Raw genomic sequence first — 72,089 nt, 5'->3', positions numbered from 1 at the left:
TCTCAGAGGGAATATGTGCTCTTTATCATCATATATTTCCAGATCTGAGTCTCACTGGTTTTAAGATGGTAACTGTTGGTTTATAAATGCCCCCTTCCATCTTTCTTTTTATGTAACTTGCTATTGCAGAAAATATTTTAAAATAAATCCTTATTTCTATTCTTTGCCATTAGACCTGGGCCAGGTTCATATAATTTTTTTCTTGAAAGCAGCAACTTTCAAACTCATATAAATAAAATATTTATTTAATGCTGCATGTCTGCATTTGTGTAGGGTTTGCATATATGTGTATGTGTGTTCATATGTGTATATGTGCACTTATGTGTGCAACAGGTGCATATAACTATACCCCCATGTGTTTCAGGAGGCCAAAGGTGCTGCCTAGTGTCATCTTCATTGGCACTCCACTTTAAATACTGAGGCACTTTTTCTGATGACCCTAAATTTTGGCAGTTGAGCTACTGTGGTTCAGAGTGCTGGAATTGTAGGTAGGCTACCACATCTTCCCAGCATTTTATGTGGGTTCTGGAGACCCAAGCTCTGGTCTTCATACTTACCCATCCATAACTTTACATACTGATCCATCTCTCATCCAGTGCTTTAAAACATCCAAAATGTTCTTTGTTGCATCTTAACTGGTGTTCTAATTAAAGCACACATTCAAGAACACAATACACAGTCTGTTGCTGGGAATTGAGAAGTCCTTGTGGGCAAGTTAAAATACAGTCAGTTTCACTATAACACACTTTCTATTCATTCCTCAATCTGTCCAAAGACTGAATTCAAGGCTTGTTGGTTTTGCCTTTACTTCACAGGAACAACCAGATGATAATGTTGTCTTGTTTACATTGGTGCCCATAGAGACTCTCCAAGATTCCCTGCCACTTTTCAGTTTTTAACTCATGAAAACGGATGATGAAAACACCAAAGACTGTGAGACAGGGGTGGGATTGTAGAAGCCACCAGCCCTTCTGTGGCTTTAGAAACTGTTGTTTCAGTGCTGGCCTTATTCATGGCATGTCTGCCATTTGAAAGGGATAGCATGTCAGTCACTCACAAGCCTGCTTGGCACTAATAATGATGCAACAGCTGAGACAGTGGACTTATTACTGGAAACTGGAGTCACTGTGTCAAACCCGACCCCCTCTAGCTAAAGAAGCCTTTGAAGAAGCCTGGAAGACAGCACATTCCACATCTTTCCTGACAATATGCCCTTTGAGGTTTTTTTGTGTGTAGCTAAAATTTATGAATCACTGAAGAAAGAACTTGCATATATAACTGCAGTGGTCATACAAGGTTATTCTTTTTTAAAGAGAGAAACTGTCTATATATGAGCTTGTAAATACTAAGAACTCACATTTCAAAGTGCCAAGGTTTGCCATATTCACATACATTTGGGTCCTTTCATTCTTTAGTGGATGTGGTGGTATATTTTAGAGGAGACCCAGCTGAGAGTAGCATGTCTCTGTTGGCCATGCTATCCTAATAAATATAATTTCTGTAATTTCCTTCCTTTCAGGAACCTAACACTCAAATACTTGGGGACATTGTTCCCTAGAATATCAGAACTTTCAAAGGGAAATAAAGAAGGATCTGGACAAGCCATCTTGCTGAGAAATTTTTCAGATTTATCTAACCAGTCTCTAACAATTTACAATCAACTGTATTCTAGGCATTGGAATATGACTATATAAATTACAGCTAGTTTAACTAGCAAAGAAAGATGGCCATATAAGCACAAGTACCATATTCTTCTAAGTGTATGTACTTGTGTTCTCCATTACACTTGAGTGTTAAGGTATGAATGCATCAGTAACTCTAATGTCAAAATAAGGTGGCTCACAGTGCAGAAAACTTTGGATGCAGATAATCAAGGTAGCCAGAAACAGACACAACTCACTAATTACAGCCCTAATTGAGGATGCTGAAGAGGAAAAGTGAGTTTCTAATTGTGTAGAAACGCAATGGGACCTAAATTCTAAAGCTTCTCCTAATGGTAATATTCAGAGATTTGTACTGTTCAGCGACCAATGGGGGGGAAAAAAATGGAAGGAAGTATTTCATCAGACGCCTATTCAGAAGTTTCTGTCAAGGAGCAATATGGTGAGCATTTTTTTTAAGATGTATATAAATAAGATATGGGGAGAGAAGCAGACATATTTCACAGGTGCATGGCCAATTTAACATAAACATAATGCTGTGTTTACTTCCCAAAGGCGGCAGCACAGATACCAAGTCCCAAAGTGACCTGAGTCATGACCTAAACCTCCTTTCGAGGCAAGCCAAGGGAATGTGAAGAATTCTGTACTAATTAGTATGACAGATAATCTCCTAACAATTCCATTATTCTTGCTACAATGTGGGATTCTTATTCTATATTTGGGTAAGTACAAGGAGGTTAATTATTATTTTTACTTCATAGAGAAGAGAAATTGATGGCACCTCCCACCACTCAGAAATGACCAATGAGAGAAGAGAAGGAAAGACCAGTCAGTTCAGAGAACCTGTAGGTTATGACTCTGCCATGCAGATAATAATTCCAACCTGGAAAGACTGTTGTAAGAATTACACTAAATAGTTACCAAGTGCACAGGATAACAAGGAGTTTATAAGCAATTCTTTAATAAATACAACTATAACTATTTTAAATTAGTCTTTATTTAAATCATTCTGTTATCTATTTTCCATGTAATTATTTTATAGATGTAGATATGTAACTTTTTTAAAATAGCATTAATAAATTTATCTAATTGTAAAATAATGACAGTGACCCTAAATAATTATAATGAGTAAAAATTTTCATTTTTCTAATTTCTGGATTTAAAGAGATATTATAAAACATATTCAGGATCCTATCATATGTGAACTTTGTAATCATCAGAGAATCACTGGAAATACAGACTAAGGATGCCTGGAATTGTGGGGGGGGGTGGAAAGTCATATTTCATAGACTTTGACTGAACTTCCTAACAATTTGGAACACATGGTTTCTTAAAACACTTGGTAGTCAGAGATATGATGTTGGGAGAGCTGAAGCAGATAAGTTCAGACGCAGCTGTGGCTGTCAGAATGGTGCTACCAGAGATGATTAGCAGGCTAGGGGGTGAAAGCACCAACAGAGAACAGATAAATGTCAAGAAACTTAGAAATAGAGGGTGAAATCCAAAGTTATCTTATCAGCAGACTTGCTGAGAGACAGGCACAATGTTTCTGCAAGGAACTTTCAGGAACTGAAGGGCTCTGAGGCAAATGAGGAAATCTGGAAAATCCTACACACTAACAGACCTGAAGAGAGAAATCTACTTTAGAAATCTCCCAGGGCAGATGGACTAAAGAACTGCATACGCAAGTAGACCACATGCTTGTAACAGTAGCCAAACGAGTCATTCCCTAAGCTCCTGGGTTTGCATGAGAATGCTCATCTGGACTTTCATTCTGGCTTTTTCTCTCTTAACATTTTTGACATTTTCCACATTGTGTGGAAATATTCCAATAAAATTAGTTCAAAATCTTTAGAGAGAGAATGATATCCTCATGGCTCTAGAAAACGCATATTTAAAGTTTACAAGTTCAATCATTCCTTTATTTGACAAATGGGCTAGTCTCTATTGTGCTTGTTTCTGGGGATAGCAACCAGGCAACCAGTAAAAGTATCATGGTGCCAATCTATATGAAATGCTGCATTCTAGTAAAGCAAAAATCAAACACCTAGTCACACAGTAAGCCTTTAATAACCACTGTGAGTCCCCTATGAAAATATTTGTCATTGAGTACACTACTTTGCTATATTAGGAGCAATGGGAAACCATTGATTATGATCAGGGTCTGACATGATCATCCTTGCTGTCTGAAGGATGGTCGGGATGGTCTAGGTAGAAGTTTTCAGATTATTTACTATTTGAAATTCACTAAAGCCTGCCATTAACCATCTTCAGAATAATGCCATAGATCCCTAGATATTCCTACTGCTGCAATGAAACTGCCTTTACCTATTGCCTACCATATTTCCTCCACCCCATAAGTATGAGTCTATGGTACATTGAAGAAGAATGGCCTTTCCTGCTCCATGACCCATCATGATGTACATCTCACCATCATCTTTCTTTATAATCTCCAAAACTATCAAGAGGGCATGAAGACAGCATCTGACATCTCAAGCTTCCATTGTCTATTGTCATATCTGTATTCTGTAGTCCCCAAGAAAGCACACACAGCAACTGTAGATGTGAACATCTCATGTATGCACCTATTGGTTTGATTCTGTTCTTTGTAGAAGAAAGTCCCAGAAAAGAACTCAGAATCTTCCCTTTAAATAGAGCCAATATTTCTAAAACATATTTAACTAAAAGCATAGGGATTTATGAGATAATGGTGCATTAAACTGCACTGAGACTGCATAGTATCACTCCAAAAAGGGAACTAAACATGTTCCCTTCCAGACAGATGTCTCCCTAATGTAAATCTCATTCCAATCCCTCTACAATTTGTCTTTTCCCTCTATTCAATAGTGATGATAGTATCTATTGTCTTCTTAAACATCAATTGAATTCCAGTCAGTTTAACCATTCTAACTGGCACCATTACTAATGCAGTCTCAGAAATTACTTACCCCAATTACCTCAAGTGTCTTCTCTCATCTATTACTTCACTGATATAGTTCATTCCCTTAGAGAAGTCCTAGTTCTTTCCTACAACTAACTAACTATGACCAACCCAAAGCCCACACACACACACTCTGATCATGATGTCACCTGCCAGGATGTAATAGGTAGGCACCCTCATCCTTGCCAGTGAATGCTACCAAATGCCAGTAGTAAATATCTCTGTTTTATAAAACACACTACCTACATTACTTTATTACATCAAAGGAAAGTGGACAGTACATCCATCTTAACAGGAATGTGTTCCTCATCTTTCATCTCTATTATATTAGAAATCAAATGGCATGCAGATACATAGACACCACTGTTCCTATGTAAGAGACTTTCACACATAGAAAGCAGGTTGGTTGTCAGAGAGTGTAAGCAAATTAGTTTATAATCGACTTCAATAACACCAAATGTGTATGTCTGACTTCATATTATTGGTGCTCAGGGTTCTGTGGTTTTTCCAAGCCTGCCTTTTCCCTTTCTTCTTTTGCAGTGATATTTGCTGTATGATTCACAGGCAATCAGACCATTGTCTTGTCCATAGTAATGGCTGAATATCTTTTAGAATACTTCTATTCACTACTTTGAAGAAAGGCAAGGTTGCTCTGATGCATCATGTCAATTAGAAAGATCTGTGCAGATGTATGTAGAGGATACTCCAAGTATTAGATAGATATAACAGAAAATCATGATCCAAATCATAGACAGCCACAATGGCTAGGGCCAACAGCAATAAAAAAATACCCATGGAATGGGGCATGAGGGTTGATAACTGGCTTTTGTCAAAATTTTGGAATGTGAGTTTACTCAATTTACTACATCAGTTCTGTCAACCAGATAGTTATATATACATGTGCAGGGCCAGTGGCTCAAACACAGAGGGTAAATGGCAACACATGTTCAAACCAATGTTTCCCAGAAAGCCCATGAAGGGAAGATGAAACCCCATGTTGCAAGAACTCAAATGCTACATAAAGTTTTCAGTTTTACACCACTGGATTACTAAAAACCCAGTGGCATTTTAAATATTGAAGAATAATGGTTTAGAATCACCTGGCTGTTGCTACTAAGCTTGATTGAAAAAGAGTGAAATAAAAGTCTTTATGTCAATTTATATATAAAAAAAAATGACAAATAGCATCCAGTCATGACCTTGAACTATTACAAAATCAGGGTGAACATCTAAAGTAACACGAACATCATCATGTGTGGTGTAACCGGATACTGAAAGCCAGAATTACAGAATTATCATTGCATCAGCAAAAGAAACATGGAAGCTTGATGCTAGAGACATGACTCAGAAGTTAAGAGCACTTGTATCTATTCCAAAAGACTTGAGGAGATAGGGTTCTCGTAATCTATATTTGACCACTTATAGCTGCTGTAACTCCAGCTCTACAACCTCTGTGGTCTCCACACATGTGATATATGAACACACATACACATAAAAAGAACTATAAAGATGATTCAAAAAGAAATATTAAGATTAGGTATCAGACTGCCAAAATGGTGGAAAAATTTACCCTAGTAACTGAAGTGATGTGTCCTTGTCCAACAAGTACAGTGTGTTAAATTTTTAAATCCTTAAACAACAACAACAACAAAATATTAAATAATAAGAAACTTCCAGAATTTATGTTAGCTTGTAATCTTCTTTGGGATGGGGAAAGATAATTTTGTAAAATATTTCGTTTCCATTTATTCACATATTCAAATGCCTATAGGTAACTATAGAGTGTAGAACCATGAAATGATAGCTTAAAGTTTGCAGTCCTAAGAATATTTTTAGGCCTTAAAGTGAAAATCCTTTTAGATGTACACCAATATACCTGGCTACTCCCAAGAATCTGTGGGACATTCATCTCTCTATGTACTTTCTTGGTCATTGTAGTAGCAAGAACCTTGTAAACCTTATAAACTTATTCAGCTCATTGGGTTTAAGTTTGTTTGTGTTGAGGCTGGAAGGACAGTTTGGTAGTTAAGAGCACTGGCTTGTCTGAAGACGATCTGGGTTCAAATCCGAGAAACCACATGGTGGTTGAGAATTCCAGGCACAGGAGCTCAGACACCTCTTTGCCTCTGGGGGCAGTAAGGCCTGTGATGCACAGATTTATATACAGGCAAAATACACATACATGCTAAATAGAACAAAATACTTTTTTTTGAAAGATTGCATGTTTTACTATCATTGTGACTAATTTATAAAAATAGTTTCATATTGTATGAGTTGGTTGCACTTTTTGCACACTTTTGTAAATTTTAGGCATCATTTCCACCAATCACCTTGTGAGATGAGTTTTCAAAATTCCTTTAGTTTTGAGAACTGGAACAAAGTCCATCCTTACTCGAGCCTGCTATCATGATGGTGCCCTTGCTTTTGAGAGCTGGCAGATATTATTGTCAGGATGTAGGTCATTTGTGATCTGAAAACAAAACCTCTACCCTTTGGTCCCCCATTGCTTTATGAATTTGCTGTTTTGTGGCAAATGAATCCATTCCTAATTAAAATAAATACATAAATTTACTCTTTTAAACTTGTTTCTAGTGTTGAAACTAGAAATTGATCATTATAACATTCAAGGTCCAGCCATTCAGAATTATGGTTTATGGTATAAAACTAACTTTCTAACTAATATGCAAGCATATATTAATCAAAGAAACATAAACTTCTCTAAATATACTTGTCAAATATTGAGGTGGGAGATAAATAAAGGGAAACTACAGAACCCAAATGAAACTGGCCTCCTAAAGCTGAGAACAGGTTTTGATTAAAAGATCTGCCATTTCTTCTGAAAATTATGCTAGATTGGCAAAAAAACAACCTGAGTTGATATTTATGTATGCACATTAATATGCATATGCACTATTATGAAAAAATGCCAACTTTAGATGCTAATTGTGTTTGTCATACAAAGCAAGGGTATCATTGGGAACATAATTAATGGAAATTTAGAGAAACCAGAAATTTCCAAGGGTATGATTATTCACTAGAAAAAAGTCTTAGTTTAAACAAAAATAGAACAAGTATTTGTGAAATATAAAACTACCTGGAAAAACTAAAAATTGTCATACTGAATCTAATTTTTAGATAATAAGGAGAAAACTTTCTAAATTGTCCAAAAAATTAAGAGAATAAAATAGTCTAAAAAAATGTAAAGCTGTTTGGTACATATTAGACTCATTTTCTTAAACATTATATTCTTGTAAATCACTTCAGCACTTTTCAAAACCTTAGACATTCCAATGCAGAGACTATAGGGGCTATAAGAGATGAGCCTAATATCTGCTTCTACATTTTTCTAAGATAATTCTATAAATGTTGATGGCAAAAACTGGATCATAAGCATAGGAAAAAGATTTAGATCTATTTGTATTTGAAGATCAGAGCATGACAAGTACACAAAGACTGCCAACTAAAAGGCCTACATCTTCTCTTTGTTCCTTTATCAGTTTTAGTTCCTTTATTGATAAGACTCTTAGAGTTCTAAAAGACATGGCCTCTCATGGGGCTATCAGAGGTGTTGCAATGCAGGGAGAAAGGGCATTTTCATCCATCTCGATTCCATTTAAATGCTGTGACATGCAAGCTCCTATCTGCCTTATCCCAATCCCCTACAGCTCTGGGTTGCACAGGTTCTGGGAATTAAGAGTATCTGTTTGTCACAGTTGCCTGAAAAAGCAGTGCTGTTACAGAGATATTTTGTAATCATAGACACAGGCAGGTCACTCTTTACACAGCTGACAAAGCACTGTGCCAATTAGGTAACAAGATGGTAAAGCCATGTCTCCATACGTAGGAAGGAAGGAACAAAAGAGTTGATGAAGTTTGTCGTCACCCACCTCTGCTCATCTGGTGAAGAGTGGCTTTGGTGAGTTCAGCAGCTGGGTTGCAGTTCCCATCATTCCTGCCATTATGGGGTGTCAAAGTAAGTTAAATTGGTTCCAAAGCGAGAAATAATATGAAATAATGTCTCCTTGAGTCTGGGTTCTAGAAAAATCTATATTACAGGACAGTACAGGCAGATGGTAGAGCCAGACACACCCCTCTAAACAGAGACACATGCACTCAATCTCATTGCCTGTTAGAAAGGACTCAGGAAAGACAATGATGAGGAACAAGTCACTGCTTGAGATCTTGTATCAACAAGTAGGAGTTCTGAATAGGTAAGATTCGGAGCAAGCATTGGAATCTGGCAAAAACCCTTCCCTTCCTAAGGACTTTGATTTTCCATGTACCAGACCGTGTAGCAATTTGTGCCACAGGAATTTATGAAAATTATGAGAGTAGTTAAATGCAACTTGTAGAGGCTCACTGTTGCATGTTGACCAGAAGATGAGCAGAAGAAGTCGGGGGAAATGTGGCAGACAGAGTCCAGCCAAAATCCTCAGTCACTGGGGGACTGCAGGACTCATTCACAAACAGACACTCTCTGAAACACAGATGGAGAGAAGTTCTAAGCTACAAGGGCCAGGGTGGACAAAGGTCAATTCCATCCACTCCCTAAACAGTAAAGTTGGCTAGCCACCCCCAGATTCATGCTTAAAGATAAAAACCACCCCCAACCTCTGGTTGGTCAGTAGCTTTTCACATCACAGCACTAACCCAAGGAAACACCCAGAAACCCAGTTCAAAATCAAAGGACAACATTTCAAGAGGACATCACAATCTTCATGAAACAAAGGAAACTTCAGTAAATTTGTCCTGCTCAATCATTTAAAACACAAAACAAGCAAAAATACAAAATTGACAGAGAGTTCCAGAGGAAGTATCATCCAACGTTACTACAACATATTCCCTAAAATGTCCAGTTTTTTTAAAAAGTAATTATGAGTTAAGAAGAAACAGGAATGAATAAGGCAATGGATGTTTATTTGAGTTTCAACACAGAAGAGTCAGTCAAGAACTTTCAGCAATACTATGAAAACTTAGAGGAACTAAAAGAAATGACATTTAGGGAAGTAAAGGAAACTGAAAGTAAATATCTTGATAAATGGGTAAATACCAATAGACTTTATTGGTATTCTATTGAATAGAGAAAAAAAATTAAGTCATGGATCTGAGAAGATGACTCAAAAGGTAACCAAGCTCCTGAGCAAGCATGAGAACGTGAGTACAAATTTCCTGAACATGCCTAAGAAGTCCAAGTGTACAAGTTTGTAACCTCAGAACTTAGGGTTACAACAGCAGTCCTGATGGTGCCGGCTGTTCATAAAGCAAGCTCTAGGTTCATCAGGAGACCATGGTTCAAAGAAATAAGGCAAAGGGTGGTAGATAGATATATCTATAGAGAGGGCGATAGATATATCTAAAGTACCTCCCTAGCCTCTGCAAGTGCATACACATACACACACACACGCACACACACACACACACACACACAAAATGCTGTATATATCACACACATGCACACTACAAACACTTAAACATATAAAACTTTAAAGATTCATAAAATGAAATCTAGTATTTCCTTAAAAGCTTCCATACTTCTAAAAGTTCTAAAGCACCAGTCATAACTCTAAGAGTTAAATATTGTAAAAGTCTTCAAAGAAAACATAGGGAAATGTTGATGCCATAGAATTCATTAGTCACTTAGTAGATGCAATACTAAAGACTGATGATACCAAAACTTAGGCAAATAACTCTTCCTAACAATGTACAACTTTTGTGCATTGAAGGGCACTGTCATCAAAGTGGAGATACAACTGAAAGAGAGAAAGTATTACAAATGAGATCCAATAAGGGATCCATATTAACAGCAGTGACTCTAATATATTTGGGTACATATAGTGAGTACCAGGAGGGCTTCATACTCAAAGGTAAACACTACAGAAACCATGAATGTTAACACCCAGGCTTGTCTCTTCCATGAATGGGATGTGTATACATTTTCACCCAAAAGGTTAGGTGGTGCTAAGAGCTTGATGATTTGTACTATCCACAGGGTCAAGAATCCCTCAGACTATTAATTTATCCCAACTCTTCCTCCCTGGAAATTAATCTTGAGCATTGTTTCTCAGTCAATAGAATTCATCCTTGGGAAATACCACATGTACTTTATAGCCTGCTAACCTTTGCCTTATCAGTATGACCAAGACTACCAGAGCCTATCCCTTTAAGCAATAGAATCCATCTTTATAGAAGAGATCACATGTACTTTGAGCTGTGTTTTAGTGTAGCTACTCAATAAGATTTATTGTATACATAGGACTGGGATTATTGTTATCAGGAAACACTTTCCAAAATTGTATTGTATTGTATTTAAATATGTCTAAAATACACTGTCTGAGGCCAGACTTTAGAAGTTTGAACCAACACTAGCAAGTTTAAAGCAGCTTTAGATTGCATTATTTTGTTTTATTTGGTTTTGTTGGTTACTATTCTTAAATTTTAATCACATTTCTACCTTTGCATAAACATACAGCTTAACTTTTTAATGCAGAAGTTAAAACCACAAGTTTAATGATTTTAAGTCTATAAACTTTTTAAAAAAATGCATTGACCTTTGTAATACATATGTATGTGATGTTTTTATTTTTCATCAGCTCAAAACTTTTTTGACTCTTTCAATTGTTTATTGAATTTAAAATTAGTTATTATAAAGTATGTATCCTAAGTATTTTGACATTTCCATTTCTTTGTACCTTTGTGTTTTTTATTAGTGGCTTGCTGGTGGGCTGGAAGAGAAAAATATTCAAATACTCATTATTGGCATGTTATAAAAATAAAAGCATGTCAACAAGACAAAACAGCAGCCTACAGAATAGGAAAAGATCTTCACTAACCCAGTATCTAACAGAGGGCTGATTTCCAAAATATACAAAGAACTCAAGAAGCTAGTCACGAAAACATCAAATAATTCAATCAAATTCTCAATAGAGAAATATAAAATGGCTGAAAGACACTTAAAATGTTCAACATCCTTAGCCATCAGGGAAATGCCAATCAATACAACTCTTACACTCATCAGAATGGCAAAATTAACATCAACAATGACAATTTATGCTGGAGAAGATGTGGAGAAAGGGGAATGCTCCTCCATTGCTGGTGGGAGTGCAAACCCTTACTTTGGAAATTAGTATGGTGTTTTCTCCGGAAAATGGAACCAGTCTGCCTCATAATCCAGTAATTCCACTCTTAGGCATATACCCAAAGGATGCACATTCATACAACAAGGACATCTGTTCAACTATGGTCATAGCAGCATTATTTGTAATAGACAAAACCTGGAAGCAACCTAATTGTCCCTCAATTGAAGAATGGGTACAGAAAATATGCTATATTTACACAATAAAGTACTACTCAGCAGAAAAAAAAACAAACAATGGAATCTTGAAAATTCACAGGCAAATGGATGGAACTAGAAAAAAACCATCGTGAATGAGGTAATCCAATCACAGAAAAACAAACATGGTATGTACTCACTCATATAAGGATATTAGACAGAGCAAAGGTTTACCAAACTACAATCCACACCTCCAGAAAAGCTAGGAAACAAGGAGGAACCTAAGAGAGGTATGCACAGTCCCCTGGTGAAGGGGAAAGGGACAAGAGCCCCAGTACAAATTGGGAGCATGGGGAGAGGGGGAAAGCAGGTAGGAGAAAGAGGAGGGGAGAAAAAAGGGAGGTGGACATGAGGGAACAGGAAGATTGAATGGGGAGATGAATAGAGAGAGCCATTATAGGTTTAAACAGAAATCAGCACTAGGAAATTTACAGAGACCTACAAGGATAACCCCAACCAAGAATCTAAGCAATAATGGAGAGACTACCTTAAATGTTCTTGCCCTACCTTAAATGCCATCATAGAGCCTTCATCCAGTAGCGAATAGAAGCAGAAGTAGAGGTCCACAGCTAAGCACTTCCCCAAAAGCCTGGAATCCAGTTTCAGAGAGGGATGAATGATGAACAAAAAGGTAAAGATAAGGCTGGGAAACCCCACAGAAACAGTTGATCTGAGCAGGTGGGAGCTCATGTACCCTAGTGTGACAGCTGGGGAACCAACATAGTTCCAAATCAGGTCCACTGAATGTGGGTGTCAGCTAGGAGGACTGGACAGTCTATTGCTCCTTTAGCAGTGGAACCAGGATGTATCCTTAGTGCAAACGGACTTTTGGAGCCCATTTCTCATGGAGGGATTCTCCCTCAGCCTAAATAAACAGATTTTTGATGATCCCTCATAGAAGTCCTCACACTACCTGGGGAGTGGATGGGGGGGTCAGTGGGGAGCATGGGAGGATGGTAGAGGGAGGGAACTGGGATTGGTATGTAAAATAAGACTGTTTCTAATTTAAATAAAATTTATAAAAGATAAATTAAAGATGTTAGAAAAATAAATAAAAGTATATCACATGGTGATATAATTTATGTTGTTCATTATGTCAAGAACAGTCATAACACCATGTATCATGTCAAATCTCGTGAAAAAGATGTTCTTGTTTGTTTTTAGGCTCACTGATATTCCACTATTTATATAACTTATTTAAACTGAACTTTTTTACTTATTCACATGTAATATAGATTTCAATAATTTTTCTTTTTTTAATTTTCTTTTTTATTTTTATTTTACATATCGATCCCTCTCTCTTCCACCCTTCTTCCTTTTCCCTCCCTCGCTCCCTCCCTCTTTCCCTCTCTCCACCCCTCACATGCACCCCAACCACCCTCCCCTCCCATTCCCCCCACTCCACATGTACGGTGATGCCATCCAGGAGTGGTCATCTAAATCTGTCAAGTCATTTGAAGTAAGGACTAGGACTTCTCTCCTTTCTCTAGGTTAAGGCAGTATCCCTCCATGGGGGATGTGCCCACAAGGTCCTTTTGTGCACCAGGAATACATCCTGGTTCCACTATCTGAGGTCCCTTAGACTGCTCAGTCCTTCTGGCTGAGACCCATATTCGGGCGGCCTGAGTCAGTCCCATACTGAATTCCTAGCTATCAGTCTGGAGCCCGTTAGCTCCTCCTCCTTGTTCAGGTCTGCTGTTTCTGCAGCTTGGTCTTGTCCTCCCTCTCTGCATCTGGATTCTAATCTGTTTTTCAATTCTATTAGTACTTGTCTTCTGTATTTTGAAGACATTTCCTTAAGAACATGGATGTTTATAAGAACTAACCGATTTTCATTATATTAAGATTATTTAATTTTCTATATTTTTGAAAATAATCTCTACGCAAAAGTCTTTTTTTTTCTGGTAGCAATTCTTTCAAAAAGTTATAATTTACTTACCTTATTTTTTTTCTTATTGTCAATGAGTCAGCCCTAGCAGTGTAGTGTAAGAGCAGCCATCATTGCTATACAAGAAGCAAGCATGACTGGACTTGGCTCGAACTGTACTTCACTCACTCCTGGTTTAGATCACTGACATTTAATGTTATTATTGATACGGTTGGGTTAAAATCTCCTCTTCATTTCTCTTCATTTCATCTGTTCTTTGTTTCTTTGTCTTTTCAATTCACTTGTAAGAACTTACTAGTGTGATTTCTTCTTCCCTGTGGATGACTTTTGGTTTGTATGCATTTAGTTATAGTGACTAGTTATAGTTATCGTTAAACTAACAGTCTCTTTCTCTAACCGTGGTGATCTCAAACCACATGTCCCTGTTGTGTTCCTCTGATCCACTGCAACAATTTTGTATTGTATCTTACATTTTTAAAAACATAGTATATCTGTTCAAAAATATAGATTTTATACTATTAGATTTCTGTAGTAATGCATCTTTGATAGTTCAAACTAAGAAAACAACATAACCTCCAATATATTTTGCAATGTTTAGTAGTGAGTCAAAATTTCGCTCTTATAAAGATGATTGCTGAGCTGTAGAGACAGCACAGCTGGTAAGAGCACTTGTTATTAAGCGACAGAGTTTTTGTGTGTAGTTTTGGAACCTGTCCTGGAACTCTGTAGAACAGGCTGGCTTCCAAATCACAAAGATCTGCCTGCCTCTGCCTTTTAAGTGCTGGGATTAAAGGTGTGTGAGCCACCAATACCCGACTAAGAGCACTTGAATTAAGAGGAACCAGTTCCTAACATCTATGTGGTACCTCATAACCATCCCTAACTTCCAATTTCAGTGACTCTTACACCCTCCTCTAAACCAGCTGGCACCAGGCAAACGTGTAATGGACATGCATACAACACCCATACACAGAAAATAAGCCAAATACACCTAAAATACAAATGATTGCTATAACCAGGTATGACTAAATATAATGTCTATTAAAAGTATGTTCTTTTAAAGAATATAATTTAAGTGTCTGGTGCTTTGCTTTGGTGGTTTTCTAAACAAGTGTAAAGTACAACTTGATCACAAGACTGAGCAAGTGCTTTTGGTCACACCCATATTTTGCAAATGTGCATATTACTGGCTTTCCTCTGTTTTGCTAGGGTTTCAGTATGTTTAAGAGAAAGCCCCTTGCCTTCAAGTGCATTACACTTTGGTAGGTTTGGGCTTTACTAGTTCAACTTAACCCTTTTCCATGTCTTTGCATGATGCTGCACACCATGTTCAGTAGTACTTCTTGTTGTAGCTCACGATCCCTTGATTAACTTTTTATTAGCAGTAGCTAATCAACTATGAGTAAATCTTTCAAAGAACTGTGTTAGATAAGGATGATGATGATGATAAATAACAAAAACCATCTACCTTCTCTTATGTAGCTCAGGACTACAGCATACATTTTACTTTTCTACATGCCAAAACAGTAAAACTATGCTAATTTTTAGACAGCCATATTTACTTGCAGTTTAAGAAAATGTTTTGCATGCTTTTTCATGTCATTTAGCCACTTAGTTGTGGTCCCTTTCTATTTGAATATGCTATTGAGTTCAATTCATTTGTACATATTCATGTTTCTAAAAGGTACTAAATAGGAAGAATAATTTACTTTATGTGTCCATTTGCTGGTAATGATTTCTAAGAACTTTGTTTGCAAATCTGAAAAACTATGTTTCATAGTTTTTGTAAACTATGCCTGATTATTATAAAAGTCAGACTAAGAAAAGGTTAGGGACCTGCACACCAAATACTATAAAATAATGCTGAAAGAAATTGAAGACAAACATTTTGTATTTACAAAATATCCTCCATGTATGCATTAAAATTAATACCATTTAAAAGTCCACATTAACCAAAATTATTTGCAAACTTAAAATTAGGAACAAGACAAGGCTGTCCACTCTCTCCATATCACTTTAAGATTGCACTTGAAGTTCTAACTAAGCAATAACACAACAAAATGAGATCAAGGGGATACAAATTGGAAAGGAAGAAGTCAAACTCTCACTATTTGCAGATGATATGATAGTTTACATAAGTGACCAGAAAAACTCTACTGGGGAACTCCTACAGTTGATAAACACCTTCAGCAAATAAACAGGATACAAGATTAACTAAAAAACAAAATCAGTAGCCCTACTATATACAGATGACAAAGGGGCTGAGAAAAAAATCAGAGAAACATCACCCTTTACAACAGCGACAAACATATAAAATATCTTAGGGTAATACTAAACAAACAAGTGAAAAACTTATATAGCAAGAACTTTGTGTTTTTAAAGAAAGAAATTAAAGAAGACACCAGAAAGTGGAAAGATCTCCCATGTTCTTGGACAGGTAGGATAAACAGAGTAAAACAATGGGAATCTTGCCAAAAGCAATCTACAGATTCAATGCAATCTCCATCAGAATCCCAGCACAATTCTTCATTGACTTTGAAAGAATAATATTCATCTTTATATGAAAAAACAAAAGACCCAGGATAACCAAAACAACTCTGCACAATAAAGGAACTTCAGGAGGCATGACCATACCTGACTTAAAGCACTACTATAGAGCTATAATCCTGAAAACAGCTTGTTATTGGCACAAAAATAGACAGGTAAACCAATGAAATTGAATAAAAAAATCTTAATATTAATCCTCAAACCTACAAATACCTGATTTTTGACAAAATAGTTAAAATTATACAATGAAAGGAGAAAAGCATCTTCAACAAATGGTGGCGGTGCAACTGGAAGATGGTGTGTACAAGACTACAGATAGACCCATGTCTATCACCAGGCACAAATCTAAAGTCCAAATGGATCAAAGACCTCAATATAAATCCAGCCATATTGAACCTCTTAGAAGTGGGAGGTACCCTTGAATGAATTGGTACATGACACCAGTAGCACAGACACTGAGATCAGCAATTAATAAATGGGACTCCTAAAACTGAGAAGCTTCTGTAAGGCAAAGGACACAGTCGACAAGACCAAACAGCAGCCCACAGACTGGGAAAAGATCTTCACTAACCCTACATCTGACAAAGGGCTGATCTCCAAACTATACAAAGAACTCAAGAAACTAGACACTAAAACACCAAATAAATCTATTAAAAAGTGGGGTACAGAACTGAATAGAGAATTCTCAATGGAGGAATCCAAAATGGTTGAAAGGCACTTAAGAAAGTGCTCAACAACCTTAACCATCAGGGAAATGCAAATCAAAACAACTCTGAGATACCATCTTACTCCTGATAAAATGGCTAAAATCAGAAACACCAATGACAGCTTCTGTTGGAGAGGATGTAGAGAAAGGGGAACACTCCTCCACTGCTGGTGGGAGTGCAAACTTGTATAGCCATTTTGGAGATCAGTATGGCGGTTCCTCAGGAAAATGGGAATCAGTCTACCACAGGACCTGGCAATCCCCCTCTTAGGCATATACCCAAAGGATCCACATCCATGTAACAAAGACATGTGTTCAACTATGTTCATAGAAGCATTATTTGTAATAACAAGAACCTGGAAGCCACTTAGATACCCTTCTACTGAAAAATGGATAAAAAAGATGTGGCTCTTTTACACAATGGAATACTACTCTGTGGAAAAAGAAAAAACAATGGAATCTTGAAATTCGCCAGCAAATGGATGGAACTTGAAGAAACCATCCTGAATGAGGTAACCCAGTCACAACAAGAGGAACATGGTATTTGCTCACTCATGTATAGATTTTAGATACAGAGCAAAGGATCACCAGCCTATAATTCACACCGCCAGAGAAACTAGAATACAAGGAGGAACCTAAGAGATTCATACAAGGTCCCTTCCAGAAGGGGAAAGGGCCAAGATCTCCTGATATATTGGGAGTGGGTATGGGGGCGGTGAGTAGAGAATGAGTTAGGAGAAAGAGAAGGGGAGAAGCAGAGCACATGTGGGACCAGGGAGATTAAGTTGGGGGATAAATAGATGAGAGTAAAAAAAAAAGAGAGAGAGATTTACCATAATAGAGGGAGCCATTATAGGTTTGAAGAGAAAAATGACTCTAGAGAAATGTCCAGAGACCTACAAGGATGACTTCAGCAGCAATCTGAGCAACAGTGGAGAGGCTACCTTAAAAGCCCTTCCCTGATAATGATATTGATAACTGACTTATATGCCACCATAGACCCTCATCTGTAGCTGATGGAAACAGAAGCAGTTACCCACAGCTAAACACTGAGCCAAACTCCTGGTATCCAGTCGCAGAGAGGGAGGAGTGATAAGTAAAATGGTCAAGACCAGGCTACAGAAACCCACAGAGACAGCTGACCTGAACATGGAGGAGTTAATGGGCCCCCAGACTGATAGCTGGGAATCCAGCATTGGACCAACTCAGAACCCCTGGACATGGTCTCTGTTAGAAGACCTGGGCAGTCTAAGGGACCTCTGACAGTGAAACAGAATGTATCCTGGTGCATGAAAGGACTTTGGGAGCACATTCCCCATGGAGGGATACTCCCTTAGCCTAGAGACAGAAGGGAGGGCTTAGACCCTATTCCAAATAATGACTTGACAGATTTAGATGACCCCTCCTGTAAGCCATCACCCTCCCTGTGGAGTGAGTGGGGAGTGGGACTGGAGGGGGGTTTCGGAGGGGGCATGGGATGGAGGGAGGGAGAGGGAACTGGGGTCAATGTGCAAAATAAGAAAAAGTAATAAAGAAAGCAACCAAGAGAGAAGGAAGGAAAGGAAGAAGAGTGAAGGAAGGGAGGAAGGAAGGGAGGGAGGGAGAGAGGGAGGGAAGAAGGAAAGAAGGGAGGGAGGGAGGGGGGAAGGGAGGAAGGAAGGGAGGAAGGGAGGGAGGAAGGGAGGGAGGGAGAGAGGGAGGGAAGAAGGAAAGAAGGGAGGGAGGGAGGGGGGAAGGGAAGAAGGAAAGAAGGGAGGGAGGGAGGACGGAGCAAGAACAGCCTCAGGTCCTTGCTATAGCTGGGGTTTTGTCATCATTGCCAAGGGACTGACTGCAGAGAGCTGGATCAGAAGATGTGCCCTAAATTATTTCTAGGCCAAATAATTTTCTACAGTTTGCAGCAACTTTCTAAAGAAATTACTTTGGTGGTTATGTAAATAAACCCCAAGATGACATACAGGAAATTTTCACAATAGACTGCAAGAAGGCTATGTTTGGTGGGCAGGAAAGTACTTTCCAGGATGCTGAAGAATTCTGTCTATCTGCCTGCCTTTGGTGAGTTTGAATGAGCAATGAAGCTAGCTATAAGACAAGAGAGTTAAAATAAATCTATCAGGAACTTACAAGTTAAACGGGTAGCTAACACACTCTGGGAAACTGACAAGGGAGCCAAGGCTACTAGGAAACTGACTGTGAAGACATAGTTGAACAAGAAGTCAGTTGATTGCACATAGAGAATTCACTGTGAGTTGGACAGAGAAGAAACCATGAGATACACTGAGATGCACAGCTTTTGGGGAAAGTTACAGGATTTTCTCAAAGCAATTAACTGGAAATCACCATTGTGTGGCAGGATATGCTAAGCACCCTGAAGAAATCTTGCTTAGGAATGTAGAGATTTCTGGGGAAATGAGAGTGGCTGCTGAAGCTCCCGGAAGACTTAGTAGAGCTACATATCTACTCGAGAGACCACTTGTTTCCAGCGCTGTCCCTCTTGGGATCAGGCATGCTAACCTAGCTGACAAGAGGACAGGATAAAGTTCTTCACAGCCAGTTCAGAAGTTCTTCCTCTAACAACATCCCTCCAGTGCCCTCTACTGTCAAACTTTAAACCATTCCAGTGCCACAAACAGGAACAAGCTGGAGAAGTGACATTCAAGAGGTAAGTAAAACATTAGTAAACAAATTCCTTGGGCTTAATCCCAGGTATAGGATTAAACCAATCCCATTTTTCACTTCCAGGAGTCTGTCTATTGGGGCCACTTATTTTTTTTCTTATTTTACACATTGATCCCAGTACCCTTTCCCTCTCTTCCTCTCTCCCATGCCACCAAGACCACCCTCCCATCCCATTTCTCCGACTCCACAGGGAGGGTGTTGCCTTCCAGGAGGGATCAACAATATCTGTCAAGTCATTTTCAGTAGGGACTTGGCCCTCCCTCCTGCCTCTAGGTTAAGGAGTATCTCAATGGAGAATGTGCTCCCAAAGTCCTTTTGTGTTCCAGGGATACATCCTGGTTCCACTGTCAGAGGTCCCTTAGACTGCCCAGGCCTTCTAACTGAGACCCATGTTCAGGGGGTCTGAGTCGGTCCAATGCTGGTTTCCCAGCTATCAGTCTGAGGGCCCATCCAGATGCAGAGAAGGAGGACAAGACCAGGATACAGAAAACCACAGAGACAGCTGACCTGAACAAGGAGGAGCTAATGGTCCCCCAGACTGGTGCCAGTTTTTGAACCAATTCTATGTCAAATTAAGATCTATTCAGGAAGTGAGAGCCACACAATCATATAGACATGGGAGAATTGTGAACCAAGGGAAAAAATAGTATCAAAGAACAGAACAGTCACCACCGAGAAAGAATCTCCCAGTGAGGCATTGGCTTTGAAGGGGATAAAGTATTCCCAGGCTGGACTGGAGACTCCAGACAAGGAAGTTCTTGTATGGATCTGAGAAGCTCTGTGAAATCTCCATAATCTCCTGTTAGCCTCTCTGCCTCCTCTCCAGGCTGTTTGTCACCTTCTCCCTCAACAGTGACTCTACTGGACCTAAAGGTGGCAGAATTAGCTGCTCTACCTTTGTCGATGGAGGGTTGAGTGACACCAGAAAAGGATGGCCTTGGGTATCTGTGAAGCAGCTAATTCCTTCAACTAAGATTGCTTTAAAGGGAAACCTTCCTGCAGTTTTGGCTTTTACCCCAGTTTATCTTTTGGACAGGCAATAAAGTTGGTAAAGAGAAAGAAAGAGGGAGAGAAAGAGACTGGGTGAAGAAAAGACCCTTCTCTGCATGCTGGGCAGTCCTTGCTTTTTCCTGAATTGGGGGTTGAGTCATTGTGTTTTATTTTGTTATTACTTCAGCTCTGATAAACTCAAAATAAGCTCCAACTCCAGACTGACAGCTGAGGAACCTTCACAAGACTAAAGTAGCCCCCCTCCCCCGGGGTGAGGGTGTCAGTTGGGAGGCTTGGGCAGTCTAGGAACTGCTTCCAATGAAACCAGTATTTATCCCTAGTGCATGAACTGGCTTTTTGGAGTCCTTCCCCCATGGAGGGATATTCTGTCAGCCTAGAGACATGGAGGGAGGGTCTCCGTCCTGCCACAAATGATGAGACAGACTTTGATGATCCCCATGGGAGGCTTCACCCTTCCTGGAGAGTGGATGTGGGGGGGAGTGGGACAGAGGGTTGTGGGGGAACTTGTGTGGATGGGAGGGAGAGGGAACTGGGATTGGTATGTAAAGTAAGATTGTTTTAAAAAATAAAAAGTAATAATAAAAAAAGAACAGACTTCTATGAGATAACAGTGAAACATCACGAAATAAAAATTACTAAGATAAAACAAAAACCATCACATCAAAGTTGGCAAAGCAGAGCAATAGACAGAAAAGAGCACCAAAGAAGGCACAAGAGTCAGAGACCCACTCATTCACACACTCAGGAGTCCCATAAAAACACTAAGCTGAAACTACAATATATATGGAAAGGAGCCTGGTACAGACACCTGCACACCATGTGTCTGTTGCATTGCTTTCTGTGAGTTCACAAGGGCTTTGCATAATTGATTTAGAAGGAATTGTTCTCCTGATGTCCTTCCTCCATTCCCTCTGGTTCTCCCTCATTCCTTCTTCTTTCCTCTTCCACAGGATTCCCTGAGCTCTAAGGGAGGGATTTGATGGAGTGATGGAGCCATTCCATTTTGAATGGTGTTCTAAGCTCTCTCTCTCTCTCTCTCTCTCTCTCTCTCTCTCTCTCTCTCTCTCTCTCTCTCCTTCTTTCTGTGGTGTGTGTGTGTGTGTGTGTGTGTGTGAGTGAGTGTGTATATTTGTTCCCATCTGTTATAGGTGGAAACTTCTCTGACTAAGACTGAATAAGGCACTGACTGATCTAAGAGTATAACAGAATATCATTAGGAGTCATTTTGTCTGGTGTTTGTTTGTTTTCATTTTTGTAAGACAAATAAATATTATTCGGCTTTACTGTATGTCTCTGGGCTATCTAATCTATGGTTCTTGGTCACCTAAGGAGTGTCAAGATTGGGATGCATTTCATGGGGTAGAGCTTAAGTTAAATAACATGATGGTTGGTTACTTGTAGGAGCTTTGTACAACCATTGCCATATTTTGTAAGCAGACATGGTTGTAAATCAAAGGGTTTGTGGCTGGGTTGGGTTTATGTTTCTCTTTTGGTAGCTTACAGAGTACCTCCTGTTACCAAAGACACTAGAAATTAGGGGTGAAATTCTTATGTAGGCATCATCTTGACCTCTATCCATGTTCAATGAATTGTGTAAGTGTTGTCTTTGGCAAAAAGGGCTTGCTATCAATTTGTGGAGAGCAACCTCTTGCCATGGCAATAGAGTGGAGTGTTTAAGGATTTCTGTAGAATGCCAACAGCTCTATGTAACACAGTCCTAGTATGGGAAGCTTCATTAGGTAACAGGAGATGACCAGTTTGGACTCCATCTTCCTCATTATTTAGAGACTTCATTAAATAGCCTTCATATTTTTCAGGAAGTTCCTACAGAACTAGGTTTCCATGCCACCCCTAAAATGTCCCTCAATTCTAGCTGTCTCTTCCCACATTCACTCTCTCAACTCTGTCTCCCCTCTTCCTTCCCTCCAGACACTCTAGTTACAGCCCTTAATGCCCCAAGGCAACCCCTAAAATTTATTCTATTTCCCTCTCCCAGGAAGATACATGTATCTACCCAAATCCTTCTATATAATTTCTCTGGGTCTATGAATTGTAGTTTATCTATCTAATATTTATTATCTACATATAAGTGAATATATAACATATTTATCTTTTGGGGTCTTGGTTATCTCATTTGAATTTTTTTTTCTGGTTCCATCACTTTGCCTGCAAATTTCATGATGTTGCTTTTTGTAAGAGCCACCATGCCAATTTCCATAGTGGCTAAAAGGATTGCATTCCTGCCAACAATGGAGGAGTATTTCCTTTCTTCACATCCTGGCTAACATGAGCTGTCAGTTGTATTATTGATCTTAGCCATTCTGACAGGTGAAAGATGAAGTCTCAGTGTAGTTTCAATTTGCATTTCTCTGATGGCTAAGGATGTTAAACATTTCATTAAGTATTTTTTCAGCCATTTGATTTTTCTACATTGTTTAGATTTTGCCCCATTTTATAATTGGATTATTTGGTTTTTTGATGTCAAATTGCTCGAGTTCTTTATATTTTTTTGTATATTAGCCCTCCATTGAATGTGAAATTGGTGAGGATCTTTGCCTTTTCTCTAGGCTGCTGCTTTTTAGTTTCATAAGGTCAGATTTATTAATTGTTAAAATTATGGCCATTGTGTAGTCTTTTCCTATGCCAGTGAGTTCAAAGCTATTTCCTACTTTCCTTTCTACCGGGTTCAATGCACTTGGTTTTATGTTGAGGGCTTTAATCCACTTGGACTTGAGTTTTGTGCAGGGTGTAAAGCATGCATCTATTTGCATTCTCTTACATGCTGACATCCAGTTAGAAGAGTACTATTTGCTGAGATGCTCTTTTTTTGTTTGGCCAATGACTCAGGCTTCTTATTGGCTAACTCTGTCTTAATTATTAACCCATTTCTATCAATGTCTTGGCTTACTGGTGATGCCTAGATCTCTTTCTTCCTCAGCAGCTACATGATGTCTCAATAAAGAACCCTCTCCCAGCCTTCCTCTTCCCATAATTCTTCTAGTCTGGTAGCCATGCCTATACTTCTTGTCTGGCTACTGTCCACTGGCTGAAACAGCTTTATTCATCAAACAATAAGAAAAACATATATTTACAGCATATAGAAGGCCATCTATCATCAGCTTTCAAGTGTATTGAAGTTGCTAGTATGCACTTTCTCGAGCTTTTGATATATATAAACTATGAACTTGCCCTTTATAACCACTTCCATTGTGTCCCATGAGCGTAGGCATGTTGTGTATTCATTTTCATGCAATTCTAGAAAGCCTTTAACTTTTGGAGAAAGTTCCATGAGGTACAGAGAAGAAAATATAATCTTTTCTGTTTGGATGAAATATTCTATAAATATCTGCCAGGCCCCTTTGGTTTATATTTTATTTTTATTATTTATTTATTTATTTTTCTTATTTTACATATCGATCCAAGTTCCCTCTCCATCCCTCCCATGCTCCCAATCCACCTTCCCATCCAACCCCCCCCCCCACACACACACACTCCACAATGAGGGTGATGCCTTCCAGGAGTGATCAACAAAATCTGTCAAGCCATTTGGAGTAGAGACTAGGCCCTCTCTCCTGTCTCTAGGTTAAGGGAGTATTCCTTTGTGCCTCTGGGATACATCCTGATTCCACTGTCCGAGGTCCCTTAGACTGCCCAGGCCTTCTAACTGTGACCCATGTTCAAGGTGCCTGAGTCAGTCCAATGCAGCTATCAGTCTGGGGGCCCATTAGCTCCTCCATGTTCAAGCCAGCTGTCTCTGTGGGTTTCTGTAACCTGGTCTGCAACTGGAATCCAGATGCAGAAAGACAGGATAAGAAAATGGGGACAAGCCCCTTTTGTTTATAAAGTTCATTACCTCCAGCACTTCTAGATTTAGTTTTTGTCTGGATGACCTACATCTATTGTGAGAGTGGGGTATTCAAGTTTCCCACTACCATTGTGTGAGGGTCGATATGTAACAGGCTTTAGTAAAGTGTTTCTCTCATGAACTTGGGTAACCTTGGTTTGGGATATAGGAGTTAAGAATTAAAATGCCATATTGGTGGACCTTTTCCTTGATAAGTATGTAGTATCCTTCCCTATTTTTTCTGATTAATTTTGGTTAAATAGTAAAATAGCTGTACAAGCTTTCTTCTTAGCTCTATTTGCTTGTCATACATTTTTCCAATCCTTTAGCTTGAGGTAATATCTATCCTAATGTTGAGGTGTGTTTCTTTGATGAAGAAGGAGAGATCATGTTTTCACAACTATTCTGTTAGTCTATGTCTTTTTACTAGGAACTGAGTTTATTGTAGCTGAATGATATCAATAGCCAATGATTGGTGATTCATGTTATTTGGTTGGTGGTGGTGGTGTGAGTTAGTGTGTGCATGTGTGAGTGTGTGTGTGTATGTGTGTGTGTGTGTGTGTATGTTTCATTTCTTTTAAATTTGCTGGTCTGAGATATTTTTTATTCCGTGTGTTTACATAATTGTAGATAAACTTAAAGTGGAATTTTCTTTCTAGCATCTTGTGTAGGGCTGGATTTCTTTAAGGGGTTTATTCATTTCCTCTTTAAGGAGCTCTATCAAATCCATGAGGGCTGCTTTAAGGTGTTTTTCTTGTTCTTCAGCTATGTTGAAACAGTTGGGACTTGCTGTGATAGGGTTGCTGAGCTCTAATGGAGATATAGTGTCCTATCTTTTATTGATTGTGTTTTTATGCTGGCATCTTGGGTTGGTAATAGGTCTAGGTGCTGGTATCTGGTTTTGAATTTGTTGAGTGGGTGTTTTGTTCCTTGCTTTCTGTCACCTCTCTGGGTTTTGGGAGAGTGTACTAGCAGTGTGTTTCCTGATAGGAAAATTCTCTGGAACACGTCGGTGTGGCCACTGCAGGTTTCAGGTAAATTGTGTATCTGGTTATTGGGAGCTGGCTAGTGATCTGGAGGGGTTCACTGTAGTGTAAAAGCAAAGTACTCCACCAAGATCTACTTATTTAGAGTTCTCGAAATGAGACTTGAGAGTGATAAGAAGTCACACCAGAAAGTCTGCACAGAGCTTGGCCTGAAATTGGGGCATTGGATCCAGAGGAACAGAAGCAGAGGAGAAAATTATAATCAGTACATATGTCTCCTTGGCAAGAGTGGCCTGTGGGTTAGCAGGATATACCTGCTGGATTTGGGAGCTGGGGATAAGGTAATGAGTAGGGGGAAGAAGGTTAGGAGGAAAAGGTCTGTGGGATCCACAGTAGATGTGGATAAGGCAAGGAACAGGAAGGTTTTAGCAGGTGTGGGATTTCAATTTGGAGGACAGGGAGAAATGCTGAAGGTATTCAATTAGTGGACCTATATTTCTGGCCTGCTCAGCTGGTGAGTTCCCAGGGAATTCCTGACAGTGTTGGAGCCCAAAGGGAAGGAAAGGAAGGTTGGAGGAGAAAATCTTCATGATCAGTTTGGGATGTGGTCAGAGAGAAAGAGATGGAAGAAGATGCTCTGTTACAGAACTGGAGATGACTATAGCCAAAAACAAACAAACAAACAAAACCCTGTTTGACAGCAATAATCTTTTTTCACTTTCAATACAAGTACAATGATTTTTACTCAAGATAACATAAAATGAAGCATAAGCAAGAACTTTTGAAGTTCTAAAATTATATAGATGCCTTATTTTATATATTAAACATTCATAAATAAATATAATATAATCATAAATGAAAAGCAATGAATCCATACCACATAAACTTCCTCCATATATTACCACAAAGAAAATTAGAAAAGTTGATTATATCCTTTTACCTTTTGAAACTAAAACTTAACATAATGTTAAGTCATTTCATAATTTCCTAGCCTACCTTCAAATAAGATGACTACATATAAGCTCTTCCTTTCTCAGTGTCTTAGATGACATTAACAGTTGGAAGATAAAATGTCTCTGGTAGTAATTAGCTGCATATTGAGGGTGATATTAAGAAAAGTTTCATAAGGAATTATGGGGAGCTACATGAAATATCTTCTAGATATGAATATTAACACAGACAATACTATTGGTATTCTGCCAACAAAAATGTAACTGCCTTAACCTTCAAAATCAGAAGCAGATTCCTCAACCACAAAACTCTAGATATGCATATACTAAGTATCTGCTAATGAACCTTACATAACGCATTATTTTCACTTCTAGATAAAGTATAGGCAGTTTAAAATTGCATATTTTACATTTAAATATATTGGATCATACACAAAATATAAAAACTATGAGTGAATTCTAACTTTCTTATCTGTAAATTTCAGAAAATTAATAGTAACTAAAGCTACATTGCAGAGTATTGGGATTGCCATACAAACTAGAAGAGACCAGGTTAAATTTGAGTGTCATACATATAAAGGAAGCCTTAATAAATGCAGGCAGAATGACATAAGTAGGAATGTATTCATTTATATTTAAAATTATGCATATCAAAATTTTAATTTGGCTAGTTGTCTTGTTTATCCCGTCTTCATTTTTTACAACTAAATCTTACAACATTATGAAAATTATATGAGTGTTAATAAAACATCTGTAGTTGCATATTGTAAAGAAACAGCAAAACAAAACTACAATAAACATAGTTCTGTGCATAAATATATACATATGAAGTTTTAATCAAATTTTCTTTTCTGGGCTGGCAATACTCACTCCAAAGCCCAAAGGTAGTCAAGTTTAAAAAGTCTTAAGAAGTAATCTTTTATGTTGTTGGTCAGGGTTGTCCAAAGGACTCCTAAAACATTACAAACTGTTGATGGGGCTATTGGTCTTGGTTTCCCCTAGAGGTGGAAGGGAGGGTTGGAATACAAGTTTTACTATGCTTTAAAATGTCTACATAATTAGGTATTCTAGAAAAATGACAATGTTTAATGAAGTGGAAACATTTTACAGGATAATTTGTCCAGCCAAACAGTAAATCACAAGTTATATGTCTATCAAGAATTTGTTGAATTGTCTTTCAAAATAGTCTCTACTTTTTTATCTGAAATTTCTAGGTGCTTATAGCACAGCTTGAAAAGATTCTCAAGACAGACCATTTCAATTTCTTCTCTTTTCTTAATATTGTTGGTGTTATTTTACTGATGAAGGTCATTTTTTTTTAGAAACAAATATAAGATGGATGCTTTCACCAAGAGCAAAATTACAAGGGGTTAACATTCATCTGTGTAAGATGAAATTTGTGGAATAAAATGTGAGAGTGTGTCAGCATCTATTTTCTTTTATATTCATTTATTTTATGAATCATCTGTAAACAGGATTTCCATAACAACCTCAAGCATTTTGAAAGCTAAACAGTAGTGATGAAGCTTCCAGTTCAGTACCAGCTTGGATTTACATCCTTCAGTATATATGCTTTTTTGCTAGTGCTATTTTTTGATGACTAGTTGACTCAATAGTGTTGCTGGATCTAATAGTTTGCATTGACAGATGTTGGCTTTCAGAATGTGGAATATGAAGGATAAATAACACTAAAGGCCATTCAATAAAGATAGAGAATTGAATTAATAAACTCAGTGAAACACACACACACACAAAATAACACAAACATTTATGTGAATTCAACTGACTTTCTATAAAAGTAACAACGACACATGTTAGAGAAAAGATCGGCTTGTCAATAAATAGTATTATGAAAAAAGGCAATGCACAGGTAGAAAAATGATACAGTAATCCTTTCTGAAATCATGTACAAAAATTAACTCAACTATATTAAAGGACAGATCTTAACTTTATACAAATAGCAGAAGAAAATAGAAGAGGTTAGAAGTTACATTGGTTTTTATTGCTCTCTTTTGTATTATTTGAATTAGTAGTTATATGTAAATATGTTCACTAAAGTGACTTAATTATACCAAATTTTACTCATAATTATAGGAGCAGATTTTACTGTATAAATATATAAATCTCCAAGTTGCTAATTTGAATTCTTTGAACTTAAAAATATATAAATTAAGGAAAAGACATTGAGATTCAATGAGAACCTAGAAGCTATGGTCATGTAGCCTATAAAGTAATGTTCTGTATTGCTAAACCACAATTCTGTTTCAAAATTCTCAATATTATTGTTCAGTTGTTCTTATAATTCACACAAGAACAACAATCAACTGCCTCAATTTTTGTCCTTATTGAGGTCTTCTGTTTGTATGTGGACTTACTTTCAATGTTGTCATGGTAACTGTAAATTTCCTATGCAGTTACAAGAGAAAAGATAGAAAGTTACCTTGCATAAGAATTCTTTTGTACCCATATAGAAAAAGAAGTAGCCTTGGTTGGAAAGAGACTATCAAATACAAAAATACTGGCATCTGAAAGCATAAAGAAAGGAAGCCGTTTTTCACCTGGGTATTTTATCCCTGCTGTTTAAGCTTTCATACGCTGGAAGATGCTATGTACACTACAGGGGAGAAAAGTAATAATCACTGTCATTCAAGTGTGAAATCTACAAACTGCAAAACAACTGCCATGACAATATTATACTCACTGGTACAATAGTGGCATGAATGTTGTGTGAGTAAACAACTCATTTTTTACTTGAATCTAAGGCCAGCTCTGTTAGCCAGAAATTAGACCTGGCACTATTTAAGAGATCAAGAACTTGCGGTTAGATTGGTCAGAGCGCATAGTATTACTTTCCTGCTAAATAGACATAGCATTGACATAACTCCTATTGAGTTATTCTACACCTGTAGATCAGTGCGTATTAAACCCTTATCAGAGAACTATTTTATTTTTCCTGTGGTAGATGGCAATTAACACAGAGACTTTCAACTGGTCAACATGCAGAGATTAAGAAACTGTAGAGAGCTAGACTCTAATTGGGAGGTACATATCACACTCTTTCCCCTTAAGGATCAGAAATCTTGGCAGGCACAGAGGAACATTCATTATTAGAGCCAGAGGTAGTGAATAAGTTCAAGTTTACAGTGTCTCCCTGACACATCCAGGCAGTTGTCCTTATTGATTCACAGTAATTGTGATAACGTGCAAAACATCTGGGCAAACAAGGCTGACAAAATTCTAGCAAGAAAGTGCAGAAGTGGGCACAAAATCTTACCACTAGCTGAGTCTCCATTAGCATTTTATAGCTGTATGGGGGCTTTCTTTTATGGTGTGATACTTGTAGTTCAACTATACTGTGAGGCAAGCCCCACTTCCAAGAGAAGCTGGGAAGTACAAACAGGAATTGATGGTAAGGGGGGAGGGGACCTCAAAGCTTAGTGTGTAGGGAGGGGAAGGGTTTTCTGAATCAAAATTCTTTATATGAAATTCTCAAAGGATCATTGCAAATACTATTTTCAGAAATTAATACAAGTAGTAATGCTAGAAAAGAAGGTGAGGAAATTAAATACAAGGATGAATTTGAAAGAAGAGAAAAAGGAAGTGAACACATGAAAAAAAAACAATAAAGAAGAAAAGAGACAATCAACAAAATGCAATGGAGGTAAGAAACATACTAAGAGGAGAAAAGATGAGATTAAAAATTAAGACAATAAATAAAACTATTGCAGTTGAAAAAGATAAATGAAAATGGGTGGGCAGCATGGAGAAGACACTGACTAATTAAATATTAAAAATTGAGTATTATTTCTCCTGCCTGCAATCCTGAAACATGGCACTGAAGGACAAAAACCACAAGCCCCAAACTAGACAGATCCTCTGGTGAGAATAAAAAAGAAACCATAAAAAGAAAGAAGATTTTAAAAAAGTAGGAATTAAAAAGGAAAGTGAGAATGAAATAAGAAAACAGAAATTACACTAAAATTAACAAGAAAACTTACATGTAAATATTTTAAGCAATCTGGTCTGTTCAAAAGACTGTGTGGGAGGGAGTGGTTCTGTTACTGTTCATGGTCCTACTCTTCAGGGCGGCGCCAATGAGTGGTGAGTATTCTACCAGACTGACAACTGGTCTGAAGTCCCCAGGATGATCAAATATCTGGTCTTGGGGTAGGGATACATCATGAGGTTGCAGTAATCTATGCCAAAAGGTAGTAGACGCACAAAGCTTGTGTAGCCAATCCTCCTAATTTCTCTGTTTTTCTATTTACTTATCAATGAGTTACTATTTGCAACAACTTATTTTCCAAGCTGGAGTCTTGTAACTAGCTTCCCTAACTTATGGCTATGAAGAGGAATCAACCACTTCCTTCCTACATCTCTGACCTGCTTCTCATAACATAAAAATTGGCATATCTTTTCAGGCTATATCACTTGTAGCATCATAGGATTAATTCATGACCTTTGCATGGAAGTTCTGGATAAGTCAATAGAGAAACCTTTGAGTTCCAAGCCAAAGACTCAGATGAATCATTTAAAAATGTATTGTCCCATCAATGCAACCAAATGCTAGAGAAAGAAGAAATCGTATTTTGTACCAGTATGTGAGGGAGACCAGAATTTTAGTTTTGTACAAGCATGCTATGTTGGTGAGATTGTGTTTCTGCGTAGTGTTGGAAGGCTGCTAATGCTGTTTTTTGAGCCTTTCAATATTTCTTTCAGCTCAACCACAATTTATACCCAGTTGCTTTCAGGCACTGAAGATACTTCTGCCCCTCGATGTCTGGTTCTGCGTTTGTTTCCATGATTCTATCTGCAGACTTCTAAAATTTCAGTGCCTTCCCCCTGTAAACACACCAGGAGCTGTGAGAAATTGGTGGATGCTACAAAGCAGCCATGATGCTATATTTATATAGCTGAACACTGGAAATAACACAAATACCCACCAATGTGATGGTGGGTAAGCAAATTGTGACACACAAAATATGATTTTATATATATATATATATATATATATATATATATATTTCAAGTAGTATCCACCAGACATCATTTTGTAGAGTAAAATTGAGGGGCAGAAGTATCTTCAGTACCTGAAATATATATATATATATATATATATATATATATATATATATATATATATTCACAATAGCATTAAGAGGATTTATATATCAAAGTTTTTCCTTGAACAACTATAAACATAGTAACAAATGAATAGTATATTCTTTCTCCAAACATACATCAACTTTGAGGTGAAGAAACACTATTCTTATTAAGAAAAACTTTCAGGAAATAAGAATAGGCTTATAAATTGTTGAAGGGGAAAATCAGCCTCAATTTTTTTTATCAGATATCCTGATTTTGGAAAGTTGATTCACTCTAATTCACTTTTGCTCCCCATATCCATGTACATCATTTGTGCTTCACATTTCATTCTTTGCTATGACTCATGGCTATGAGTCATGCCTGTGATCCATCTGAACTATAAAAGATAACATATGAAACAATGACCTGACTTAGAGGCTTCAAGAATGTGAAATATCTGAGCCTTATGATCACGTGTGATTTGTTTCTTCCAATCTGTATGTTATTACAAAAAAAATGCATAGGGAATGTGAATATCATCATGCATTTTTAGCCATCTGGCAATTCACTGATACTTCACTCAGCTGATGCCCTTAACTCACTGTTCACTACTAACGATGTAAAGAATGTCTGAGATTATAATCCCTAGTTTTGATGATGTTCAATTATAGTTTTTATTAATATATTTACATGTGGTGCTTCCAAACATGATAATCCTCAATTCATTATATATGTCACAGTGCAGGAGTTTCTAAAAGAATTACCAAGCAATTAAAAAACATATTCTGTAAATTATTCATCTAAATAATTATCATGCTGTTCAACATAATCTTTAACTTTCCTATGCTTATTTTGTTTCTTTCTTCCATTTTTTTTACAGTGTAACAATATCCAAGTGAAATTATTGTTCCAAGTTTGACCACAAGAAAAATACATTAGAATGCTAGACACTTGCTCAGGTATAGGGCTCAGTGAGTCTAATTTCACAAATATGACACATCATCAAAATTTTCCCTTTACTGTATAATTTATTTATTTTAATTTTTATTTTTATTTTACATATCGATCCCAGTTCCCTATCCCTCCCTCCCTCTTTCCCGCTCTCCCACCGTCACATGTACCCTGACCACCCTAACCTCCCATCCCCCCTAATTCAATTGTAGGGGGGGTCATCTAAATCAAGCAGGGGTCATCTAAATCTGTCAAGTCATTTGGAGTAGGGACTAGGACTTCTCTCCTACCACTAGGTTAAGGGAGTATCCCTTCATGGGGAATGTGCTCCCAAAGTCCTTTTGTGCACCAGGGATACATCTTGGTTCCACTGTTCAAGGTACCTTAGACTGTCCAGGCTTTCTAACTGAGACCCATGTTCAGGGGCTCTGAGTCAGTCCTATGCTGAATTCCCAGCTATCAGTGTAGGGACCTATAGGCTCCTGCTTGTTCGGGGCAGCTGTCTCTGTGGGTGTATGTAGCCTGGCCTTGTCCTCCCTCTCTGCATCAGAATTCCAATACTGCTCAGTGTTTAGTTGTGTGTGTATGCTTCTGTTTCCATCAGCTACTAGATGAGGGCTCCATGATGTTGGATAAGTTATTTGTTGATCTCATTATGAGGGAAGGGCATTTATGGTAGCCTTTCTCCTGTTGCTCAAATTGTTAGTTGGGGTCACTCTTGTAGATCTCTGGATATTTCTCTAAATACAGTTTTCCTCCCTCTTTTACTCTCTCTCTCTCTCTCATACCCCCCTCATTCCCCCCTCTCTCCCTTTCTCTCTCTCTCTCTTCTAATACTCCCCTGACTCAATTCCTAGTCCATGTGCTTTTCTCTCCTTCCCTTCTCTTTCTCCTAGTTCCCTCTGCACTCACTGATGCCCCCCCACTCCCCATAAACTCAAGAGATCTTGTCCCTTTACCCTTCTGTGAGGGACCTTATATGAATCTCTGAGAATCTTCCTTGTATCCTAGATTCTGGTGGTATGAATTATAGGCTGGTGATCCTTTGCTCTATGTCTAAAATCCATATATGAGTGAGTACATACCATGTTCCTCTTTTTTGTAACTGGGTTACCTCATTCAGGATGGTTTCTTTAATTTTCATCCACTTGCCTGTGAATTTCAAGATCTCACTGTTTTTTTCCACAGAGTAGTATTCCATTGTGTAGATGTGCCACATCTTCTTTATCCATTCTTCAATTGAGAGGCATCTAGGTTGCTTCCAGGTTCTTGCTATTACAAATAATGCTTCTATGAACATAGTTGAACACATGTCTTTGTTGCATGGATGTGGGTTGTTTGGGTATATGCCTAAGAGGGTGATTGCTGGGTCCCATGGTAGACTGATTCCCATTTTCCTGAGGAACCGCCATACTGATTTCCAAAATATCTGCACAAGTTTGCACTCCCACTAGCAGTGGAGGAGTGTTCCCCTTTCTCCACATCCTCTCCAGCAGGAGTTGTCATTGGTGTTTCTGATTTTAGCCATTATGGCAAAAGTAAGATGATCTCAAAGTTGTTTCTATTTGCATTCCCCTGATAGCTAACGATGTTGAACACTTTCTTAAGTGCCTTTCAGCCTTTTTAATTTCCTCTATTGAGAGTTCTCTATTCAGTTCTGTACCCCATTTTTAAATAGGGTTATTTGGTGTTTTGTTGACTAGTTTCTTGAGTTCTTTGTATAGTTTGGAGATCAGCCCTCTATCAGATGTAGGATTAGTGAAGATCTTTTCCCAGTCTGTAGGCTGCCATTTGATCTTGTTAACTCTGTCCTTTGCCTTACAGAAGCTTCTCAGTTTCAGGAGGTCCCATTTATTAATTGTCATTATCAGTGTCTGTGCTATTGGAGTTATGTTCAGGAAGTAGTCTCCCATACCAATTTGTTCTAGGGTACCTCCCACTTTCTCTTCTAAGAGGTTCAGTGTGGCTGGATTGATCTTGAGGTCTTTGATCCATTTGGACTTGAGTTTTGTGCATGGTGACAGACATGGGTCTATCTGCAGTCTTCTACACACCATCATCCAGTTGTGCCAGCACCATTTGTTGAAGATGCTTTCCTCTACTCAATGTAAGCTTTTAGCTGTTTTGTCAAAACTCAGGTGTTCATAGGTGTGTGGTTTAATGTCAGTATTTTCCATTCAATTATGTTGGTCTACTTGTCTATTTTTATGCCAATACCAGGCTATTTTCAGGACTATAACTCTGTAGTAGAGCTTAAAGTCGGGGATGGTGGTGCTTCCTGAAGTTCCTTTATTGTGCAGGGCTGTTTTCACTACCCTGGGTCATTTATTTTCCCATATAAATTGATTATTATCCTTTCAATGTCAGTGAAGAATTGTGCTGGGATTTTAATGGTATATCATTGAATCTGTAGATTGCTTTCGGCAAGATTGTCATTTTCATTATGTTTATCCTACCTATCAAAGAGCATGGGAGATCTTTCCAATTCCTGGTATTTTCTTTAATTTCTTTCTTTAAAGACACAAAGTTCTTGCTATATAAGTTTTTCACTTGTTGTGTTAGCATTACCCCAAGATACTTTATGTTGTTTGCGGCTAGTGTAAAGGATGATGTTTCTCTGATTTCTTTCTCAGCCCCTTTATCATCTGATTGTGTGTGTGTGTGTGTGTGTGTGTGTGTGTGTGTGTGTGTGTGTGTGTTTATCTTGTATCCTGCTAGTTTGCTGAAGGTGTTTATCAGCTGTAGGAGTTCTCTGGTAGACTTTTTTGGGTCGCTTATGTAAACTTTCACATCATCTGCAAATAGTGAAAGTTTGACATCTTCCTTTCAATTTGTATCCCCTTGATCTCCTTTTGTTACCTTATTGTTTTATCTAGAACTTCAAGTACAATGTTGAAGAGATATTGAGAGAGAGGGCAGCCTTGTCTTTTTCCTGACAATTTTCAGGTCATACTTTGAAAACCTATACTCCATAAAATCTGAAAATTCAAAGGAAATGAACAAATTTCTGGATAACTATCACTTACCAAAATTAAACCAAGAACAGTAAATAACTTAAATAGATCTATACCCCCTAGTGAAATAGAATCAGTCATCAAAATCCTTCCAACCAAAAAAAGCCCAGGGCCAGATGGCTTCAGTGCAGAATTCTACCAGACATTCAAGGAAGAGCTAATACCAATACTCCTCAAATTGTTCCACACAACAGAAACAGAAGGGTCATTACCAAACTCTTTTTACGAGGCCACAATCACCTTGGTATCCAAGACACACAAAGACACAGCTAAGAAAGAAAACTAAAGACCAATATCTCTGATGAACATTGATCAGAAATAGTCAATAAAATACTGGCAAATCGAATCCAAGAATACATCAGAGAAATCATCCACCATGACCAAGTAGGCTTCATCCCTGGTTGCAGGGATGGTTTATCATACAAAAAATCTATCAACGTGATCCACCATATAAACAAACTGAAGAACAAAACCACATGATCATCTCCCTAGATGCTGAAAAAGGCCTTTGACTTAATTCAACACCCTTTCATGATAAAGGTCTTGGAGAGATCAGGGATAACAGGAACACACCTAACCATAATAAGAGCAATATACAGTAAACCAACAGCCAACATCAAACTGCATGGAGAGTGTAAGTTGATTCCTCTGAAATCCTACACTTATTTTTATTGAGTTTTCCACATCAAAATATACATATTTCAGGATAAACACAGAATAAAAATAGGTTGATTTCTTGGACAGTTTGTTCTCAATTTTTACTTTTAAAAACAGTTCCATTTTAAGACTAAGACAAAGTATTTATTACATAGATTTGTTTTAATTTTTTCATGAAAGAAACCTATACTCAGTATTTAATAAAACCTTAAGATTGACATCTATATTATGGAGATTTACTTTTGCAATAGGGCCATTTAATAAGTGTATTTTGAGCCAGATATTGGTAGTGCATGCCTTTAATCCCAGCACTTGGGAGGCAGAGGCAGAGGCAGAGGCAGATCCCTGAGAGTTCATGGCCAGCCTGGTCTACAGAGATGGTTTCAGGACAGGTTCCAAAGCAATACAGAGCAACCCTGTCTCAAAAAAAAAAAAAAAAAAAAAAAAAAAAAAAAAACAAAAAAATAAAAAATAAAAATAGGTGTATTTGTGAACCTTCATCAGTGGTGAAGTCTCCAGGATACAGAACAGAATGAAGAGGGCTAATATTTGTGGAAATCCTGTGGATTTTACCTTCTTTAGCACTCCGTAGTTTCCAAGAAGTCTTGCCCTTCTTTTTTACTGAGATCTTTGTTCATCATTCTATTCCAGGAATCAAATAAATAAAAAATATTAGGTGAGTGGACATACAAGTGAGACATAAATTTTTTAAGTATGTAGGTAACATTTATCTATACTTCATAAGCTAGTACACATCTCCCTTAAGTATTCTTTCAGATTTTCCAACATATTTGTAAAGCCCATTCAATTATTGAAAACTTAAAATATTCCCTGGGTATAGACCTTCAAATTTACTTCAGCCAAGTCACATGCAGGTTGTTCATATATATAGTAATCATAGGAACACTACAGACCTTAACAGGTGTCAATGCTGGTTACATGGGTAAATACAAGTGAAATTCTTTTAAAAGACTTTTAATTTTCCATGTGGATGAAATAGGAAATGTTTATTATATTCTTCACTATTCACCAGGTCAAAGGTTGATGTTTTAAGAAACAAAATTATTTCATCAAGTCCTCTGGTAAATAATATATGCATAGTCTCATATCTACAACCATCACCATCAAAACTTTGTATTAAAAGTTTTAAGGGTCTAGAAATTACTTAAATTTAGGTATAATAACATGATTGTTATTTTATCAGTTATGGATGTGTCACAGATACTTGGGAAGATTTAAATCTGATAATGTAATTATAGTGATAATGCTTAACAAATAACATGTAAGATCACTAGGAAAAGAAGAAATGAAACATTTGGCTTCAAGTGATTTGGGTTGCATATCTATTTCTTTTACTACCACTCTCTGATTATATAGATTCACCAATATGTTTCCAACATTCTCTGATTATGTATTTTCATAAATATATTTCTAATTACATAGAACATATATGTAAATATATTGACTAGAAAGATGATACATACGAAATATTTGCCCAATTTTCTGGTATGCAATATAGAAACTATGCATTCTAAGTCACCTATTATATGAAATGATAGAAAAATAAACACTTTTTTCAATGACACACTTATATCAATGTGCTAGGGAATTATTACCTAAATACTTAAGCACTTGTATTAAAATTATTTTTGTAAAAGCAAATGTGTATCTTATAATAAATATTCATGTATTATCAAACATATTAGCAAAATTAACCAAAACATTCTAGTCTTGACCTTATCAAATTACAATCTATAAGACTACCATTTAAACCTAAACCATTTCAAAATCACACATCCTACCTTCCCACAAAAATACACCAGCATAAGAGCTCACCTTTTCTCTAGATCCTTGACAGTGTCGATAAATGGAAGATTCAAAGTCTCCAGCAGAAAGTAGAGGTTGACTGATGCTACTATGGGTATTATCCCACAGAGAATCACAGGAAGGTGTATAAAATACTTCCTAGTAATAAGTACTAGTGCAGACATTGTTGTTGCTATTCGGGCAGCAAGGGCATAAATACCAGTTATAGTTGACCTTTAAAAATAGACCAGAAATGCAAAACTTGAACTACAAGCTTGGTATTATTGTCATATTCAGTAGAGATACAAAATCACCTACAGTCGATGTGGGTTTTCCCAGCCTTCACTGATATTAATACTGTCTGTATATCAAACACACACACACACACACACACACACACACACACACACACACACACACATATATATATATATATATATATATATATATATATATATCCCAATGCCTTCTATAGTCCCATGAAAAGCATTATTTCCATATGGACACGGATTTCTGTTTTTCTTGGGCATACTATAAGGTTTTTAAATATACAGTTTTTGTTGTCCACAGAATATGCATCCTGATGTTATTTTTAGTTTTCTCATCATTCCTAGGCATATACTCAAAAGATACACATTCATAAAAGAAGGATATTTGTTCAACTATGTTCATAGCAGCATTATTTGTAATAGCCAGAACCTAGAAGCAACTTAAATACCTCCCAACTAAAGAACAGATGCAGAAAGTGTGGTACATTTACACAAAGGAGTACAACTAAGTGGGGGGAAAAATGGAATCTTGAAATTCACAGGCAAATGGGTGGAACTAGAAGACACCATCCCGACTGATGTAACCCAGTCACAAAAGACAAACATGGTATGTACTCACTCAGATATGGTTTTTAGACATAGAAAAAAGATTAGCAGCCTATAATCCATATCGCCAGAAAAGCTAGGAATCAAGGAGAACTCCAAGAGAGACATACATGTTCCTTCTGAGAGGGGGAAAGGGAAAAGATCTCCCAACCAAAATGGGAGCATGTGGGGAAGAGAGAGGGAGTTAGGAGGAAGAGGAGGGGAGATGTGGGCATGAGGGAGCAGAAAGATTGAGTCAGGAACTATCATAATACAGGGAGCCATTATAGGTTTGAAGAGAAATCTGGCACTAGGAAAATGTCCAGAGATCTACAAGGATGACCCCAACTAACAATCTAATCAATAGTGGAGAGGCTACCTTAAATACCCTTCCCCAATAATGAGATTGATGACTACCTTATGTGCCATCATAGAGCTTTCCTCTAGTAGCTGATGGAAGCAGAAGCAGACACCCACAGCTAGACACTGAGCTGAACTTCTGGAATCCAGTTGCAGAGAGGGAGGAGTGATGAGCAAAGGAGTCAAGAGCAGGCTGGACAAACCCACAGTAACTGCTGACCTCGGCAAGAGGGAGCTAATGGACACCAGACTGATAGCTTGGAAACCAGCATAGGACTGACCCAGATTCCCTGAACATGGGTGTTAGTTAGGAGGACTGGGCAGTCTATGGGGCCTCTGGTAGTGGATCATATTTATCCCTAGTATATGAATGGACTTTGGGAGCCCATTCCACATAGAGGGATACTTCCTCAGCCTAGACATATGGGGGAGGGCCTGGGAACTTCTCCAAATGATGTGACAGACTTTGAAGACTCCCCATCAAAGGCCTCATCCTCTCTGGAATGAGAGTTGGTGGTTGTGGGGAACACAGGAGGATGGGAGGGTACAGGAATTGGGATTGACATGTAAAACAAACTAGTTTAAAATTTCAATTTAAAAAATAATCAATAAAAAAGGCAAAACAGATATTGTGTCACTATCCATGGAGTACAATATTAGGGTTACTTGATAAAAATAAGGTGAATTAAATTTAAAATGAACAAGAATAACACTTTAGTGCTTAGTGCCCAATATTCATTTACTCTTTTATTTATACTAAAAAAGAAAATCTGAAATCTATCTAGACTTTAAACTTACTGTTTTCCTTATTTTTCTTTTTAGGTAAGTTTTGACATAGTATATGGACTTTTGTTGAAAACTTTAGCATAAGTAGTTTAAAAATTAGAGAGTCAATACCTGACTAATGGCACTTTCTTATAGAAATTTGAAAGATGAAATGTGCAAAAAAAAAAAAAAAAGTGAAATCTGAAGAGTAAAGGAAGTCTTCACCCTTCTTCCCAATGTCTTTGGCACAAGAAGGCAGCCTACACAATACCAAAAGATAAATGTAACACCATCCCAGCCACAAAATTTTGACCTGCAATTATGTCCTGCCTGCAAGATATACTAAGTAATTAGTAGCACAAAGCTTGTGGAAATAAGGAAACAATGCCTGATTTGATGTAAGACCCACTCATAACCTATACCAAAAATCAGAGACTAGATAACAAAAAAGTAGTGATAAAATGACTCCTAATGACATTCTGCTATGTTCATACATCAGTGCCATCTTTAGTCATAATCAGAGACGTTTCTTCCAGCCCCAAATGGAAACAAATACAGAGACCCACAGTCAGATATTCCTTAGAGAGAAAGAACAAGAAACCTTGGAACATGAAAACATTTTCAAGACAGTATCTTTTCAAACTGTGTACACAAGGGTTCCTTGAGCCATCAGAGACGCAAAGCAATAGGCTAAGGCTGGTTATTATTTTGAAAGATAGAATAAGAAGACAACAGTAGTCTGTGTGCTGAAATTTGTATATGACCATAGTTTTCAAAATATGATGATGGAGAGGGACTTGGGAAACGTTACAGAGTACTACTCTAACTGCTATCTAAATGCTAACCATTCATCTCTGAATATTGTTGGAGGACACTCTCTATTTTGTGTGTTATCTTAAGAGGTGTTGGGTTTATTTAAGATGTTTCCATACATATGTAATTATGCCTTGTTATTATTAATCTCTCCTCCCACCCCCCCTCCTCACCCCCCATCACCAGGTTCTTCCCCCAACAGCTGCTCCACCTCCTATGTTTTGAGTCACATGCACCCCATTGCTCTCTCTTTCTTTCCATGCCCCTTGTATTTTCTACTTTTAATGTTTGTACACAAATACATCCACACCCACAAACATACACACCATCATATTACACATATCCCACTTGCCTTTAGACAGACTGTGCTGGATAGCTTTGTCTCAAAATGACACAAACTAAAGTCATCTGAGAGGAGGGAAACTCAATTGAGAAAATCCTTCCATAAAATTTGGCTGTGTAGACAAGACTGGTTAGTGATTGATGGCGGAGTTCCCAACCCATTATGGGCGGTGCCATTCCTGGGCTGGTGGCTCTGGGTGCTGTAAGAATAAAGGCTGAGCAAGCCATGTAGATCAAGGCGGTATGCAACACCCCTCCATGGCCTCTGTATCAGCAGCTGCCTCTAGGATCCTTCCCTGTTTGAGTACCTGTCCTGACTTCCTTTGATGGTGAACTGTGATGTAGAAGCATGAAGTGAATAAACTTTTCCCTTCCTGAGTTATTTCACTCATGGAGTATCATCACAGCAATAGTAACCCTACTAACAGCAGGTAGTCCAAACTAAACATCAGAATGCACTTTGGAACTAAGCCACAATATATCAAATAGACCTAACAGACCATGATAAACTAATCCAGCCTACAGAAATGGTTCTTCTCAGCAAACCATAACATCTTCTCTAAAGCATAATAAATGCTAAAAATGTCATTTAAAATGACACCTAATTTAGTCATCTAAAATTTCTAGAAGCTTCTAGCAGTATCCAAGGTGAAGCTTTGCAGTTTCCTTCCTTACCTGAGCACTGTTGGAGTCAGTTCCTGGATGTATGCTAAAATTATACATGTAAAAGCTGCATAAGATCCTCTTCCCAAAAGGAACATAATAAGGCGCAGGACACGCATGTCTGCAGATGATGTGAAGAGGATAAAATGATTATCTTGTCAATATTCATTGGTCTCTGATTCAAACGGATTGCAAATATTTTCAGAATATTAAATGCTAAGCCATTACCTGGAAACAAACACTCTTTTTTATTGGAAATATATTTTGATTATGGTGTCCCCTCCCTTAACTCCCACTATGGATCCTGTCTACCTCCCCAACCATCCAGGTCTACACCCTTTCTTGTTCTTTCATTAGAAACAAAATAGATGACACTACTTTGGGGACTTCTCAGAGCCACTCTGAATGCAGGGGACCTGCCTATCCACGCAGGGCCACCCGTAATTCCCACCTGCTTGGTCTCTGACCCCCATCTCCAGTCCTTTGCTGGAATCACAGGCCCCTCCCAGAGATCCGCCTATCTCTGCGGGTCCACTCTGAGTTTCTGTGGGCAAGATCCTTGACCCACAAAGCAGGGCCTCTGCTAAAGAAAGAGGCCTGGTGGGGGGAGTGCCAGGTCTATCGGTGCAGAAACATCCCCAGTATCAGCCCAGCTTTTGTCCTCTTCTGCCAGCCATTGGCTAGAGGTGAGTCTGGGCCCAATTGGGGAGGCCTCTCCCCTACAACCTCCCCTCCCCTGCCAGGGAATTCCCTGGTTTGGCCCAGGATCCTCCTGCTCCTGTGTCCTGTCCCCATAGAGAGCACCCTTAGAGCTCTGATACACCCCCACCCATCCCCACCGTGAGCCTGCCCCTCCCTACCCTGTGCCCTACCCTGCCCACTGTCCTACCACTCTGGTTGAGCACTGGGACAGAGGGTGGAGCCAACAGCCCACACTACTTCGGGGACTTCTCAGAGCAACTCTGAACACAGGAGACCTGCCTATCCATGCAGGACCACCCGTAATTCCCACCTGCTTGGTCTCTGACCCCCACCTCCAGTCCTCTGCTGGAGTCTCAGGCCCCTCCCAGAGACCTGCCTATCTCTGGGGGACCACTCTGAGTTTCTGCAGGCATCTTCTACTGGATCCTCATCCCTGACCCCATCCCTGGGTCCCTGTCTGCAGAGACCTCCTATAGAGCTTGGACCACCCAGAGCTATAGATATTGAACCTCTGACCCACATAAGCCCACAGGGAAGTACCATAGAGAAAGGGAGAGAACCCACCAACACCTACTGGAAGAAGCTATGGGAAGACGGCAATACAAGAAAACACATAACAACAGAAAGACAAGCATGAAACCACCAGAATCTAGGGAATCTACCCCAACTAGAACGGAATACTACAAAGCAGAGGAATCAAAAGGGAACAACTTAAAAATTACCGTCATAAAAATGATACAGGCCCTCAAAGAAGATGTGAGAAAATCCCTTAAAGAAATGGAAGAAAAAACAAACAAAAAAGTAAAGAAAGTACAGAAAACAAAGAAAAAACAATTAAGCAGGTGAAGGAAACGGTTTAAGACTTAAAAACTGAAATAGAGAAAATAAAGGCAACACAAACCGAAGGAATGCTGGAAATAGAAATACTGGGCAAAAAATCGGGAACTACAGACTCAAGCATAACCAACAGAATTCAAGAGATGGAAGAGAGAATCTCAGGCGCAGAAGATAAACTAGAAGAAATAGATTCATCGACCAAAGAAAATCATAAATCCAAAAAATCCTTAACACAAAACATCCAGGAAATGTGGGACACCGTGAAAAGGCCAAACCTAAGAATAATAGGCATAGAGGAAGGCAAAGAAGCCCAGCTCAAAGGTGCCAAAAACATATTCAACAAAATCATTGAGAAAACTTTCCCAATCTGAAGAAGGACAACCCATGAATGTACAAGAAGCATACTGAACCCCAAATAGGCTGGCCCAAAGAAAAAAGACCCCTTGACATATAATAATCAAAACACCTAGCATACAGAATAAAGACAGAATATTAAGAACAGCCAAGGAAAAAGGACAGGTAACATATAAAGGCAGACCTATCAAAATTACACCTGACTTCTCCATGGAAACCCTCAAGGCCAGAAGGTCCTGGATAGATGTTCTACAAGTATTAAGAGAACACGTATGCAGCCTAGGCTACTATACCCAGCAAAACTCTCAATCACTATGGATGGAGAAAACAAGATATTTAATGACAAAACCAGATTGGAAGGAAAACTCCAACCCAAGGAAGGTAACTACACCCACAAAAATGTAGGCAACAGATAATCTAACTACACCAGAAACCAAGGGTAAAGCAGAACAAATATATTCACAATACCACTGCCAAAAACAAACCTAAAACAAACAAGCATGAACAATCAATGGTCCTTATTCACCCTCAACATTAATGGTCTTAACTCACCTATAAAAAGACACAGGCTAACAGAATGGATAGGAAGACAGAATCCATCCTTCTGCTGCATACAAGAAACACATCTAAGCTTCAAAGATAGACAATACCTCAGGGTAAAAGGTTGGGAAAGATTTTCCAATCAAATGGAACCAAAAAGCAAGCAGGCGTGGCTATCCTAATATCTAACAAGTTAGACTTCAAACCAAAATTAATCAAAAGATATGAAGACGGTCATTTCGTATTCATTGCAGGAGAAATCCATCAACACAAAGTCTCAGTTCTGAACATCTATGCACCTAATACAAAGGCACCCACATTCCTAAAAGAAACGCTACTAAAACTCAAAGCTCATATAAAACCTCACACACTTATAGAGGGAGACTTCCATACACCACTCTCAACACTAGACAGGACCACAAATCAGAAACTCAACAAAGAAACAAAAGAACTAACAGAAGTTATGTCTCAACTGGGGTTAACACACATCTATAGAACATTCCATCCAAACACAAAAGAATATACCTTCTCTGCTGCTCACATAAACTTCTCTAAAATCGACTTCAACAGATACAAGAGAATAGGAATAGTCCTTTGTATCTTATCAGACCACCATTCTTTAAAATTGGAATTCAACAACAACACAAATAGCAGAAAACCGGCAAACTCATGGAAAATGAGCAATGTGCAATTGCACCATACCTTGGTCAAAGAAGAAATAAAGAAAGAAATTAAGGATTTTCTAATATTCAATGAGAATGAGGACACAACATATCCGAACTTATGGGACACCATGAAAGCAGTGCTACAAGGAAAGTCCATTGCATTAAGTGCCCATATGGAGAAAACAGAAGATAGTCACATAAGAGAATTAACAGCTCAACTGAAAGCCTTAGAACAGAGAGAAGCGAACTCACCCCGTAGGAGTACACGCCAGGAAATAATCTACTTGAGGGCTGAAATCAACAAAATATAAACCAGGAAAACAATACAAAAAAAACCAATGCAATGAAGAGTTGGTTTTTTGAGAAAATCAACAAGTTAGACAAACCCTTATCCAAACTAACAAAAAAGCAGAGAGAGAACAGGCAAGTTAACAAAATCAGAAATGGAAAGGGGAACATAACACAGAGGAAATTCAGATAATTTTCAGGTCATACTTTGAAAACCTGTATTCCAAAAGAATTGAAAATTCAAAGGAAATGGACAAATTTCTGGATAACTATCACTTAGCAAAATTAAATCAAGAATAGACAAACAACTTAAATAGACCTATAACCCACAATGAAATAGAAGCAGTCATCGAAAGCCTTCCAACCAAAAAAAGCCCAGTGCAGAATTCTACCAGACATTCAAGGAAGAACTAATGCCACTACTCCTCAAACTGTTCCACAATATAGAAAAAGAAGGTTCATTGCCAAACTCTTTTTATGAGGCCACAATAACCTTAGTACCCAAGCCTCACAAAGACACAACTAAGAAAGAAAACTACAGACCAATATCCCTGATGAACATTGATGCAGAAATACTCAATAAAATACTGGCAAATCGAATCCAAGAACACATCAGAGAAATCATCCACCATGACCAAGTAAGCTTCATCCCTGGATTGCAGGGATGGTTTAATATATGAAATTCTATCAACATGATCCACCAAATGAACAAACTTGTAGGGAGTAAAGTTATTCCTCCTGCCACCAGTCTTGTCCCACTGCCACACCAGCCCCAATTAATACACAGAGATTCTGTATATGATATAATTCTGTTGGCCAGTTACTAGTTTCTTATTGGCTAGCTCCATCTTAATTATTAACCCATTTCTGTTGATCTATGTATTTCTCTTACATTCTTCCTCCTTCCTCTTTCCTCCTTGTCTCCTAGTCCCGCCTATCTTGCTTTCCTATTGGCCAACAGTGCTTTATTCATTAACCAGTATGAGAAACATATATACATAATGGCATCTCCCATCACAAACTGAAGAAGAAAAACAACATTATCATCTCCCTAGATGCTGAAAAAGCCTTTGACAAAATTCAACACCCTTTCATGATAAGGATTTGGAGAGATCAGGGATAACAGGAACATACCAAAACATAATAAGAGCAATACACAGCAAATGAACTGCCAACATCAAACTAAAATCAGGAACAAGACAAGGCTGCCCTTTCTCTCCACATTTCTTCAATATTGTACGTGTCCTAGCTAAAGCATATGACAACAAAGGAGATCAAGGGGATTCAAATTGGAAAGGAAGAAGTCAAACTTCCACTATTTGTAGATGGCATGATAGTTTACAAAAGTGACCAGAAAAACTCTACCAGAGAACTCCTACAGCTGATAAACACCTTCAGCAAAGTAGCAGGATACAAAATAAATTTAAAAAAAAATCAGTAGCCTTACTTTATTCAGAAGATAAAGGGGTTGATAGAGAAATATCACCCATTAAATAGCCACAAACAAAATAATCTTGGGGTAACACTTACCAAACAAGTGAAAGACCTATATAATAAGAACTTTGTGTCTTTAAATAAAGGAATTAAAGAATATACCAGAAATTGGAAAGATCTTCCATGCTCTTGGATAGGTAGGATAAACATAGTAAAAATGGCAATCTTGCCAAAAGCAATCTACAGATTCAATGATATCCCCATTAAAATCCCAGAACAATTCTTCACTGACCTTGAAAGGATAATAATCAACTTATATGGAAAAACAAAAGACCCATCATAGCCAAAACAATTAATGAACTTCAGCAGGTATTACCATCCCCGACTTTAAGCTCTACTACAGTCCTGAAAGCAGCCTGTTATTGGCACAAAAATAGAAAAGTAGACCAATGGAATCGAATGGAAAATCATGATACTAACCCACACACCTATGAATATCTGATTTTTGACCAAACAGCTAAAAGTATACAATGGGAGGAGGAGAGCATCTTCAACAAATGGTGGTGGCACAACTGGATGATGGTGTGTAGAAGACTACAGATAGACACCATGCTCAAAACTCACGTCCAAATGGATCAAAGACCTCAACATCAATCCAGCCACACTGAACCTCTTAGAAGAGAAAGTGGGAGCTACCCTTGAAAAAAATTGTTACAGGAGACCACTTCCTGAACATAACTCCAATGTCACAAGATCGACAATTAATAAATGAGACCTCCTCAAAGTTAGAAGCTTCTGTAAGTCAAAGGACACAGTTAACAAGACCAAACAGCAGCCCACAGAATGGGGAAAGATCTTCACCAATCCTACATCTGCTCAACTATGTTCATAGCAGCATTATTTGTAATAGCAAGAACCTGTAAGAAACCTAGATGCCCTTCAACTGAAGAATGGATAAAGAAGATGTGGCCCATCTAGACAGTGGAATACAACTCTGTGGGAAAAAAACAATAGAATCTTGAACTTCATAGGCAAGTGGATGGAACTTGAAGAAACCATCCTGAACAAGGTAACCCAGTCATAAAAAGAGAAACATGGTATGTATTCACTCATATATGGATTTTAGACATAGAGAAAGGATCACCAGCCTATAATTCACACCACCAGAAACTAGGATACAAGGAAGAATTTAAGAGATTCATATAAAGTCCCTCACAGAAGGGGAAAGGTACAAGATCTCCTGAGAATATGGGGAGTTGGGGGGCAGTGAGTGGAGAGGGAACTAGGAGAAAGAAAAGGGGAGGAGAGGAAAGCACGTAGGACTATGAAGATTGAGTCAGTGGAGGAATAGACAAGATGAGAGAGAGAGAGAGTCCATAAAAGAGGGTGCCATAGTAGGTTTGAAGAGAAAACTGAACCCAGAGAAATGCCCAGAGACCTACAAGACTGACCCAAATTAACAATTTGAGCAACAATGGAAAGGCTACCGTAAATGCCCTTCCCTGATAATGAGATCAACAAATAACTTATCCAACATCATGGAGCCCTCATCTAGTAGGTGATGGAAACAGAAGCATATACCAACAACTAAACACTGAGTGGAACTGGAATCCAGGTGCAGAGAGGGATGACAATACCAGGCAACAGAAACACATAGAGACAGCTGACTTATACAAAGAGGGGCTAATGGGCCCCCCCAGACTGATAGCTAGGAATCCAGCATGGGACTGACTCAAACCCCCAGAACATGGGTCTCAGTTAGAGGCCTGAGCAGTAAGGGACCTCTGACAGTGGAACCAGAATGTATTCCTGGTGCACAAAAGGACTTTGGGAGCACATTCCCCATGGAGGGATACTCCCATAACCTAGAGACAGGAGAGAAGGCCTAGTCCCTACTCCAAATGACTTGAAAGATTTAGATGACCCCTCCTGGAGGGCGTAACCATACAAGTGAATTTGGTGAGGATGGGAGGGTAGGTGGCTTGGTGGGGGGATGAGAGGGTGGGAGAGAGGGAAAAAGGGAAGAAGGGACAGAGGGGGAACTGGGATTGATATGTAAAATGAAAATAAAAATAAAAAAAGAAGTAGTGGGACAATCCTAAGCTATAGGTCAAGTTTTCATAATTAATAAAAAAAAAAAAGAAAGAAATCTCATTAGAGAAATCTATACATTTTAATTTTGATTGTCTTGTGGAAATATTACTTGTAATGCTTGTATCCCTTCCCCTGTTTTTATATAAATAATTAAATGAATGTTATAATAGGAAATTTCTTTTAGAATAAATATTAAGAGCTGAAAAGACAGTTCAGCAGTTAGGAGAACCTACTGCTCTTGCAGAGGGCCCACATCACACAGGTTATGACCAACATTCTATAACTCCATTTCTAGGCTACCCAATGTGTCTGTCCTCCTAGGGCATCCACACTCACTTGTCTATACATTCATACATAGCATGCAAATGTGTACACACATTTGTAATTATAAAAAGTAAATATTTAAATAAATGTAGTCTAGTGCTCTTCTATGCTTACATACATGAATATACATTTATAATAAGATTCTAAACACTGAGGAAATCTCACCTTCAGGTAGAAATATTGTGATGATAATGCAACTTCCAGTTACAAGGAGTAAAAAAGCAATTGAAGGTCGACGTCTTATGTTTTTTAATATAAAATATGTGAATAATTTGCTGGGTATGTCTACCACTCCTAGGAGAAACAGATTCAGGAAGATGTTCTTTCCCAAAATTTGAATGTCCAAAAATATAACATAACCACTGAACATTTCTGCAAAACTGGAAGAAAGCATACAGAGGCATTTAACCAACTGGGGCATCAAAACATTTTATTATGGTGTGTGTGTGTGTGTGTGTGTGTGTGTGTGTGTGTGTGTGTGTACATGGGATCATTATTTCCTTCAAATATACAACTAAAACCAAATATTCCAAATATGGAATGAGATGGAGTTTTATATCACAGAAGTTACTTGGAATAATACATGAAATAACATATTGATAATTATCAAATTATCAATAAATTGAATATATTTTATGTAATACATTTATATTAAGAAAATTCTTAACTTAGTCCACTGATCTGATAGACTCTTCATCTGAAGTTGGTTGGGATTCAAAGTGAAAATAGACAAATATATTCCTAAAAGATGTGCAATTTCTTGAAAATCATATTTGTTTGGAGTTTAACATCTTTAAAATTATTGCTTTACAATTTTGTTAGAATTTAAATATAATGCACTAGCCAGGTGTTAGTGATGAACACCTTTAATCCCAGCACTCAGGAGGCAGAGGCAGGCATATCTCTGTGAGTTTGAGGCCAGTCTTCTCTACAGAACTAGTTCCAAGATAAACTCCAAAGCCACAGAGAAACCCTGTCTCGAAAAAACAACTACAAATACACACACACACACACACACACACACACACACACACACACGTATATAAATTATCACAATTTTGAAAATTTTAGGCTTATTTTATAGTGCATTGTGTGTGTATATATATATATATATATATATATATATATATATATATAATAAACCTTAAATTTTCAAAATTGTGGTAATTTTTAAATTTGAAGTTATTATATCATATATATCCATTATAATTACTATATAATAATTATTTGTATATAATATATACCATTATAATTAGTAGAACAAGTTAATATATGTGAGCAATGGGTCAATGTATTTTCTGCTGTACTTATTAAAATGATCTCATTTTAAGATTTAGTAATAAAATTTTATGATTATAAGCTGCTACAAAGATTAGTTTTCTGAATTCATTTTACATATAAGAAACATAAATATCTCTCATTCCATCATATATCACACTGACTTATATTGACTTAAATAATGTTGTTTTATTCCTACAAGTGTTTTTTCTGCATGTATCTCTCCATATGCAGAGGTTGTAGAGGGTGTGTTGGATCCCCTAAAACTGGAGTTTCAGACAGTTGTTAGTTGCCATATGGTGGCTGGAAACCAAATGCTGGTCTTTCCTCTGGACGGGTAACAAGTGTTCTAAACCTCTGACTTATCTCTTATTTTAGGTAAATAATTGAAAAAGAAACACAGGCATGAGTATTAACTCAGAGCTGAAGGAATAAAGATAATATAAAAATCTATGTAGCAGTGTTCTTATTTAATATGTACTTTTTACAAAAGGCTAAAAATAGCCACTTCAAAAAATAAGATTACCTCTTCAGTTGTGGTGATATCTTGCTTGTGCAAATAAAACCTGTCTGAAAGTCAGAGAATAGAGTTTATTACTAGCTAACTATTGAGTCTTTTAGGTCTGTACAGACCGGCAGGAAGTAAGATGGCTGGGCACAGTCAGGAAGTAAGATGTCTGGGTGGAGAGAGGATCTGAGCCAGAAGAAACAGGAAGTCACTCCCTTGTCTATTGAGACACTAGAAGGTAAGATGTGGGTGTGGCTTGCTGCTTCTTCTCCCTGATCTCTCAGCATTCTACTCTATATTTGACTCCTTTAACATAAAGTTACGGTACAATTAACTTATCTTTTAATTTCCATACATCACATTTCAATTTTTACCATATATAATAGCCTGTTCACCCAGATTATTTAATGTGCTTAGTATGTACATATACTAAAAATATCATGTTTCTGCAGAGTTCTTCTGATGCCTGTTCCTCTATTTATATAAAATTGTGATGAGAAGTATGAAGTTGTTTTTAGTGATCATTTTTGGTATAGAAAAGCCTGGGCTCAAAATCTGCCTCTTGCAGCTCTTGATTGAGTCTAAGAGTTTATTGTGCAAGATGTCCATATTTAGGAAAGTCAAATAATTTCTCCTGAGGTCCTGAGGTCATTTTCTTATCCTGAAATTTAGACTAGAAGTAAATTCACTGAAAAAAAAAAAAGCTATAATTTTAACTTGAGTTGTCTTGTGGACAACTCACTTGCAGTGATCTTTCCTCCACTGTTTTGATGTAATTGCCCAATGTGCTGCAAAGATGTACATTTGGAACACCTGAAGATCAACAAAGGTCAAAAGTTCATGCTGCTTAGCCTTGAGAAAAACTTGAAATGAAATTAGTGTGGATTTTATTCCAATGCCATGCAGTTAAGTTTACTGCATTTCAGTGTGAACAAAACTGATCGATTTAACTCAAAACCTGTTTGGTCCTCCTCATTATTTGGTGACTTACTTCAGGTCTAAATACCTTTTTAATTTTGTGTTTATATTTCTACAGTCCCTGAAAGTTTCAAACATCCCATGAAGCATTTTTTTAAATGATCCATTAAAGTTGCTTTCATCTTTCCCTATGCATATTTGTCTTTTGGTTTCTAATATCTTGAATAAAGGGAGGGATGTTTGTTTACCCCACACATTCCTCAAAGGGTGTAACATGATGCTGAAGGAGTTGACTGAGTGCTAGAATAGGAAAGAGTAAACTACTCACATTATACTGGAACTACAAAGCACTGTTTTACGCATAATGGGATTAATAATGATGTCCTTCATTCTGAAACCTTTACTGGTTGAATTCCCATCTTCCTTAAGTTTAGATTGCAAAGCCTTCAAGAAATAAAGACCAAGTCAAAGTATTTAGGTGGAATAAAAGTTTGAAACAAAACCTCACAAATTATAATCCATTCCTCTATGCTGTCTTATACCACCAATAATTACCTCAGGAAGCCAGAGCGGTGTGGATTACTCAAACCATTGAAAGGGAGAGTAAGACTGGCAAAATTGCTTAAGGTGATTAAAAGTTTTTGCCACCAAGCCAGATACCTAGACCTATCAGTCAAAGATTTTAGAAGTAAACGTTCTACCATCATTTTACTAAACCAGGATAAATTGCAAACCATATTCTAAATATTTGTACTTATACCTATAAATACAGTTATAATCCCTGATCAAACGAATTCTCACTGCAAAAGACAGAAACCATTACAGAAAAACCATGGTTGGTCAAATACAAAGAATAACTGATCATGAGGTTCCCAACTGCTATTGATACATCTATTTCTCAACTCTAACAGTTTAGGCTTAGGCAACATTGAGGAAGAAGGAGAGAAAACATAATAAGAGTTAGAGAGAGGATCAGGAAGTTTGATGAACTACTGTGTCTCATGGAAACAACAGGGGAGCATTACCCATAATATCTGAACAATATAGCTGCCTAAATAAGACCAGGACTAGACCAACAACAATAGACATGCTGACATGTCTTTCTCAGGGTCCCACCAAGACATAGAGCCTTAGGCAAGGAATTATGAAAGAGGGAGAATTAATAATCTCCGGGGAATGAGTTTTCTAATTGGTTATACAATACTGTATGGTCATCCTTGAAATCATATACGTGTAAGTAATAATAAATAGACTGAATAGATAAATATGTAGCAACAACAATTAAAGAAAAATGAGACAATGAATTCAAGAGGGAGCTGGATGGGATTATCATTGGAGAAGTTAGAGGGAGGATATTAAAAGGGGAAATGACATTTCAATTTAAAGAGACATTTTAAAGGGGTAATACTAATAATCGTTTTAATATAAGTCTATCCCAAATTCTTCTTGTTATTGGGTGTGTCCTTCTTTATATTTATTTCTCTTATTGGTTGATGAATAAAACACTGATTGGCCAGTAGCCAGGCAGGAAGGATAGGCGGGGCTACCAGGAGAATTCTGGGGGAGGACATGGGGAGTGAGCCACTAGTGAGACACCGTGTAGCCACCAAAGGAGTAACAGGTTCAGAATTCTCCAGTAAGATAAGGCCATGTAGAAATACACAGATTAATAGTTATGGATTAATAATTAAGGCAGACCTAGCCAGTAAGAAGCATAAGCCATTGGCCAAACAGTTTATGGTTAGTAAAAATCTCTATGTGTTTATTTGGGTCTAAACAGCTGTGGGACCAGGTGGGACAGAAACTCCATCTAGAGGGTAATAATAATATTTTTAATATGAGTCTATCCCAAATTCTTTTAGTTATTGGGTATGGTTATCTATAATTACACTGTGTTTTTTAATAGTTGATAACAGTAAGAAATTTAAAGATAATTATAATATGATTTTAGCACCTCAGTAGTTAGATTATGTGCAATGTCTTTCTTCCCATTGATGATGGCAATTCTTCGTAGTTCCTTTATTGCTTGTTCTGTTTTCCCAGTGACCATTAGCCACCTGACTGATTCTGGCCCCCAGCTGTTAAAAAAGATGATTAGAAATGACAGTCATATTAAAATCCAAAGACATATCCAAGAATATGTCTTCTGCTCTGATCCCTTCTGCCAATAGGAAACATTCCAGTATTTAACCATCCCTCAATTTCTTCACGAACTCCACTGTCATACCCTGTTGCTAAGCCTTTTAATAATTTTTCAAAGCTATGAAGACAACAAAATTTTTATTCTTATAGAGGAGTAAAGACTCCATTATTCAAAATTCAAATGTGTTTCATTGTATTCTAATTCAAAAAATTCTGCCACTTCAAGATGTGACTCTAAATTGAGATTCACAAATTTTTAATACAAAATGTTATCCATTTTAAATTAAAAAGTACTATTAAATTTTATATTGTTTATTTAATACAGTGTCATATTTTTTTCCTGAGAAGACTAATTAAAACTGGAAAGGATACCAGAATAGCTGCTGTCAGGGAAAAAAGAAAAGAAAAAGACTGTTTTGCATCTCCTTAAAGAGTGATTTGGAAGATCTACTTTCAGTCCTCTCTGAGCTTGGCTGCCATGTAAGTGGATTTTCCTGTGGCTTGATCTCAACAACGAAGTGAAAAACCAAGTGATCCATAGATGAAATTTTGAGCCACTATTCACGTAATTTTATAAATTAACTGAAGAAATTAGCCTATTATTGTTTTTTCTAAGACTTTTAAATTTATTTTTCTGAATATAGAGCCTAAAACGGCACCGAATAAATGAGTAAATGACAAGATATTCCTCAGTAGACATAACAACATCATTGCATGTTACAGTCATTGGAGTTTAGTACATATATCAAAGTGCACATACCATAAAACAATGAAAAAAATGATGTGGGGCAAGGCAACAGTAAGTTGCAGCATGTGCCAGTCTGAAAGCATATACGCTAATCCCCCAAACGAAGCCTGGCCGATACTAAAGGATAGTCCACTGAGAATTATGACTGAGCTGTGCCACTGCGATGAGGTTTCTTCTAAAACTAAAAGAGAAAAGAGTTCTGTAACAGTTTGCATTTCATTAGTGTGCTAACATAAATGACCTATCGTGTCATGGGGAGGGGTCTCTTATGGACCATCATGAAGGGAACTAGAGAAATGAGGGCAGGAACTTGGAGACAAGAACCAAAGCAGAGGCTTTGGAGAAGGATTGCTTCCTGGTTTGTTCTCTGTGGCTTGCTTGACCTGTTTTCCATGGCAGTAGGGCCACTCACAATAGGCTAGGCCCTCCTAGACCATTAATTGATCATTAATTAAGAAAATGTCCCTCATATTTGCCTACAGTCCATTCTGATGGAGGCATTTCAGCCGAGTTCCCCTTTTCCCATAAGAGTCTTGTGTCAAGTTGACAAAACCAACTAGCACACTATCCAACAATATTTATTAAAGATGACTTTAAGCACAAAAGACAATGCAAGTGTATAGATCAGGGCAAACTTACCCAGGACAATAGAGTTGCTTAGAATATTACTTATGGAGGCAGACAACAGGAATCTTAAAACACAGTAAAGGGAGAAATTTGACGCAAAGGCACAGCAGGAGCCCAAAATTCCATAAGCTAAGCAAGAAAACACCAAGAATGGTTTCCTTCCAAACCTAGAGTAACAGTAATTATAGTGAAAACTCAGACAACTGATTATTTACACATTAGCACATTCCCAAAGAATCCTTATTACTCTTAGATCCTTGTTTTCTGAGATCCTATACCACCATAACAAAACAGTTAAGTCACATATATCTACATAAATATCAATGTACAGTCACTATCATTATGTATCTAATAAAGCACATTTCTCTATTTCTGATCTTAGCCAGAACACTGATTATATTCTAAGTTATTTTAAAGAAGTGTGTGTGTGTGTGTGTGTGTGTGGTGATGCATGCAGGTACCCATGGAGACCAGAATAGGGCATCTGAAATGAATTGTGGTACTCTGAAAGATCAGCAAGCACTCTATCTACTAAGCCGTCTCTCTAGGCTTACCATTTTGTTACCACTGTTTTCTTTCTTCCAAAGAGTGTTCACACAACTAATTGAATTCTATCCTTCCTTGTAACTTGAAAAATAAAAGGATCTGAGACATATATTGGGGTTCAAGCTTCAAGCTGACCATCCGAGAAGCGAAGCTGCCAAGCCACCAGACCTTAACCTCTACCCAGCTGAAATGGCAATGCTGTCTCCATGAATTCTCAGAGGCAAACACTCTCAGTTCCTGTCTCCTCCTTTTATTCATTTCTCTGCCCAGCCTTATAACTCCTGTCTCTACCTCCCAGGTGCTAGGATTTTAGACTGATTCAATCTCTTGTAGCCCTGTATGGCCTTGAACTCACAGAGATCCATCTGCCTTTGTCTCCTGAGTCCTGGATCAATAGTATGGCTGCCTTGATATTTTGGTCTCCAGTGGCTTCAATAAATCATAAACAATACATCACTATACTTCCTTGTTAATATTAATGATTAACATAAGCTAACAACATTACATTATTCTAAATCCATTTGTTTTAAAATCTGCCTCATTATTAATCTAGCTGTATTTATCTATTCTTAACTCTACACTTTTCTTTCTAGAAATTTTACTAGGCAGTCAGCATACTAAATTGTTTTAGCCTACTGTTATAAACTTTCCTATAAACTTGAAGAAAATGAATTTTCATAAATGAATAATTTAAATATATTATATAACTTTTAAATGTGAAAATGCACGTAACTTTATTAGCTGCCACAATTTTCTGACCATCCTGTACACCAAACTTATGAAGAAAATGACAATTCAAGTCTTACAAATCTAGCTTCTTGACTATTTCTCTCATTGCTAAATCTATGCTATTTTTTTTCATTAATCATACTTGCTACATGGATTTTTGTCACACTTTTGCCCCCCTTACCTTTTTCCCCATCTACCACCTTTCAATTCCTTATGGGTCAGTTCAATGTTTATATCAGTTGAGAGCCTGAAATATTAATTTCAATCTTCCAAAGCTTTGTATGCTTTTGAAAACATATCCATCATGTATACTGTATTCAATCTACCTAGATTCTTTCAATGATCACAATTTCAATAAAAATGTATAGTCTTTCAAGTCAGTTTTATACATGGTTCTTTGTGTAAAAAAGAAAAAAAAAAGAAAAAAAAGAAACTTACCTGTCAGAAAAAATGCCACATATGAGACAAGACACCAAATGTCCTGTCATAGTGATGGTTTGTGCATAGTATTTGAATGATTGAAAATCACATACTAAATCCCACTGTAAAAGATTAATTAAAAAGTCATAACATGAATAATTATATATAGTATTTGAAAAGATGCCTCAATTATAACCAGATAATATACATGATGATAATGAAAAGTAGTCTATAATTGATTTTTAATTCTGACAGTGTTACTTCCTTGGTGAATTATGGTTAAACATGTGATTGGCCCTAGAGCAGAGCCTACTTAATACAAGTCAAAAGCCCAGGGTTAAAGTGATCATAGGCCATAAGGTGGAATCTGTTATTGTTACTTTACTCAATGCTTATAATGTCAAATTGCCTCCATGTGATTTGAATGAGTCCAAAGACTCCTGTGTTTGAATATGTGGTTCGGAGTTGGTGGAACAGTTCAGGAAGAATGAGGAGGTGTGTCCCTGTTGGAGGACATGTGTTACTGGAAGTGGAAATTGAGGTTTCAAAATTAAATTCCCAATGCTGCCATGTGGCTGTAGATCAAGTATGAACTCCCAGATGTTCCTTCACTCCTCCATTATGGACTCTGATCCTCTGAAACCATAAGCCAAATTAAACTTTCTTTAATGAATTGCTTTGGTTATAGTGTTTTATCACACCAAAAGAATAAACTACAACACTTCTAAATATTTATGTGTATACATATAAGCCTAACTGCTCTTGATATTGCCCCCAAGAAGCTTCTTTAAGCAGTAGGCAGCACTAAATGGGGAGGCATATAATTAGTCAATAGCTTAGAAAAGAAGACTGACTGTTAAACCCTAAATATAGCATATTTACATCTCTGTTAACCACCAGCAGCCACCAAAGCTCAGGGGAAATTCTATATTCTGAACATACTATAGCTATCTAATTCATGAAGTCACAGGAGCTATGATTACCTACTCAAGATATGCGAAATATAAAACCAGCCCAAATTCCAGTATAGATATAGATGGCAACCTTCAGAACCCACTCCTTTCAGAGCAATTATTTCAGAGAACTTATGATTTTAAGTGTTCTATGAATTCATTGTCATCCTTTGGAAACACTCTAACTTTAAATAGATGTTATCTTTTGCAGAAAATTAGACTTTCGAATGATTATATTCAGATGATGGCATTAACAAGAAATTTCCCTAAAAGCATGTTATAAAAATGACACTTCCTTAAATATTAATAAACTGAAACATAAAGCTGCTTAACAGTAAATACTAGATCTATATTTTTTTTACCAAAATAAGCCAAGTCCTGACGATACACTACTAATCATAATATCTCAATGCAATTAGTACATCCAGTTAAATGTTTAGTAGAATGATAGATAGTGTTATCATCATGAGGAAAAATACACATGAAGTATAAATATAGGAATGGAAACATGTGTCAATGATAAAAGACTACAAATCTTAACTTTGAAGCTATATTTCTGTTACAAAACTATATGAAAACACACACACACACACACACACACACACACACACACACACGGCTTCATATACCCTTCCAAGGTCTCAATATTTTGTGAAAACTGTCTTACATCTTGTTGCTTGGTCTCAGGGCTCCATAGTCAATTCACTAGACATCACTAGATGTAAATATCTTACCTCAGTAACAATGGTAGAAGTGAAAACACTGCGGTCATATGTCCATCCATCAAGGCATGGCTCGGTCTCAAGCTCTGTGTTGTTAGAAACTGATACATTGGAATCTAAGAATTGCCACTGAGTGTGCCGGAAGCGTCGGCATTGCTCAGGTTTCTGATTTGGGCCCATTGGGATAGAGACCTTCAGTAGAGCTTCAGTAGTTAAGTTCATGGTGACATTACTTTCAGATTTGGGATAGTCAAGAAGTTTAACACTGCAATGATGAGCAGGGATGGCTGCTGTAAAATTCTCCATGAAGTCATGAGAGGATGACACCAAAGACAAAATGATGTAAACGACAATCCTCAAAATCTGGAATCTTCCACTGTCACCTACATGGTGTATAATTTCATCAAAGGCCATGGCTATTCTGAAAAAGCCATTGGTAGAATCATAGGCATTGTGGTATAGAAAACACAAATTCAGAATGGTGACTTAATGGATTTAAAAATATGTTTTTTACTTTTCTGGACCAAAAATTCAGAAATTTGAAATAGTCTCAACAAAACACAATATTAAAACAAAATAAACCACTTCAATTTCTTTGCAACATTGACACCAGTATGCTTAATTTCATAATGACAGAAAATTCAAATACAAAGTCCCTGATTTGGCAACTGCATTGAATTAATACCAGTTTATAAATACAGTTAACTTGCAATGTTTTGATTTTTCTCAGCTCTTGATAAATAATTTTAAAGGATGCTAATAGCTATTAAACTCATAGCTATTCTGCTCCTGTACCTGTCTTCTTTATAGGACAGGGAATCTACACCCTGTCTAAAAAATATGGTAGTGTAAACAATATCTGAACAAAGACAATATCAGTTATCATACCAACATTGTCGGTGGAAATCTCACAAGGCCCCACACCTGGATGAAGAGCTTTATGTAATCAGTAACTGCTGAGAGGGAGAGACTCTGTCTCCTTCAGCAATTAACCCCTAAGTAGTTGTGCAGTGCAAAGTGACCAGCCCTAACAGCATATATATGAGCAACAGTATGTGAACTCAGCACATTTTGTTTGTATTTATATGTATGTGTATATGTAACAATAATACTTTAATGAGAAAAAGCAAACAACAGAGATAACACATTAAATAGGAGGATCCAAAGGTAGAGTAAAGGGTTTTGTGGAACAGAATATAACAATAGAGGATTGAAGATGACAAAATATAATATTACATATATAAAATGTCATAACAAAATTTTACTTTGCACAATTAATGAATACAACTAAAAATGGAGAAGAGATACTGATATACAAATGAAGACTACATATATTCAAGACCTAAAGTGTCATGGTTACATAATATTTCTAATTATATTAATTTCTATTTCCATCACTGTGTACATGTGCCTTATATAATGACAGCTTACCTGTCTCATCATTGTGGTGTCATCCATACAAAAACATCTTCCCATCTCCTACCTCAGTCACCTGAAAGCATTATTCTACCTTTTGGTCTTGTATGTTCAATGGTTTTGGATTACTCGTATAATTCAAATCAAACAGTATTTTCCTTTCAATGTTTTGTTATTTTCATATAGAATACTGACCTTCTGTGTTGTTTATAATTTTATATGTAGCAAGAGTTTCTTCTTTATATACCTGGATAATAAAAATAATTTTAAAAATAAAAACTATTAATATATATCAGATCTATATGTAGACCCATATGATGTGTATGTGTGTGTGTGTGTGTGTGTGTGTGTGTGTGTGTGTGTGTGTGTGTGCGTGTGTGTGTGTGTCACATTCCTTTTATAGCTAGGTACTTTTAAAAGAACTTTATAACCCAAATCGTCTGAGAAATGAATATCACAACCAACTCTAGCAACAATGATAATCACTTCCCTTCACATATTAGGGCAGCTCTTCATAAAGAGAGAGAGAGAGAGAGAGAGAGAGAGAGAGAGAGAGAGAGAGATTGAGAGAGAGAAAGAGAGAGAGAGAGAGAACTAATAGAAGTACCAATTTTGATAAATAGTTTGAAGGTTTGCAATGAAAATCATTCTCTCAACTAAAAATAATACTGTGGAGATATTCTTCAAGAACATTTTAAAAATTCATCAGTCCCACTTCTGATTCTAAACCCAAAGAAAGACAACTTGAAATTTGTCTTTTATGTTTCTTACAAAATTATTCACAATACAAAGCTAAGGGAACAAGGTAGCACCTACCATTGGAAAATAATTTCACTGAAAACTGTTTACCCTTGGTTTTTTCAAGTGATATGTTTGTATAAATGAGAAGCATAAGCATGTATGTTTTTATGTGATAGAAATTATCAGGATGCAGACAAAAATATACTCTTAGAGTAACCCCCTACCATAAACTCCACACTAAGGCCCATAGCCTTGCTGGCATCTTTGCCAGAGGCCAGGGTGGTACTAGGGACCCTAAAGATGGTACCACCCACTGCCAACTTAATCCTTTTTAGTCTGTCCAGCAACCCCAGACTTCACCCCCACCCCTGGGCTCCAAATCCCATGCTATTACTTTGGAAGAATTCTTCAGCTTTACCAGGGGCCAGGCAAGATCTTGGAACCCTGGCTTGTACTTCCTTACTCCATTGGGCTCCATATCAAGTCCTACATGGTCAGAAGCAGATTTCTGCTTTACAAGAACACAGGCCAGATCTAGAGACCACAGCCCCAGCAGCTGTATTGGAGGCCAGGCTGGTTCTTGAGACCCCCAGAGGCCAGACCATATCTAAAATCCCCAGAATGCATCCCCTACCCTGGGTTCCATAGTCTGGTCTACAACTTTGGACCAGGCCAGATATAGGGATCCCTTGCCTCAAAAATCTCCAGAGGGAACAACATAACTGGGTCTGAAGGCATACTAGTCATCAGAACCCTTAGCCAGTTAGGTCAGAAGACCAAAGAGGAAAGAGAAACCAATTAACAAAACACCCATCCAACAAAGACAAATTCAGGAATCAAAACCTAGATCTACACTCATTCCAAATCCAGATGCCTAAATGCCAGTATAAGAATACAATCAATAACACAAAGAGTAAAATGGCGTCACCAGAGCCTAACTGTCCTAAAACAGCAAGACCTGAACAATCTGCACAGCCAAACCATGAGAAAATGACATTAAAAATCAATTGATAAACATGATAGAGTTTATAAAGAGGAAATCAAAAGAGTCCCTTAAAGAAATTGAGAAAAAGACAAACAAAAATTAGAAGAAATAGAATTGATCCTAAAAAAACAAACCCAAGGAAAAACAAAAACTTGCACAAAATGAATAAAACTATTCAAGATCTGAAAATGGAAACAGAAGCAATAAAGAAAATATAAACAGTAGGAAACCTGGGTGAGTGAAAAGGGACTACAGATGCAAGCATTGAAAGCAGAATACAAGAGATGGAAGAGAGTATGTCAAGTGTTGATTACACAAAAGAGGGAATAGATTTATCAACAAACTTCCTAAGACAAAACATCCAGGAAATCTGGGATACTAGGAAAACATCAAACATAAAATAATAGGAATAGAAAAAACAACAACAACAACAAAAAAAAACAAAACACATAGCTCAAGAACCCAGAGAATATATTTAACAAAATCACAGAAGAAAAATTTCCCAACCTAAATGAAGTTATAAAGAGGTATAAGAAGCCTACAGAACAGCAAATAGATTGGATTAGAAAACAAAATCCCCTTGCCATATAATAATCAAAACATTAAACATAAAGAACAAAGAAAGAATATTAAAAGCAGCAAGGGAAAAGGTCCAAGTAATATGTAAAGCCAGATTTATTAGACTCACACCTGACTTGTAAAATTCCAAAGGGCCTGTACTAATGAGGTCCTGTAGACGCTACAAAACTACTGTATCATTTTAGTTAAAAAAATGAACTGAGTTAACTGAAATGTCTATATGTTTGAAATGACATATACATTAATTGCATACACTGAATTATACTTCTGCATTCTACGTTGTGGATAAATCATGAAACTGATCCATAAACCATCAAAACTTGGCATTGTAATCCATCAAGATTTTATTTTTAAAAAGTAAAGATAGAGAAGTGCAATAGAAAGCTATTGATGTTCAACAGGAAGCTGGTAGTTGTGCTCACATTGCCCGAAGGGAGTAATATAAGATCTAAAAATAGGAATTCTCATATTCCTGTTAATTCTTTCATGTTCATCCTGCCTAGTAAACACCAGGACAAGCAATAATATTTTTATTTTTTAACCAAAATCAAGCTCTTTTGGCTTTGATGACACAATTACATACTCTTTATTAACCATCATTTTGCATGTTATTATAATAAAAATATGGAAACTTACCTATATAAAAATCATGTTGCACACAGCCAAATCCCAACTAGAAAAAGGTCATATGTCTGTACCAAAGAGAGAGGATATCTAGAACAAGTTTGATAAAGTTATTAATTTACTGCTGGTTACTAGCCATGTCCACTGGAATTAACTGATTGAACTGGACTTTAGTTCATTGAGTTGCTTAAAGTGGGCATGGCGTTAATGAGAAATGTTGGTTTCTTAGAATTCTATGGACAATAAATAAATAAATGAAGCAGTTTCCCACTTGGCTTCAAGGATGGACTCAGAGCAGCAATTATTTAACACTGCCAAGTAACATTTCTCAAGAATCTGCATTTCTGTGTGCACATTGCCATTTCTAATCACAGCGTGGTTCCCCAGTTTTGTCTATCTACCTGAATAAAGATTTTAGAGAATATTTACAAAGGTAATGAATCATTTTGTCTGAAAATAACTACCATTTTCTCTAGTCTTAAATATTTCATTAAGTGTAACCATATTTATCCACAACTTCCCTTTCCCACTCATCCATTTAGCCAAACATTCACCTTCTAACTTCATGAGTTTAAAAATAAGCCACTAAACCCAGTTTGTGCTGGCTATATGTTCATGGCTATGTGGCCACTCGAGTAAGTCACTTATACCAAAACCTACATAGTCCAAAGAAATAATTCTCCTACAGCTGCTATAGAACATTGAATCTTTAGAAAGCATAAATTCAGAATGTGTTAACCTGTGAATTCAATAATACATTTGACCTAATGATCTCTCAAGTTCCAACTTGGGAATCTTCAACACAGTCAATGAAATTATCTCTGAAAGTGAGTGCATCCCATTCCAGTCTGCTTGCTGACCAGCACACAGCCACAGACCTGAGCAGGAACAACAGAAAGAAGATTGTAATGAGGCTCTCTGTCTCCATGTGTGCTGCATCTGCCGATGGGACAGGGCAAGAAATATAACAGAATAAGAACAAAGAGCAGAGACAATATCTTAGCTTGCTCAGTAAAATAAAATACAAAGCAACATAGCAAAAGTCATGGATATAAAAATGGGTGACAGATTGGATACATTATGACATAAATTTAATACAGTATTTTTATTAAATATACATTTGATTCTAAATCACCTGCCGTTCTTGTATTAATTTTAGTTTGGAATTTTCACCCCTATTCAAATGAATTCCATATTTCTGTTATCTAAAATATAGATGAATGGAACATTAAATATCTTCCTTTGAAAAATTGACGAAGTATGCCTAAATGTGTGGATTAAGTGGTTTCAAATACCTCTGGTTCTTTTTGTTATTGTTGATATACTGACAGCAGGATAGATTCATGAAGAAAATTGAAGGAGATGGGGTGCAGCTCAGTGTAATGCCTAACATATAAGAGGCTTGGGATTTATTCACAACTTCATGAAAAGAATTGATTTAACTCACAGTTCTATAACTTCAAGGGCATGATTCTGCCACAGCTGGCACATGACTCTGGCATATCTCTGATGATGATCTCATAGAAGATATTGTCAAAAAGAATATCTAAGATACTCAAAAGGTGAAGAAGCCAAAAAAAAAAAAAGACCCATTCAAAAGCTGGGGCTGGGACTTGAATAGAGAACTTTTAGAGTAGGAAATATATGTAAGAAGTGGCTTTGAAATGTTCATCATTTCTATCAATTAGGTAAATACAAACCAAAACAATTTGAGTTCCCATTATACCCCAGTCATATCAGTAAAGATAAAACCTAAAACAAATGCTGGATGGAGATAGAAAAACAAAATCCCCAAATTGCCACAAAATATACCAGTTAAAATACAGTATTTAATACACTAGTTTGGGTAAAAAAGAAATGTTTATTCATATATTTTCTTTACCACACTTACATGTTTCTCCAATCTATATTGTCCTGCTCTAAGAAAGTAATGAAAATTGATTATAATGTTGTGGTATCTGTAGAGTTCTTGGGGTTCATAAATACTAAAGACTTGAATATTTTAATGCAAAATTAATAATCTTGTACACCTGTAGTGAGATATTCACTTTGTCTGCACCTGTGGCACAGACCATGCCCATTAGGGGTAGAGACAGGGGCGGATGTTACCTGGGGGAACTAAGTCTGAGGAGGGGGCTCAGAGAGCTCTCTTGCTTGCAACACAGGACAGGAGCACATCCAGAGGCATCCTTGGGATCAGGAACCTGGTGGTGTTCATCTGTCTATGTTGTAAGTTATTTCTCCCTGAATAAACATCTATTCAGTCTAATTGTTTTTCCTGATCCTTATTAAACATCAATATACACTGTAAGGGACTCTGCTCTTCTTCTAGCCCAATGAGAACCTGAGATTTTTCATGGGGGTGTCTGGAACTACAGACACTGAACCTGTAAGAAGAATCTTTCTTTGTCAACCATCCACCAGCTTTCAGAATCTCCAACCGTATCTAAGGATAACTGTGCAGGGGACATCCAAGAGCAGGAAACAGTACACTGAACATATTTCAACACCAGGAAAATTTAATGCAGAATATCGATTATAATAAATTATCAATGAGATTAACTACTACTTCAAAAGAAGATAGCAATGGAAAAAATTACTCCCTCCAGTGTTAGGCAGTGATGGTACCAAAGCTGAGGAAATCTCACCCTGGTCAACGTCAAAACAATTGCTACATGTATATAAACTGCACTCAGTCATTCTTCCTTCCAGTTGTACTTTACCTACTCAAACATTCCCCTTCAATCTTTATTATATATATTGTGTGTGGAGGGGTTGTATTTGTGTGTGCTTCTGTGTGTAGTGCAGTGTCTGTGCATGTGCATGTGTGTGCAGTATAGTGTTCTTGTGTGCATGTGGATATGTAGGTGTGTGCATGTAAGTAGTGTAGTGTCTCTGTTCATGTGCACATGTGTGTAGATACATGTATGCATGCATGTGTGTATGTAACATATTTTCTGTATATGTGTGGCATAGTGTCTGTGTGTGAGCATTTGTGTGCATTTGCATGTTTGGGCATGTGTCTATGCATGTGTTTTCTATCACATTGTCTGTGCATGTATGTGTGTGTGCATGTGTGTGCATTCTTGCATGTATGCGTGTGCTCACACATGTATGCATGTGTGTGTAGCACAATTCTATATGTGTGCTTGTGCATATGTGTATGCACACATGTGTATGTGTGTGTGAAGTAGTGCATGTGTGCATGTGTGTGTGCAAGTGTGTGTGCATGTGTGTAGCATAGTGTCTGTATGTAGTTTCAAATGAACAGATTTTGTGGTGCACTCGTGGACAGAGGTCACAGAAGGATAATTTTTGACAATTAGTTCTTTCCTTCTAATAAAGGTTCTAGAGATTAAATACACTCCTTCAGTTCAGGCTGGCACGAAAGTTTTATTCTGTGAACCTCTCACCAGTCCATGAATTTTACATTTTGACAAATAGCTAGCCTCTTAATACTCCCTTAATTCTTTTGCATTTAACATTTTGATAATGTTAAATATCATTCTCATTGTGAATGGATTTTCTAAGGGAAATAAAAGCATTATATAGTCTGTCTTTAGTTTGTCTCTGAAACAAATATAATCAAATATTTGTCCTTTTGTTTCATTCACAAATGCTCACAAAGTAACTGATGATTCCTGTGTTGGTAATCTGTAGTGGTAAACTCCATCAGTGTTCCTGACTTAGTAGGGGATTTGACATCCTGATCACTGCCTCTCTGGCAGTTGCTCCTAGAATATTGCTTTTACTTAACTGTCCACCACTCTTGTGACTCCTTAGCAGACTTTTCATCTTATATTGATTTGTTGCTGGCTTTCTTCATTCAAATTCATCTCTTTGTGAATGTTTCCAGTTGTGTGTCTTTAAATACTCTATCAAAGTCCATCTGTTTTCTATAAGTCCTTCATCTACAGAAAGTGTTTCAGTAGCATGCATATAAATACCACTTCACAATGCCATCAAAACAGAATGGATATGTGCCAAGAGTAAAAAAGGCAAGTTGAGTCTTCATGAAGCCAAGGACAAGAGTATACCTTTTTGTACCAGTAAGTCCTAATGTGACATTCAAGAAGTTATTCAAATTGTTTCTGCAAATTGTTCATCAGAGAATGGGAATATAATAAATGCTATGACCTGAGAGTTTGATGGCATTCCCTTTTCTTCTTATAGGAAAAAGGTCTAGTTTCTTTCTTGTGTAGACTTAAATATTGCTTGTCTGCTTGAGAGATGGCTCAGTGGTTAAGAGCACTGGCTGTTCTTCTAGATGACTCATGTTCAATTCCTGGCACCCACATGACAGATCATAACTGTCTATAACTCCAGTTCCAGGAGATCTGACACCCTCACACAGACAAATGTGCACATAAAATAAAAATTAATAAATAACAAAATATTTAGATGATATGATAGTGTACATAAGTGACCCCAAAAACTACCTGAGAACTCCTACAGCTGACAAACACCTCCAGTAATGTGGCAGGGTACAAGATGAACTCAAAATAATCAGCAGCCCTCCTATATACAAATGATAAACAGGCCAAGAAAGAAATCAGAGAAACATCAACCTTTACAATAGCCACAAACATAAAATACCTTGGGGTAATTCTAACCAAACAAGTGGAAGGCCTGAATGACAAGAACTTTAAGTCTCTAATGAAAGAAATTGAAGAAGATATCAGAAAATGGAAATATCTTTCATGGTCCTTGGAAAGGTAGGATCAATGAAATAAAATAGCTTTCTTACCAAAAGCAATCTACAGATCCAATGTAATCCCCATCAAAATGCCAACAGAATTCTTCACATGCCTTGAAAGAACAATACTCAACATCACATGGAAAAACAAAAGAGCCAGGACAACTAAAACAATCCTGTACAATAAAGAAACTTCTGGAAGCATCACCATACTTAACTTTAAACTTGGCTATACAGCTATAGTAATATAAACAGTTGGTACTGTCATAAAAACAGAAACAAGGATAAATGGAATTGAATTAAAGACCTTGACATTAATACACACTCCTATAAATACCTGATTTTTGACAAAGAAGCCAAAATGGTACAACAGAAAAAGGAAGGAATCTTTAACAAATGGTGCTGGAGAAACTGGATGTCAATGAGTAGGTGACTGCAAATAGATCCATATCTATCACCATGCACAAAACTCAAGTCCAAGTGGATCAAGAACCTCAACATAAATCCATTTACACTGAACCAGATAGAAGAATAAGTGGAAAGTAGACTTGAGTTCATTGGCACAGGAGACCGCTTCAAAAATATAACACCAGAAGCACAGGCACTATAGCAACAATCAATAAATGGGACCTTCTGAAACTGAAAAGCTTCTGTAAAATAAAGGAAACTGTCAATAAGACAAAATGACAGCCTATAGAATAGGAAAAGATCATCAACAACTCCACATCTGTCAGAAGGTTTATCTTCAAATATATTTTTAAAAATTCAAAAAAATAGATGTAAAAATACAAAATAATCTGATTTAAAAATGGGTGCAGAACTAAACAGAGAATTCTCACCAGAAGAATCTCAAATGGCTGAAAGACATTTAAGGAAATGTTCAGCGTCCTTAATCATCAGGGAAATACAAATCAAAACAACTCTAAGATACCATCTTAACACACTGATGACAGCTTATGCTAGAGAGGATGTGGAGTCAGGGGAACACTCCTCCATTGCTGGTGGGACTGCAAACTTTTACAGCCACTTTGGAAATCAGTATGGCAGTTTCTCAAAATACTGTGAATCAATCTACCTCAAGACCCAGTGATACCATTCTGGGGTGTATACCCAAAGATGCTCAATCATACCACAAGGACACTTGCTTAACAATGTTCATAATAACAAGAACCTGGAAACAACCTAGATGCCCCTCAACTGAAGAATGGACAAAGAAAATGTGGCACATTTACATTATGGAGTATTACTCAGCTGTAAGAAAAATGACATCATGAAATTTGCAGGCAAATGGATGGAACTAGAAAAAAAAATAAAACATCCTGAGTGATGTAACCCAGACTCAGAAAGACAAACACGGTAATAACTCACTCATATGTGGATATTAGATATAAAACAAAGAATAACCAGACTGTAATCCACAGCTCCAGAAAAAGCTAGATAATGAGGAGGACCCTAAGAGGAACACATGAATCACCCCATGAAGACAAAGTAGATGACATCTACAGGGCAAATTGGGGGAGGGAGGTATTAAGGGTGAGGAGGATGGGAATAAGAACAGGAGGGAATGAGATGTCCTAGGCAGAGAGGGATGCAGTGGAAGAACAATGAAAAAGATATCCTAATAGAGAGAGCAACTATGGGCTTAGGGAGAAACCTGGTGCTAGGGCAATTACCAAGAGTCCACAAAGATAACCTAGCTAAGACTCCTAGCAATAGTGGAGAGAGTGCCCAGGCTGGCCTTCCCATATAATCAGATTGGTGAATACCCCAACTGTCATCATAGAATCTTTATTTAGTAATTGATGGAATCAGACTGAGCTCCAGGAATCTAGTCTAAGAGAGGCAGGAGGGAACATATGAGCAAGGCAGATCAAGACCATGATGGAGAAATCTACAGAGACAACTGAACCAAGCTCAGCTAAACTCATGAACTCTAGATGTACAGCAGTGGATCCTTCATGTGACCATAGTATGCCCTTCACATGTAGGAGACAGTTGTGAAGCTTGTTCTATCTGAGGAGACTCTGACTGCAGGACCATTGTCTATCCCTGGTGCATAAGCTAGCTTGTTGGAGCCCATTCCCTATGGTAGGATGCCATGCTCAGCCTTAATAGAGGGGGTAGGGAGAGTCTTGGTACTGATCCAACTGGATGTGCCAGACTTTGTCGACTCCTCATGGGAGCCCTTACCTGTGAGAAGGGGTAGGCTGGAGGGAGGTGGTGGGGTGGGAAAGGGATGGGAAGGAGAACTATGGTTAGAAAATAAAATGAAATTTTAAGATAAATGAATCAATTAATAATTGATTTATTAAAAATATTGCCCACCTCAGTGTCTCTATACAGCCCAAACAGTGAATCATCTTCAGGTCTTCAGAAGTATGGAGAATGTTCTCAGCTCTACATTTCCACATAGGATCTTCCCATTGCTCAATATACCCCCACTCTCTGCATTACGGAATTACAGGTACCTTTGTTGTAACATTTTGATACTGTGTAGTCTATTCCCAGCTCCCTCTTTAAACTTCTACTAAGCCATTAGCATTATGGGAAAAGTACCAACTCTGTTTTATCTTGTTATGTCCAGTTAAACTTATAGTGTCTAATCAATTCCTCATCTTAACCTCATTGAGATCTAAAATCCATGATCAAGGTGAATTTCTCTCTGCTCTGATTTATTCAGATCTCTAGAAACACAGCTTACTCTTCTTGTGTGTATAAAGCAAGAAAGACACAGGATTCAGCTTTAGACTTCCAGGTGGTCTGTACAGTATCTGAAGGTAGAGATTGAGATTGTCCTAGATATGATAATTAGTTATGATAGAAGGGAACACTTTGTTTCCAACATGAGCAGAAAAGGTCCCCAGAGAATAGTGAGTACCTTCATTAAATCAAAACAGAATAGCTTTCCTTTCCATATGTTGGCTCCAATTACGACCCTCTTACTCAAGCTAAAAGAAGCCAACTTTCTCTGTTAATATCAGTTTTCTTTAAAAATCAAGAAGCTTCTAACAATGCATAAATGCACACAGCTCATGGCTACTTCAGACAATGCCAACATCAGCATCCTACACAAAGGGTACTGAACAATGGAAAATGCATGCCCACGATGGACCAGAAACTTGGTTTACCAATAGCTTAATGTTATTCTGAAGCAATCTGGCAAGATTAATTTAAGGTGAATTAATTTCTTCAATTTTGCTCAGTTTTTATTCTCTTCTCAAAATTCAATCACTTAATATCAAACAGATGGTTTGAACAGTGAATAAATAGGTCATAAGAGTTCTGTATACTTCATTGTTCTGGTTTATTGCTAAACACAGCAATCAGGTTTTGTTGAAACACAGATAAAATTGCAAGTTTCACTTTGTTTGAGTTCCAGGTAATCTGGAAGAAATAAAACTTCTCCAGGAGCACGTGTTCTTGGAATCCTTACTCCATGTAATTTACCCAAGAAATTGATTCAATCCCATGAGGGTTTCCAAGCTATAGGATTTTTTTAAGGATTGAGGATAATCATGCCTTTATCACGATTTTTCAAGACTAAATAAACATGTCAACTAATTAATTACATAGATGCCATGAATTTTAAATTTAAAAAAATGCAAAGTCAGTATGAGACACAAAGGCATGGAAAATGTAGAGTCTGATGAACTCTGTAAATACTCAGATAAATCAACAAATACACCACAAACGTCTGTCATTTGATGAGCAATCCTTCCAGAAGGCAGCATGCACTGTGCATGATAGATTAGAACTCCTTATTTCTGCACTCTGAGAATATATTGTTCACTAAACTGCTCCACCATGCTCTAATCTATATAGAAATAGCTGAGGGATTTCATTGCTGTATCTTTATGAAAACCACAGAGGATTAACTGAAGCATTTAGTCACAGGTAGTGTATCAGTTAAACAATGCAACTGACCCTTGAACAAAAGAGTTGTCTCTGAAATATATTCATCCACTTTGAATGCAGAGTTTTTTTTTATTCAGAGATTTGTGAAAACTTAAAGATGAACCATATAGTCTAGAAAGTTCAGTAAGAAAGAGTTAAGTGATAAGTGCATAATATATACAATGTTCTTTTTTCATTTAGTACCAGAAATATGCAAAAAAATCTATTTTCAAAACAAAACAAAAAAAAAACTGTAGAAACACATACTACACTTGGTGCTGTTCACTGCCAAGAGAAATAGGAAGACAAAATATAAAGCTTCCCTAAAATACTAGAAATAGAAATACCACATAACACAGCTATAGAACTCCCGGAACTATAAAGGAACAATTGAGGAAGTATGACATGCTAAGTACAACACTATTCATAATGCCCAAACTATGGAATTATCCAAGATGTCAATAAACAGCCA

The 72,089-nt window shown here is 37.3% G+C and overlaps 1 protein-coding gene across 1 annotated transcript; it reads right to left on the bottom strand.

The window, feature by feature from the left end:
* Window positions 1-36,828: 36,828 nt before the first annotated feature.
* On the bottom strand, window positions 36,829-59,099 carry LOC127235310 (solute carrier family 22 member 22). The gene is made up of 10 exons (XM_051202551.1): window positions 58,695-59,099; window positions 57,026-57,129; window positions 55,325-55,479; window positions 54,698-54,866; window positions 53,750-53,873; window positions 52,124-52,239; window positions 49,257-49,471; window positions 41,866-41,974; window positions 38,087-38,290; window positions 36,829-36,892 (listed from the first exon to the last, which is right to left on the bottom strand). Exons 1-10 carry the CDS (start codon window positions 59,094-59,096, stop codon window positions 36,829-36,831), a joined length of 1,662 nt encoding a protein of 553 aa, XP_051058508.1. The 5' UTR covers window positions 59,097-59,099.
* Window positions 59,100-72,089: the final 12,990 nt, after the last annotated feature.

This window comes from Phodopus roborovskii, unplaced genomic scaffold (genome assembly GCF_943737965.1).
Source record: "Phodopus roborovskii unplaced genomic scaffold, PHOROB, whole genome shotgun sequence".
NCBI lineage: Eukaryota > Metazoa > Chordata > Mammalia > Rodentia > Cricetidae > Phodopus > Phodopus roborovskii.
Note: the sequence above shows the minus strand (reverse complement) of the source record. Positions and strands in the feature narration are given on the sequence as shown.

Bases quoted from the DNA above. Each gene is read 5' to 3' on its own strand.
- LOC127235310 (XM_051202551.1), bottom strand. From the start codon at position 59,096: ATGGCCTTTGATGAAATTATACACCATGTAGGTGACAGTGGAAGATTC. The intron at 57,130-58,694 runs GTAAGATATTTA...AATCTTTTACAG, and splicing joins CTTCTACCATTGTTACTGAG to TGGGATTTAGTATGTGATTT. The intron at 55,480-57,025 runs GTAAGTTTCTTT...CTGTTACTCTAG, and splicing joins TGTGGCATTTTTTCTGACAG to GTTTGGAAGGAAACCATTCT.